The following is a 72,089-nucleotide window of genomic DNA, read 5'->3' on the forward strand; positions in this document are numbered from 1 at the left end:
AATACGCATTACTCTGCTTGATCAGTGCTCCTGCTGAATGAATCAGCTAACACAGGCTGTGTTTTCATGCTGTGTCATGCTAATGCATTAGCTCCTGGTGCTGGCAGGGATACCTTGACCAATGAAACCATCAGGCAACTTATAAAATTTTTACAGTGCAGTTTATCTCCTCACACAAAGTAATGCAGTTTTACTTCTGTGTAGATTCACTTTTGAAACATAAATATTTTCTAGATCTCATGCTTGTTGAGTTGGTGACAAGCTTCCCATTTGTAGCCAAAATGTTCAATCTTCCCTGTGCTTGCAGTAGCTCAGTGCATTCTCTGAGTGTGCTCATCTTGATGCAGGAGAACGAGCAAACTTTGCTTCAGATTTCCTCAGAATCCCAAATGAAACTAAAATTAAAGTGCTAATTAGGTAAGGATTTTGAGGCTTTGGTAAGGAAGCCACGTCTGAAGATGATTCAAGCATCCTTCACTGACCTCAAGTTACAAGAATAGCTAAGTGGTGGCTGGCAGTGCACACCACAATGCCTGGTGCTCCTTGTCTTCTCCTCTAGCTGATTCAAATGGCTCTTCTTTTGGGGACATCAGTTTTCTGGAAGTTCTGAGATGGCTCAGAACCTGTTTATGTTTTCTTGCTTCTTTTGTGAGTTCAGATTAAGCTTGCTATTCTCTTTGGAAAGTCACTTTTGTATACTTTAAAGTGCTCCCTAAAGCCTATTTGTAAAATAAGCCTTTCATAAATCAGAAGAAATTAGTTCTGTTTACATCTCCCTTACACAGAAGTGAAGGGAAAGTCACATGATATCAGTGCTCAGCAATGGCACAAATGGAAGAGTGAGGATTTTCAGTGCCAGAAAGGTACTAAGGTTTCCAGGGCTGCAGCATTATTATAATGAATGTGTTTCAAAGCCCTTTAAAAGAAGCACTTCTGTTCTGACATTCTCCAAAAGCAGGGCATGTCTTGCATAATTCCAAACTTGTTTTTAGAAACTGAAAATTTAATGTGAAAACTGTGTGTTCATCCAGCTTGGAAAAAATACTTGTGGGTGAAATGATCAAAAATAGGGCCTGAAAAATAAGACTGGAAATGAAACAAAGAACACAGAGTGGACACACCTGTAATTCAGCTATTTAAATATTCTCAGATATATGGACAGATCATTGGAAGACAAAGACCAGGGCTTTTTTTAAAAAAAGGGACAGTGATTTGTATCTGAGTATTCACTTTTATTTTGAAAGGAATTTACCTATGGTAATGAAGTTTCTGAACCGTTTTTCTGTAGACATTTAATTGATTGAAGAAGTTCACCTTCCCTAATACATAAGGAAAGCAAATTGGAAACTTGAACATAAAATAATTCTTGCTGGAAGCGCTTACACTCCAATCCATTTTGAAAAAATCTGGCTGAATAATTTTTGCAGAAGCAAATTAATTAGGTTAGATGACGTTAAACTGCTTGTTCACTTCTACTTACAACTTACCTTTGGTAGCATAGCACAAGAAATGATGACAAACACTGAGTGGGAAGTAGGAAAATCAGGAGTTCAGATAAAGATCATGAGACAGAAACTTTTTGCAGCTATCTTGAGGGTTTCTATATTTAGTTCTAGATTGTGTAAGTGTTTTAATACCTAGATTTCCTTCTTCACATTTATGCTTCAACATAATTCCCCTAAGAATTATGGCAGGATAGTATTCAGATTTTCCATTCTGAAAGACTGAAATCAAACTCCCCAAACTTTGCTTGCAGCTATATTTGCTCAAATTTTCTGCACACCTAACCACAGGGTCACACCCTGAGAATTACATGCAGTCAATGATCAATTGCAAAGTAAATAACTTTTAACACAATTTCTTAGTGCTCCCCTGAACTAGAAGACCAAAATAAATTCTTACTCCACCTCCTTATAGCAGCATAGGTTATTTAAACTAATGAATCATGATCCAGTGATTAAGGCTGTAGATAATGCAGATTCAACTCCTTGCACTACTACAGATCTCTTGTGTGAAATTAGACAAATCTCTTCACTTGTCTGCCTCAGGCTTCATTTGCAAAATGAGGATGGTGTGTTCTTGTACACATCACTTGGTTGTTGCATGAGCAAGGATATACATTCCAGCCTCTGCCCCAGCAGGGCAGCAATTCAAACAGTTTATTTGCAGGTCCGGACACCATCATTCAGATTCATAGTTTGCACTAAATTAGATAGACATTCAGTAGAGAAAATGTGGTAAATGTTACAGCTGCCTTATTAAAACTGCACCATGAAACACACATGTGGGGGTGAGAATCAGGTATCACAGATAGCACTAATTCTGCCCTTCCTTGCCTTCAAAAGTTTGTTTTCTTCCTCTAATGAGTTTGAGTGTGTATGGTACATAAGGGTGCTGATTTTTTAGGGGTTTAGGTATTATTCTTTCCACCTCTAGGGGTGTTTGAACCCAAAGATATTTCAAAGGTTCTTGTGAAATATCTACACATAATAAAAAAAAAAAAAAAAAAAACCAACCAAAAAAATCTGTAAACTAGGAGGCCTAAATCCAGCTTTCAGAGTTTCATCCTGGAGTGAGGATCCTCTCCAGTTTGCTGTCTGTAGCTTAGTAGAACATTTAGCAGATCATGGAGCTGTTTTCAGGAAAGGTTTTGCTGCCTTTTCGTCAGCTTTTGCTTTCTGTAGCAGCAGTAAGGCAAAGGAAACAGAAACCATACAAAATAATACATGTGATAGAAGAACAAAGTATCCCATAAATGGGAGGAGATGGTAAAAAAAGGTTCTCTATAAGAGAGGTGTGCAAGGTGTGAGTCAAAAGCTCATACACTGTGGGAAGTGAGAGGGGAAGGAGTTGGATGATAGAATGGAAAAGGGTAAAGATTGGTGGAAGGAATATGGAAGGGGGGTGTTTGTGAAGAGGCAAAGCATTACTCTCTTTCTACAAAGCACAGCTTTAGAGATAGCTTTCCATTTTCATTCCCTTGTCTCCCCAAAGACAAGTTACTGACACATAAGTAATTGCCTTAAACATACTGAGCACTGTGACTGTTCCTTTGAGTGCCTTTAGCCTACAGCCCAAGATAAAGCATGTTATCTAAAACCCTTAATGAAATAAATTTATGTGACTGTGCTTCACTTCATCTCATTGATGGGCTAAGAGCAAGTCCCCACCCTGTTAGTGAGGCTCAGCTGACCTGGGGCAGCTTAGTCAGTTGTGACCATGCAGCCACAGCCTGAAGCATCCCATGAAATCCTGAGTGAGGCAAGAGGAGCACTGGCCATGACCAGCACAGGGTGCAGCAATCACCTTGCCAGTTCTCAGTGCCAAAATCCAGCAGGAAAAGCATCTCCTCTCATTTGTCAGGGGGCTCAGCGTGGCTGTAGCTTACCCACCCTCCCTCACTCCTGCCCTGGAGCAGGCAGCTGAGGGATCCAGGTAACCTCCTACCCCTGCCAGACCAGCACAGAGCATGAGCCAAGCTGCTTTACACTGAGGTTCAGACATGGAAGTAAGAGAAAATCAGCCTCTCAAGCCTCATTCCCAGTGTGTGTGATTTGGTAGGTCTGCTGATGGAGCTATTTGGACCCACTTCCCATCAGATTTTGAAGGTATTGCCATTAATGTTAGCACCTGAATTAAATTTTGCTATGGTAAGCCCACAGCTCTGGTACAGAGTGTGAGGAAGAGAGGAGGGAAGGGATGATGAAGGTTGCAAATGATCAGCTTTTCTCAATGATGAAGACTCTCTGTCTCTGCTGGCTATCAGTCAGGTATCACATCATTTAAATAGGCAGAAATAGATTTTTAAAACCAATTACAAATAAAACTGTCTTGTCCCTCTCTGTCACTTCCAAATTAGGATTTTCACCCACTTTTAAACCATGTTAAACGAGAAAGGGAGAACATAATTTTTCTCTAGAATCAGTATGAAATCCAAGCCTTGTAATGGATGTGCAGTGTGCTGTGTTACTCCTTTTCCTGTTAGCCTTTGCATAGCAGTCCTAACACTGTGATGGCACAGCAATGTGACACTCTGACACCAGTGAAGAAATTCAGCAGGAGATGTTTACTGGGAAAAGATGGTTTCAACTGCAGAGTGTTCTGACAGCAGGCTGGCATTAGAGTTAATCAGAATTTACTTCTGTTGATCTTGATTCTAATCAGAGATAGGCCAGCAGACGTCATGTACATACCTTGAAAAAATCCCCTGCTGCACTGTCAGTGCTCCTGTGTTAAGCTGGTCTTCTAAATACCAAACGAAGCATGTCATGTTTTGTGTATGAGATTAAAACAGAGAGCCTAAATTTATTTTTATATCAGTTCAAAGTTTATATCAGTTTCCTTTATTGAAAATCTCATATCTGAGCTTTTTTAAATAGATCTACAAGGCAACCATCACTATTTATGTGTAAACGCGTTTCTGGGACGCTGAGGTTCAGCTGGATGACTATAAAACAAGTCATCCAAACCCGCAAATTCCATGGGATAAAATGCCCTTGTAGCTGATTAGTAATCACGGCGTTCACCAATGGAATCCACTGAGATGTTCTAGGTATGAACACTGCAGCGTATTTTAACATTGATTTTAACATTCACTCTGAGAAACAGTGTGGCTGCTTCCCTGCACGTCTGAACTCGCAGCAGCAGCATCCTGCCCATTGCTTTCTGCTGTTCATCACAAACTGGAAAGTGCACTCTGCTTGCAGAGTACAGGAATTGCACAGGAAAACCACCAGTGACGCACATTTCTGCAGCAGATTTTACACAGATGCTGGATAAGTCTGTGGCTTCTGCTTTACAAGACATCAACCTTGCTGACTTTGAGTTTTCTCAATAGGAACACCTAGAAGATATAGACACAACTTTGGCTCTTACTCTTCAAGCTAATAAGAAAGGGATTTGTTCAATAGGTGAAAGGCGATCTCCTTGAGAATCCTTATGTCACAGTAGTATAGATTTTTATTAGTGTTAGGGCTAACCTGACATAGTGTAGGTATGACTGATCTGTTCATCTACTGCTAATGCAAGAGAATGTGTTGGGATTAAAGCTTGAGATAAGTTCCTGGTACTTCAATTTCCCTTTAGGCCAGGTGGTGTTGGGAACATGCCAAGGACACAGGGCCTGGCAATGAGACACTTTTTCTTACTCACACAGCATCAACCACTCTTTTGGACCAGACACCTCTTTAAACTCTGGTAGTGGTGTTCTATTGCCTGTCCCTGCCATAATTCTTTATGACTCCATTGACCTTAAAGGCAAAGGGTTAGCATAAAAGAAGGAAGAATCACAGTAACACCTTTTTCAGAAAGAGAAGGAAGCCCAATAGTCTGGGAGGCTGAAATCCCATTTCCTGGGACCTGGCATGATGAGGGTATTCCTGCTGTTCTGCACCCTGGAGGTCGTTCAAACAAGCTTTGACTCCCACTCTTTGTGGTGTCTTATGTCTTTTCATTTTATGTATGTCGTTAAAAATCCACTCAATGTAAATGATTTAACAATAATTTTTTGAAGCAAAAATTAAATTTTTTAATTTAGGTGTTAGTTATTCCCTTGGCTGCATAGCCATGTTTCATAAGTATCATACTTTGTATGGGATAGGAATCTTCTTGATAGGGTCAACACAGCCACAAATCAAAACTGTAAGCTTAAAATATTCTTTAACCATGACCTGTCTCTCTAAGACTCTGAGGTTCTGTTGCTTCTCCATTTTCTATTCCTGATAAGAAAAGCACATGGGAGCCTATGCAATAGGAAATCATGCACCTTGTTGCGTGAAGTCCCTAAATATTTTGGACCAATTTTCAATACTAAGTTCTGGATGAGTTTTCAGAGCATGTGGGAATCTTAAAGATGGGACTTTAAGTATCCAGTTCCATTCCCCAGCAATCCAGTGGAAAATCACAGCCTCAATCTTTGGCATTAAAATTGAAGTGAGTGTGTTGTTTAAAGCGTTACAGCCCAGGCCTCAACCTCTGTCTTCTTTCATGAGTTGCCAGTGGAGAGGGGGCTTGATTTCACTTTTCACACTTTTTCCTTTTAGTTTCTGAGGAGTCTTTGCTGTGGTAGTTTATGGAGAGAGCTCTGCTGAGGATTAGCAGCGACTGTAGTTGTGGATGGCTGAAATCAGACCAGGAGAGGGAAGTATCTAGCTAAATTCTGGCCCATAATTAATACATTTGAGGAAATTGTGTTCTGCTCACGAACATTCCTTGAGGAAATAAAGATTAAATTTGTTGAGTAAATTATTCACTGCAAATTATTCACTCAGCTTCACTTGCTATTCTGAGATTTCTGCAATATCTAAGCAAGCTAGATAGCAGAGGGAGGTGCACGGCCATAAAATCACAGGCTGAAGGCAGGATTCCTTTCTTGTTCAAAGCATATCTTTTAATTAAAATAAACAGACTAAGACACTCTGGGCTTGTTTAGTATTAGGGAAAGCAATGTAGAGCCCCATAGGTATCTTTGAGCCTCCAGTTAAACTTGGACCAGTTTTGTCTGACAGACAATGAAAAACGAGTTGCTAACACAGAGAAAGTCTCATTTCATTTGCATTTTGACAGGTGGCCAGAGTGCTAAACACTTCAACCTACTTCACACCCTACTTTCTGGTTTTATCAGTATAATCAAGTATTGAAAGGATAAGTTTACTCTTGCAGTTTGGTCTGGAAGTGATCTCTCCTGTCAGGGAAGGTAACTGGATGGAGCCCCTGAGGGAATATGATACCATGTGGGAGGGAGGCACATAAAGCACTTGAACATCCAGGATCATTCATCACAGTCCATTCATTAAAAGTGAGTAATGATAATAATAAGCTGTAAGGGATGTTGCCTTTTATAAATATAATGACAGTGAGAATCATTCTCATGGGGTCATCTTAATTATTTTTAAGTGGATAGCCTTTTTGCCTGTAAGACTTTCCAGATAAAAGAGTGACATTGCCTGGTTCAGGATAGAGGAGTCAGTCCAAGCCCCATAAAAATTACCTGAAAAACTTCTATTGATTTCACTGGGATTTGGATCAGATTCAAAGTCCAGCAGTCCTGTCCAACAGAATATTAAGTATAAGAATTTTTCTTTAAATTTTACACAAGTACTCATTCCCCTTTAAAAAATTAGCTTCAAATACAGAGGATATAAGCATTAGGCTTATTATTAATTTTTAATTCAAAAGTGCTCCTTTTGAAACCTAATGGTTAACTAATTTAAATGAACTTAATGTTATATATATTTGATTTTCTTCACTTTGTTACTTTTTAAAACTGGTGGGTCAACCTTCCAAGGGCAAGAACATAATCAGGTCAGCCTTCAAGCTGCTATAATTTTTCTGATATGTGGATGAGGAAAGGAAATAGATATGGGTGGGTACTATATCTCTTGAAATAGCCTCTTTCTTCCTGTTTAACAATAAATATTCTACAGAAAGGAAGCTCATATATTACTCTTCAGCTGAGTTCCCATTTTATTAATCATGAAGATTTTAACAGTGGCCTGAGACAGGAAATCACAGTCTAATGATCAGCAGAGTCTGATTTAATCCTCACATTTGGATCAAATTAAAAAGAAAACCAATATACTGCAATGTAAATCTATGGAGATAATAATCAAGTTTAATTACTATTAAACATACATGCAGCTTTTGTAACAACTTATGGCCCTGCGGAATTACTGAGGCTGATTAAATATCCATGGTAAAACCTCCTTCTGCTTAGAAACTTAAACTGATGTTTCAGGTGGTCTTTTCAAATAAAGGAAAAAAAAATCTCAGAGTTCATAATTATTATAAATTAATTAATAATAATATCAATAATTAGGAACTCTAATGGATATATTATTTTCAATAATAAAACCCTGATATTTAACTTTGGTTTAAATTAGTATTGTTCTGATTAAAATGTGAAGTGAAGCTTTATGGGCTGAGGTTCAAAACTTAGTCCACTGCAGCCCACTAACCAAGAGAGTTTTGGGTCTTTATTTGACAGAATTTTGGTGTCTTAACCCCAGTTCCTCCTCCCCTTCTTACCAACCCAAATTTTAGAAAGCCTGGAAAGGAAAACCTCATAATACTATTAGTGTATAACAATTATTCCTTCATCAGTCAGTCTCAGTCCATCCAGCTGCCTGTCCATTAGAACCCAAAAACCCTCCAAAACTTCTTTTAAACATTTAAAGAGAAGTCCAAATAGCAAGCCAAAATGGGAATTCATCTGATGAGTATGTCTTATCCCTCCTTAGAATATTCATATGGTAGAAGAGAAAGAAGAGTATTTTAAAAAGAGCTTTTATTTATGCCAAAATTATGAGTTAAGGCTTAGAAAATAATAATTTTGAAAAAATAACAAAATTTTGAAAAAAGAAAAAAAAATTGCCAAAAGTTTTTTTTTTTCTTGACAGTTACACCTGAACCCTTTTCTTGCAACTTACTAAGATAATTCTTTTACATATGCAGTAATCTTAAATTAAGATTTAATTGAAGTTCTGTGAGGACCCTGAAAATTTGGGGTTTGAAACTGAGAATTTGCCTCCATTGCTCAGCAAAATGTTGGGAATATTTCACAGTTTCAAGGTTTGTGGCCTATGATTCACAACAAATAAGGATGCTCAAGACTTTTGAGTTTTTCTCTAAGATAAAAAGTTTCAAGAAAAATGAAGCAGGATTTTCAGCTCTTTTAATAGCTTCACTTTCTTTTAGCTTTTGGGGTGCTTTTCAAGAGGTTGTAGAGGACCTCTGCCATTTCCCCCAGCCTCTTTGTTTAAAGTCTTCTGTAAGACTTGCCTTTTCTCCCAGTGACTTTTTCAGCAAATCAAGGAAAATGGAGGACTGAAAAAGGCTGGTTTAGGGAGTCCCAGTTCTGTGATGAATGGCAAAAAAAAAATTATTCCACCATGCAAAAGAAAAAGATGGCTTTACATAATTCCCTTCTCTACCAAACAGCAACCTTCAATCTCATTGCTTTTATTGCACTGCTGGAGAGCCAAGAGAGGAATGGAGGACTTAGGGGCCAATTACACCCACAGTGTAGCTCACATCTGATATCAATAATAGTTCTTGGTCCTCTGAATATCAGCACACCTTCTTCATACACAAGTTCCAGCACTGGTGGAAATAAAGATGCATTTAGTGCCATAAGACTAGGGAGAGAAAAATTGAGAGAGGAAAAGAGAATGATTTTCTTGAGGTTGTCCAAAATCTTACTAAGGGCTGATGGTAACATAGCAGCAGATAAGTTTTAAAGCATTTCTACTTTGACCCCTGCCCTAATTTTCAACTCATCTCCTTGGTGCACCTCTCTCTTTCTTGTCCCTCATCACTTCCTTCCTTCCTTCCTTCTTCACCCCCTCCCCAAAGGAAGAATTCAGTTTGCTCCCCTATGCCACAAAGCAGCCATGTGAAGTCACATCCTGGTAGAAAAAGGAACTGCATAACCAATGCACACGTCCAGAGTGCCTTCCCTTGCACTTAGTTTGGTTACAAATTCATAGCAGTTGCACGTTCAGTGGATTAACTGAGTTAAACATGCTGAAGAGAAAACCATCTAATGCGTCTGATAAGGAGAAAAGCCAAAAGCCAAAGGTAAGAATGTCTCGTTTTTGTTGCCAATTAATAATAATAGCAGGAATTCTTAGCAATTTTTAATATGAGGGTTTCCTCTTAAATCCTAGCTTCAGGATTTTTTAATGTGCTTGGAAGTACTTCGGTTCTATAATCTCAGGAATCTGTTTGCATATACTCACTTTATAATAGTAAAGATCCAGTTCAAGGGATCATCATTGTGAAGCTGGTATAGCTGTGCTAAGAATTCTGGTGCTGGACTTTGTTGTTTTATACTCTGCATCAGTCTTTTAGCAGATGGGCACTTAAAATCCCCTTTCTCTATTTCATCTATGATAAACCAATGATGTCCCAGAAAGGAGTGTGAGAATCAGTGAAAAATTAGAAAAACTATTAAATTTGTTCCTTATTTTAATATATTTGCTTTTGCATCACCAGAATCACAGGAGAAGAGGATACTTTGCAATCAGTGCTTGTCATCTTAATTTCTCCAGGAATCATTAAAATACCAGTCTGAAAGAAATACTCTAAGCAAAATGACTATGTGCTACACTGGACACTTTCCACAATTTGGAATTGTAAGAAAGGAAGTGAGAGTTTTGCAAGATGCATAAGGATATGTCTGATGCTCAAAATTTATTTTCAGTCCCTGCCCTGGATTGAGTGTAAAATGACCTCTGTGCATTGTATTGTACAAGTATTGTAGAATATTGTAAGGCTGCAGTGCAACAGCTACTGCTCAACCTGAGTACTTCAGCCTCCATTTCTGCCTCAGTTTATCAGTGCTGAAAATTTAACAAAGAGATTAGAAAAGCCTTTTATTATTTTTCTGCTCTCAACAACTAGTGTTTCCCAATTTACAGATCCACCTTCTCATTGTTTGGGAATAGATCTCCTTTAGTGACTTCTGTGTCCTAAGAGATTACTGCAGACATTGTTTCAGCAAGAAGGTCTTCTGGTTTCACACAGCATTGGCTTTTGTAGACTGTGCTTGCAATTTTAGACCATGACTCATTAAAAGTTCAAATTAATGGCTTTTTCCATGGATTTGAAGTGATTTTGATACTATTTTCCCCCACATTTTAAATTTTTTTAAGCATTGCACTGGTTGGCTTGGTATGCATTTTTTTTTTTTTTCTGCTCATTCATAAAACTGTGTTTTAATGGCAGGGAAGAATTATAATTAGTACCTAATTATATTACAGATTAAACAAGAAATGACCATGTAAGACTCTGGGAATGGGCTTTATTTCCCTGTCTTTAAAATATTTTCAAAAGCCAGTTTTGGCCGCTCTCATCTTCCAAAATAAGGCATTCTTTAACAATAGTCTGATTTTTATTTTTAAAGGCCCACTTTTGTACAGAACTGTGTAAAATTTCCACAAGGGGAATGCCTTGCTGAATGTGCTGCTCACAATCAGGGCAGAGGAACAGACAGCCCCCACATTGCATAGAACAGGAATCTTGGCTTGTTGTAGCACATTTCAAAACTTGTCCCAGGGAAGCAACGTAAATACTCAAGTTGCTTAATGCTGAGTTGGGTAAGATGGGACACAAGGCCTCACCTCTTGGAGAAGTTACAGGATTTCACAAGTGACCTCTGTAGGTCACGTCCTGGTTGGCCCTGCTCTGTGCCTGCCACATTTGGTATCTCCTCATGCTCGCACGGCATGATACCTTCACCACTGGGCAGGTCTTGGGCTACCTCATTTTGCCTTTAGGCCTCTTAGACATCCCAGTGTCTCCAACACATCCACACAGACCTGTGAGAGAGCCATAAGGCCTGTTTTTAATTTCAAATTAAAATCAAAATCAGTTTTGCAGCCTTAGACCCTCAAAGGGGACACTAGAAAGATCTTTTAGGTAATTGAATCTTAACCATGGTGACTACTTGTCTTTACCACAACAGTATGAATTTCTGTGTGTTAATTAGAGTGTTTAACCAGTATTTTCTTTTTAATCCTTTTGGTTTTATTACTTTCTAATGTGAAGAATACTGGCATGAATTGATGTCTTTTGATAAAGATGAATGAATATTCCAGAAGGCTGGTGTTAAAGCCTTTCTCGAGGCAACTTGCTGTCCCTGTATAAAGCCCCTCATGGATGTGGGTGATTCAATGACCAATGCAAGAGTAATACAAGTTCAGTATCTCACTGTTCACCATGTGCAATGCATTTACCTTATTTATTATTGTGGTGCTTAAGGGACTTCTGCAGATGTGTTAGATGCTGCATAGACAAAAATCTATTTTAACACTCTCAGTGTACACTATGGTAAAGTTAATTTATGCCACAAAATAGTTTTGCAGGGTTTTTTTTTTGTCATTCAGCAAGATTTCAGTGGTGCTGCAGCCATGCTAATAACTTCTTTCAATGTCTGGCAGTTCTTGCGTATTCATGGATATGCATATAACTACTGAATGCATTTATATAAATAAATATTCATTGTTAGGCAAAAAGACATCTAAACCAGGTGTCATTCCAGAGAAAACTGGGAGAGAAATGATACAGAAATGCATTTGAAAGAGATACTGGAAGGATTCTGATCCTTTGCAAATGTTTATCATCGTAGCTGTTCATACTATGGCACATTTACACCTTTTATAACAACTTAGGAAGCTGAATTATAAAGGAAAAGTCTTAAGGGTTAAAAATACCCTGCTTAATGTTGAAGTAATTCAACCAATTGAAGGGTTGAAGCTCTCTATTCCAAGCCTATCTGATTTAACCTATCTGTCTATCCAGGACCTTAAATGACTTTGTACCACAGCAGAACGTGTGCATATCCTGTCCCTCCCTTTAGGGAGTCCTTACCTGCCCTCCTTTCATTTCTGCCAGATGAGACACAGCTTGGTTTACACGGTGCAGCTGCTCAGAGCTGCAGAATTATTTGTGGGCAGGTGAGGTCAGACAAAGTAGGTCTTGCACAAAGCCCTGAGGTCCATGGTCACGCTGATGGCTGGAGTGGCTCACTGCAGGGACAGCACGTGGATCATGGCAGAGTGGGAAAGCAAGTGGGGAAAGGACACATATCCTAGATGTGCTTCAGCTATGGGTCTGTGCAGTCTGTCCCAGCACCCCTCAGGGAGCTGAGGAGGAGGAGAGCAGTGGACATGGAGGATGAAGGAAAGAGTCCTGAAATCACCTGGATTTCAGCCTCTCTGAGCCTCTACGATGTTACAGATGTCAGTGCATCTGGGGAGTGTAATGAAGCAGATTTAGAATGACGGTAAGGAAAAAGCAAACGAATTATACAGGTTCTAGTCTTCTCTTTTGTACACCCTTCAGGCAGCACCATACACATAAAACCCCATTAAAGCACTTCACAGCTATTCTGCATTCCACTTCACACTGTTTTACACATTTATCCAGTTGCAAATAATCTGTAAAGCATCCCTGCATTGTCTTGCCCACTTGCCAGCACATGTAATGTGCTGGGCAGAACCTACTCCTTTCTCTCTCTCTCTCTTCCCTATTCCTCCGGACACAGCAAACTTGAGAACTGCCTGATGATTCTTGGCTTTACTTCAACGTGAAGCAAAGACGACTTTGTGCCATTTTTTCTGGCTTGACTGAAGAAAGTCTTGTGTTATTATTCTACATGACAGTTGATCTGTGTTTATGCTAAAGGTTTGAGACGTTTTTGTCTCCTTATTCTGCTTCTTCCAAATGCACTTGGTGCTTTAAACTCAGCTTACTTCTGGGGTGTAAGACAATTCAGGGTCAGTGCCTCTGCATTTTGTTTAGGCAAAAAGATATCCAAGCCTCTAATTAAATCAATAGTCGCTTACTTAGGTGACTAAACCATTATTTGTTTTCAGGGTTATGAGAAAAGAGTGGCAAATCCAATGGGAGGAAACATTTTAATATGAAAATTTGTTCCCTAGTACAATTTCATACCAGTAATTTTACTTTTTATAAGCTTAAAATGAAACCCTGACATTGCAGAAATCAATGCACATTTTTGCCATAGACTTGAGGCCAGAATTTCACCTTTTTATATTTTCTTCACAAAAGGCCTGATCCTGATTCTGACTTAAATGAATAAATTAGCTGTGATCCCATTGATTTCAGCAGGATTATCTGAGTAAAGTTTATTGCTTGCCTAAGTGTATGGAGCCTCTAATGCAGACAGATGCTATAAGCAAGTTTTTTGGTGCTGCATTTTTCTCGGACCATGGCTTGTGCCTCTCCAGTGGGGAATACTTATTAAAGAAAAGAAAATAGAAAATAGGTACAGCAAACCTAAACACCAAAAATAATTTGAGACATAATTAGAACTTCTGTAGGACAAGATCTGCAGTGAAGAGATTGCTCAGTGTTAATGAATATTAACTAGGATTTATCCTTGAGTGGGGAAAGCTGAAGGTTTTAATTTTATTTCAAAGGTAAAGACTGGTAGAGTTATGAAGTTTTATATTCTTTTCTTTCCCCCTGAAATTTTGAGTGCATAATAAATGAGCCACTGCTAATGTCACAGATGCTAATTTTCACAACCATGACTGAAGTGATGTTCGTTTCCATTTGCATTTCATTCTAACAATGATGAGAGGTGATGAGTTGATGATAAGCTGTTTTCACTGTACTGCCCGCTGTGCAAATTTATGCTTATAGGCAGAGATGACACATAGTTCTGTCATTAAAGGGCTTTACTGCATTGCCTCTTGAGCAAAGACTGTTTGTCAACATCCATTTGAGCTCTGGTAAATAAGCAGGAACAGATGACAACATCTGGGAAGTATTTTCAAGAACCTGGTTTGTGGTGTAAATACCTGTGGGCCTTTAGTGGGGGGTTTCAGAGAAAAATAATGATACTTGTAAAAACCATGTGTGTGTGGATGGGGAAAGGAGGGATTGCAGGTGACACTTCAGAAGGTGTTTTCTGTCTCCCCTAGGCTTCATAAAATAGTGGAACAAGGTTAGAGTGAACCTTGGGTTATTTCCCTTTTGTGAGTGGGTGGTTCTACAACCATATTACTGCTTCTCTTACTTCTGCTATTTTTTCTTTATTTATGTTATCATCATGCTTCTCGGTCATCAGCTAACTATTCTTCATTTTCATGAGCAGCTACAGAAAGTTGTGTCTTAACATATATGTTAACATATCTCTTCTAGAAAGCTATTGAAATTTGAGGAATTTTGTTTGCTCAGCAGGAAGTAAAGGTCCAGAGTGTTTGTGGGGAAAGAACAGCCCCCTGTCGCCTGGCCCTTGGCAGGAGGCTGATTAGGATGACCAGACTCCCCATTTTGATGCTCACATCAAGACATAGTCTCATTAAGGTCTCATCTTGGCTAGCATTTGCTACAAAGGAAAAATTATACCTGTGACCTGTTCCAGTACCGATGTATTTTGTGTTTTCCGTTGATTAAAGCATCTTTTGGCATTTTTGTCAACTTTGCACAATACTCATTTAGTTTCTTGCTTCTTCCCTGTCTTGGTTTCCTTCACTAGCCAGGCTTAAGTCCTTAAGAGCAAAATATTTTAAAACAAGTGAGTGCAACCTTCTGAAGGGAATATTTACACATTAATATTCATTTTGCTTACAGTAACAAATCCAGGGTTTTGTTTGTTTTCTTAAGCAAGTAGGAATATTTCAAAAAGTCTGCCTGAACCACCTTATCCAGGCATTTTTAGAAACCAGACTATCAGCCACAGCATTTATAATTCTGCTCTCTGATACATAACACAGCACAACTACCAAGGTGACATAAATCAGCATTAGCTGACTCCTTATTCTTTAAGAGTGGCTTAAGAGCAGTTGACTTACTTGCTGTGTTTCTACGAAAACCAAAGTACCCCAAAGTAAACATTGGTCAGGATACCTGTCATTGCTGGTAAAAAAGCAGTGACAATATATGGGCAGGACTGGCAGAGGATGTGGCCTACAGTTTCCTGTACTTCCATATTTGTCTAGTAATCTATGTCACAGCGTAAATTCAGGCAAAAGCTGTCATAAAGCCATCACTTGGCAGCTGTAAAGGCATTTTCTGGGTGGCCACAAACACTTCAGCCAGAAGAATCAATCCCTTGCTATGTGGGTAGAACCTGCTGGGAATACCCACTCCTGAGAAGGGGGAAAAAAGTCTTCTGGGTCTCTGTAATCACAATATGCCTTAAGCTTTCTCTTCTGAAAGGCTGCAACAAAGAGAGCAGAGTTACTCCAGTTGCTAGAAACAATTATATTCTGTTCCACAAATTGTCAGTGTCAGTGGTTTTGCTCAACATTTGCTGCTTGGCACCAGGCTACAGATTATATATGTTCTGAATATTTAGCATAACATATATCCTTGAAACCATCCTAATGGAAAACTTTGTTTCATGAATCAGAGGTGTGTTGTATCCGTATTGTTATTCCACAGGAAGATGAATGACCACTTATCTTTTTTTTTTTTGTAAGTGAAATCTCTTCTGTAGTATGCTTAGTCTAACCCCTGTAGCTTTTTTAAAATTTTATTCCAGTTACAGTGCACCCAAGAGCATGTTCTTACTATTTTTCTTCTTCTTAAACCTGAGAGTGAAATTCCAGCCTGTGGAAAAGTTTGGAGACTTCTTCAGGGAAGCTGCTTCTTTGACTATGCACAATATAAACCTTTCTGCCACTTTTCCTCTCCATACTTTCTTTAGTTTATTTCATGGATATACAGAAATTTGGATAAAGACTTCACCTGTACAGAGTCTTCAGGCTGCTTAATTGCCAGTCATAACATGCTCTGGAAAGCTGAAATTCAAGAGCAAAAGGTCTTCTATCTCATCACCCAGCACTGCAGCTGGCAAGTGTTCTCTGGTAAGAAGCTCTAGTGACCTGATGGTTTGCACCATTATGTTTTCTGGGAGGAGTTTTAGTCCTTTTCCTACCCTTCTTTGTTTTAATCTCTTTTATCATCTTCACAAGAACAGCCATGTAACCTAACACTGCTGAACTTGATTTCCTTGAGGTGCTGAATGGTCACTTCCTTGAGAACTCTAATAAGTGAGAGTTCCTTTACTTGTCCATGCTGGCCTCATCAGAAGTTGTGGTAGGTTTGCTGTTCTTCCAGGTATGTTGAAGGACAAGTGGGACATGAGTCTCTGAATAATTGCGTACTTGACTTTAGTTTTTTCTGCAGTGTTCCTCCTGTATTCTTCAGGGAGAGGATAAACACCAGAGGAGTTCTGCTCAACCAGAAAACACGCTGCAGTTTCATGTCTTCCCTCTACCATTATGTTTGAGACAGAGATGGAGATGTGTCACTGACAGGCTGCAGCCATGAAACAAAGAAATCAGCTTCATTTAGCAACAAAGCAGATGTGTGAGGAGGGGACAACAGTGGCCGAGCCAGCTGAGGGAGCTCATGTGGCTTTCTCTGCTGCCTGCACCTGTGCAAAGGGGATGCTGGGCTACTGCTCCTGAAGGGTTTCACTAGCCACAGCTGTGCTGTTTTGCTCTTACACTTCTGTCTCTCTGCCTCCTTCTTTAAGATCAGATGTAATGTTCAAAAACCACTTCAAAAAGCTGGAAAGGGGACGTGGTTCACTGTTGGTTAAGCAGCTCAGAACCTGTGGAGAGGTTGCATGAAATGACTGATGGTGGTAGAGCAGGCATTCAGCTCTAGCACAAGCATGTGGCAGAGCTCTTCTGATGTTGATTACTGGCATGTTTACATTATTTTCTTCTTGCTTCTGTAATGGAATTTGCATTTGCTTGACTAATATATCTTGCTAATTGTGGTAAAATGTTTGAAAATGTCTTTGTGTTTGCAATTTTAGCCAGTATCTGAAGGAACGGGAAGAGGCAACATCTTCCTACCCCTTGAAGACAGCTTAAAATAATGTAGTTGGTAGAGTTCCCTTTGCAGTGATAGGGCTGATTTCAGTAGGATTTGGAGTCTGTCCTTAAATCTGGAGTTCAAAGAATAGCGCAAAGCCCTCACTGGTGTCACTGCCTCAGGAGCAGCACCTCACTGGTGAGCATCTCTCCACCACGTGTTGTTCTTGTGGAGGCTGCTGGAGCAGGGGAGGGGGAAAATGTTCAGTCTCATTCTTCTCATGTGTCAGAATGAAAACACACTTCAGGCACCTGGTACACTTGTTTTTCATGAAATGAAGTTGTAGTTTTCCACCGAGCTGTGATCACAACAACTCATGCCACAGAGATAATCAAATGGAGAGAGGGGAATTGATGTGCCCTTACTGGTACCCTGGTTAGCTGTTGATTGTATTAATTCCTTTTCTGGAGTGACCTGAACAGGATCAGAATGATATCTTCAGATTCCTAGATTTTTTTTTTCCTAGGATTGCAATTACAGAGATTGCACTACAAAGCAAACATGGAATTTAATACATTATAACTTGTGCACTAAGAAGGATTCTTACAGACTCCCAAATCATATGGAAACCCTGAGCTGGCAACCTTCTTTCAGCTTCTATACAAAACCAAAAATTTGCTGAACTTATGAGTTCAAAATTCCCAGGAGCATATTTAGGATTCCCAATTGTGTGAGTGTGTCCAGTTTTTGAAGCCTGAGAAGCTGCAATTAAGTGCCACGTGTGCTTTCTTCAACTGGACAATAAGGACAACTTTGGCCTGTGGATGACAACAAGCCAACATTGGAACATAGCCATTTGACAAGGGAGGACACATGAAAGAGCAAAAATGGTGACCCTCATCTACATTTCACAGGAGTCAAAAGTTAACCCACTCTAATGAACCTAGTATTTTATTTCTTTGTTGGTTTTTTTGCTTTGTTTTCCAATATAAAAATTATTTAAATAAATGGACAGATAGATCTGATGAAGCACTCAAATTCACAGTGACTGATGATAGATACTGCACTGAATTTTGCTTCTCTACTGTAGTGCATCTCCATTAAGGCAATTTCAGCTAATCTCACTATGGATTCATTAATCAAGTGTAGTCAGGATGTCTGAAGGGAGATAATGAGGGGGGAAAATGGCCTATTGTTTGGATCTTATTCTTCAGCTAGTTATTTTGTTTATCATGTTCCATAATATTTGTACCCCGATAAATAAGTTCGAGTTGCAATTAGTTATCACAGCAGATGACTAGGACATCTTACAAATTCAAAATCACTCCATAATAGATCAATTAAATTTGGACTCTCTTTACATCACATGCCTATACAGTATCAGTTAGCAGTGACATGGAAACAAGGTGGACTGATGCATTTTAAAATTTCCTCCCTTTATCCAAAGATGCAAGCATCCACAGAGATAAAGTCCCTAATCCCACATCTTTTTCTCTAAGCACTAACATTCTGCAGTATCAGCAGTCCTTAGTGTCTTCCAAAATTTCTCCTCTAAAATGCCCAAGAAAAGATTTGTTCATTTTTTACTTACTTTTTACTCATTTAGGATTACATACTGTATATCTGCCCTGCATAAAGCTGTCACTATGTTACTTAAAAAAAAAAAAAAAAAAAAAAAAAAAAAAAAAGTGAGGTTCTAAGAGCCCGGTGGGTTTGGAGACTGCTGAAGATGGGAATGTTTATAAGCTCTGTGATATTAACTGCAGCACTCAACCTCAGGTGACATAAAGCATGCAAAAAAGAACTTTCTGTCAGTTTTATTATTTCTAAAAAGGTTCCCCTTGAAAGAGAAGAGTGACCTTGCTCTGCTGAGCTGACATATGCCACTGAATTAATGGCTGGGCTTTGCTGTAGGGAAGCTTGCAGAAACATTACCACTCCAATGGCTGAGTTTGCTGCGAACATTAATCAGAGGAACCAAGATGATGTATCAAACACTCATTTAAAAGTAATAAAAACTAACTCTCTTTCTGGCCCCCTCCCCCAAGTTTCTTAGAATTAGCTTATTGTTGGTCATTACCTGTTGTCAAGAGTAAGATTGCAGTAGGGCAGTGAGACTCGTGTAAGGGCTTTCTGAAGTTTGCTTACTCTTCAGAAAAAGAACAAATGAGCTTTTGGGACGGTCAGGCTTGACCATGGCTTAAAGGTTATTTTTTAATCTTGTTTTCATCTGGAAGGTCATTTGAAGGAACGCCTTCCACTAAACAGCCACATTCCCACCTCCTCTGCCAGCGCATGCTGGTTGCCCCACTTGTGGGAATGCTGGCCAGTCCTGAGGGTCCCTGTAAAACTGAATTTTTGGGGCTGAATTCTTCTCAGTTCCTCTTCAGGCATATGTATTTTTGTCTTCACTTGAGGCAAACATGCTTGTGAGTAATTTCTCTCACACAGGAAATCCAGCAAAACCCTGCAAGGTCAGGACCTAGAGAACACACAGCATTATTAAAATCATGCTGTTTAAGTAAGCAGGGAAAGGACTTTAATTGAAGCTGCTAGGTGATTTGGTTTTAAAATGTGAGAATTCATCTGTGAATTCTGCGGGTTTGAAGAGGAGGAAGTTTCAGGAGAGGAAAGATGTTGGTATTTAAGGGATTAAAGATCAAAGCCTGCAATGCTTATGTGGTGTTTTACCAGCCTTTACTCAGACAGCACTCCCCTCTACTGCAGTGATGGTTTTGTGGAGGGTGGATTTCAAGGCTCATCCCTCGGTGTTTCTGCCCATGTGTAAATGAAGGGTAGAAAAAGGATAGCAGGGAGGTGGAAGTGCACATCATGCCAAATCCTTAACTGTCATTTTCATAGCTCCTCTGAGTTTGTCACACATCCTTAACCTTCTTTTAAAGTAATTTTCTTTTCATGGTTTTGTGTGCCACTGAAAGTCACTTTTAATTAAATGTCATATAAATAATAAAGTCTTAATTACATAATTATTGCAAATACCTGTGTGCGCACTCCCAGAATTGGACAGACTGCAGAAGAGCACTTGGAGTGACTTTTCTCACTGGGAACTGAGAGTGCTCTGCAGAAACTGGGCAGGAATGATGCTGCTCAAAACTCAGGGTCAATGTGCATTTAAAGAAAGTGGAGTCAGGTCCCTTCCCCCCCTTGCACATTTTGCAATACTCCCTTGCACAAAACTTTCTGAGTGTTAAGACTGGCATTTCCTAAATTGCTTCCTTATTTAGTCCCTCACAAAGTTGTTTAATCAACACAGCACATTTTTTTTTGCCAGACCAGACTGCCTCTTTGCTCAGATGTCCTACATGGCTGCCCCTTCCAGAAGAAGACTTACAGACCTTGCAAAAAAGCCCCGCCCTCGTTTAACTTCAGGAACAGCAGCTCTGCCCTTCTCTCAGCCGCCCTAGTGCCTGCCCAGGGCAAGGTGCCCCTGGAAAGCACTGGAGACTGGGTATCTAGTGCTGACCCTAAGTGGGTTATTGGGAACTACGTGCCCCGTGTCAGCAGGGATTTAGGGCTGAGACACCGAGGCTGGTACCACTTAGAGGCACTGATAAAACAGCTGCTCAGTGTTTACTTTGGAGAGTGCAGTTTGTTCACCTGGCGGAGTGTTAGTTATGATTAACTCATTTTTTAAATTCAGCTTTGCTTTTCCAGTCCTTTTCCACTGTTAAAATTAGGGTGTTTGACCTGAGGCTTCGTGGTGGCAATTCTGTTCGAAGTCCACTTTGCTCCCCTCTTCCCCCACCTCCATGCAGCTACTGAACACCAGGCCATGATAACAACCAGTCTTTTACAGAGTCATTTTTAAGCCAGTTAAAAATGCCATTTCAGTAGATTGCTCTATTTGAGTTAGCAGGAACAAGCTGTATCTTTTTTATTGCTTTTGACTGGTGAAGTGCAAGGTTTAGGCTGCGTTTGATGTGGGCTATAAAGTTATATTAATGTGTCGGTTAGTGGTCAGAAGTTCTGTATGTGTAACTAATGTGTAAATAGGAAAAATTCCCTGTGGTACAGAGGTCATGATGTTTTCTCTTTTGTTGCTTCCCTTACCCTTTGGAGAGTTGCTTAATCTTTTATGCAAATTCTCATTCTTTATGCAGAAGTGAGGATTTTTTTTGGTGGTGTTTGGTTTGTGGGTTTTTTTTCCACAGAACATCCAAAAAAGCTATAAATTGCTATCTTGCCATCTGGGAAAGTAGGAGACAATTCTTTTGATTATCTATGCAAGAAGATAAGCTAGCAGAGTGGAAATATTCTTCCCTACTTGGTAACTCTTTCATTCTCAGAGTGGTCTCCTCCTTCTGAAGGGACTAGAACCATCAGGGAATGAAATGAATGAATCAAATCCTGATCTCCACTTATCTCCATCAATCAGAGCAGCAAGAACAGGCTGTTCTCTTGAGGGCTGCTGTGTCTGCACTCAAAAAAGAGGGAAGAAGACAAGTGTCTGTGGCAGGCAAGGAAATTGAGCAACATGCTGAGCTCCCTTTTTATTACTTCCAGTGTCCACATTTGCCCCTATACAGCTTACATGGTTTGGGTAGTCTAAGGTTGAATGGAAGCTAAAAATTAAAATGCATGGAGGAAATTGAAGAGATTTACTTGTGTGAGAGGGTCAGTAGAAAGCCTTTGACACAGGATTTAAAAGATATTTTGAATAGGACTTGAAGCAAAATATAATGGGCCAGAATTTATGACAGCAGGCAACCACATTGCTGAGCAGTGTGAATTGTCTAAAGAAAAATATAGGATGGATATCTCCCATATTGATTATTTATTGGGATAACTGCAGTCAGTTTTGGCTCAAAGGTTGTTTTTAGACTCAGGGAAGCTCTGACTAGTTTGTCACAGACAAGAACTTACTTATCCTATGATATGTCCTACAAGGGAAGGATGTTTCATAACAGAAAGACATGGATTGCAGAACCTGTTGTTGTCCTACTATTTGCATACCATACCATATTATTTTCTAGAGAAAATGATAGGCTATTTACAGTCAAACCAGACAATCAACTGCAGACTGTCCATATTAAAATAAACAACAATTGCATAGCACTTATCCCTTTAAAGGGATTATTTAAAATTCCTGGATTTCAGGGAATAAATGATATAGGAGAAGGAAGAAGGTTTTCAAATACTAAAAAATATCTTTAATATTTTCTATTATGCTAGTTTGGAATACTGAATGGGAAGAGATGAAAGTTAATGCGTTGATTTATAGAAATTATTTGATCAGTCCTTGTGCGGGAAAACACAGTTGTTTCTCCCTTTGCCCATGCCTCCATTAGATTTTACTGAGCAAATTTGTATTTGCTTAACATATCCCTTGGTAGCTCTTGCATAAATTGAGCCAGAAAAACCACTTAACTTTATAGGATGCTGAATCCTGGTATCAAAAGTCAATAGCATATTTTCTCTTAGTAGCTTTGCATTTACTTTAAAAGCTTCCCTTCACCTGGAAATAAGGCCTGTCCATATCTTCACAAAGTAGGTGTTCCCTGACACTAATGCAGTGACTGACACTACTGAAAGTAATAGTCCCATTCCCTTTGCAGCCAGGAGCTCCTAAATCTGCTTTTCGTTATCAGTATAATGGGGTTGGATACGTTTTTAAAAGGTGGTGCCTATTGATTACTTAATGGAAAAAGTTAGTATAGAGAACTGCTGAAGCAGCCCTATTCAGTGCTCTCCAGTGCAGCAACACCATTATCTAGAACAGTGGAAATCATCCTGTAACCCTTATTAATATTTAATAAGGATGAAGCAGCATTGAAGCATACTACCAAATAGCCCCAGGGTCCTGCACGTGTAGGATATAAGGTTGTTTCCAGGGTCAAAAAAGAATAACTGTGCCCAAGCTGTTTATAGGTAAGACCAACACTAAACAATGTTTTCCCTCTTGTTCCTTTTAAACTATTTCCAGCACATCTGCACTTTAATATACACTTATTCCTACTAGACATATTGAAGTGTTGGAATGCAACAGAAAGGTCAGTGTATGTTTAGAGATTGCTGAGACAATTTTATACTTTCCCTTCCCAGTATTGCTGTGAATCCCAGGCTCCCTTCTCCCTCCTGCTCTGTGCTGCAGGGCACATTTGGCTGGACTGACAAGCTAGTCAAAGGTGTTAATCCTGTCTAATAGGACCATAATCCTCAGGGCTGTGTTTTTATATCATACTGTTGAGCTAACCCCTTGTCGCAGGATGTTCTTCATCTACTTAATAGCAGAGCTCTTTATGGGAATTTTAGATAAAATTAAATGTACAATTCAAATTGTAATTTTCATTTCCACAATGTAAAAACAAACAAATAAACCACAGTGTTTAGACAACAGAGATTCTACAATCAATTAAGAGGAGAGCTGTGTGATTTTTGTATTTTTTTTTTCCCTCAGTGAATAGTAAATGTCATTATATCTGTCCAAAAATATTCACAGATCTGGGTCAGTTTCTTCAAATAACCTTTGCCTGGAAATATTTTTCAGGTTAGATGTGTCCAGAAATAGAGGGCTGGGGGGAAAGAGGATGTTATTATTCTTTTAACCTGCACTGCTTAGAATATGGAGCTAAATTATGAGTAGACTTTTCCATCTGACTCTGCTCAGGCTCCCACTGCTATGTCTACATTCATTTTTTTTGGGGGTAGGTGGCAGAACTGGTTAATAAATAAGTTTGGGAAAATGGAGAAACACATCCAGGAGGGATTCCTCCTTAACTTCTCTGGAAGCAGCTCCATGCCAGCACTAAGCATGCCTGCAGTGTGAAGGCAGGCAAAGGCACTGGCTCCCAAACCAGTCCTTTGTTCCTCCTCTCCTGTTGGCCAAAGGATGTTCTACCTCTGCTGCCTCTGAGGCTGCCTCATGACAATTCTTGCCTGATGGAGAAGATTGGAACTCTGTAACAGGAAAGCTGGGAGCTCACAAGTCTTTTGTGAAGCTCCTGGATTGACAGCAAAAGGAGGGAGCTGGAGATGCCAGGTGAAGAGTGCACAGTGGGTGCTTTAGAAATCTGGGGGAGATTCAAATATGACTCTTGTGGCTGGGGGTGGGGGAAGAAAGCAATGGAACAAGGAACTAGTTTGGCTGAAATCACATGGGCAAGGCAAAAGGATGAATAAGTACAGGAAAAGCTGTAGCCCAGATACTCTGAAATCACTTATTAAATCAGACAGAATGTATTTACTTTGTGGTTTACTATTTTGTTCAGTGTTTTTTTCCTCCAGTATTCAAAATCCAGAGGGGATTTTGAATACTCTAAAATAGACTGAGTTTATATTGCCTCATGTATAATAGTGAACCCTGCTCAAGAGCTCTCATACTGCATTAAAGATTTTCATTTAGTATGGAAGAGGGAAGTACTTAAAAAACCCCAAGCCATTCTAGATGTAGCTGTGAGTATTGGTGAAGACATAAAACAAGCTCTTAAAGACACTGTAGAGTGGATAGATGTCCAAATTCTGCTGTTTCTAGGGCCACACTTAAAGGGACAACCAGCTTGGCATCAATGCTGATTTTATGCATCTTGCCCCCATAGGCAGTGCAGTGTGAGGCAGCTCTGCCTGAGCATGTCTGATAGGTATTTCTGTATGACCCCACTCCTCAAAATCTGTTGTGCCACCTCCCTCCTTTCCATGCCACTTATCCACATGCAGAAAGAGTGAAAACTAGGAGAAGTCAGAGCAATCCATTCACTGTCTCGTAATGCACAGCTCAGGTGATGCAGCTTTGTTAAGCCAAGTAAAGCTGTGGCCTGGCAGAAAATTGTACCCACCTATGTTTAAAAATCAGAACTTCTCATTGGAAAATTGGGAAGAAAAGTACAAGGCCTGTCTGAATATTGTGTTACATACTCCCTTTGCAATATGTGCATTTTGGACAAGATGTATTCATAATCCTCAACAGTCCTTGCTCATTCCTGATGGTAAAGAACCATAAATTTTCTTCTCAGCCACAAAAATACATTGTATAAATTGCCACAATTTACACCACCACAACCAAGTCTATTGCTTGTATCATATTTATGATGACACCTTTTTTTTTAAACTCATAAACAAGTCTTTCTTACCTGCAAATAATGCATGGTTATTTACATATATGAGTAATGTGAAACAGATGTAGAAGAACTCATAATCATATCCATTACCTAATTAGTATTTGAAGCAGTATTGTTTCTCTTACTTATTTTTCTACTTCTGCCTGTACAGTCATAATTTTTTTTCCCCGACAGTCACCTCATATTTTGTTTCTAGCTGGATGCAGCAGTTCATGGTCCACTGATATGGGAGGGATTTTCAACACCAACAGGTGGCTTGACAGTTTTATTTAAATCTTAATAAGAGAACAAAGCAAAACAGCACCAGTGAGTCAAGGTTTGTCTTCTTTTGCAGCGCACGAGCAGCTTTGGGAGCTTTGACCGTTTCAGGCATCACTCGATATCAAAGGCAGATGATTCAGCTGAGGTCTGTACAACACAAAGTTTAAATTTCTGCAGTTCACTTTCCTGTGACAGTTATGCAAAAACATTGGGAAGCAGTTGTGTAAATATTGCAGTGCTGAGAACTTTACTTGTATACCTGTGTCTGTTCAGTGATTGAGGCCTTGACAAAAAAACCAAGAGAATCCCAGCTAAACTTTGGCACTTTGATGTAAAAATAGAAACAATTAAAAAAAAAAGTGCACTTCACATTGATGCATACCCAAAGTAACCAGCACTTTACAAGTAACCCACAGATGTCTCACTTTTGTTTTCAAGACCTCTGCAAAAATTCCCTCAATTCTTATTGATATTAGGGACAATAAATAATGGGAAACAACATTACCTACCATAAAATATATTTTCTTTCTGTCATTTATACATATTGTGCTGAAAAGATGTTTAGGTACACAGCTTCCAAGGAAAATGGCCATGGCTGAATATTGTCATGCTAACTGTGTTAGTGTCCTTAATATTTCCCCGTAATTTTTGCTTCAGCTTGCTGCATTTTATTTTCATGGTGAGTTATTGCTTACTTTCTGATTTCAAAACAGATATCTGAGCTGGAGACTATAAGTGACATTGGGGAAGCAGTACAAATCAGAGCAGCAAACAATGGAGGAAGTCTGAGTAAGAAGATGAGAGCCATTTCACTTACCATGAAGAAAAAGATGGGTAAAAAATACATCAAGGCACTCTCTGAAGAGATGGTAAATACAGCCCAAGAGCCTTGGGTTTGTTGGAAATACATGTGAAGTAGTAAAAATATTATGTGCACTTTTTCTGTTCATGCTTCAACTCTCCTCAGTTGTGACAAACCATAAAACCAGGGTAACAGCACATACTGAATTAAGACAGCTTTTGGTATGTACCTGCTCTTTCATGTGCATTTTAGTGTACACACAAATCACACAGTAAGGCCCAAGAGAGTCATAAGAATTTTACTTCATTTAATTTTGCTTTTACATCAAGGAGCACTTGTATGAGCATGTGTGTATGAGCACAAAAAAACCCTCATCATGTGGACACAAGGGAGTTTTGGTTGAACCCCATCATCAGTCTGATGCTCAGTGTGTACAAAAAGCTTAATTAGAAGAATTTATCTTCTGATACAAGAATTATTTCTGAAGTCCACTGTGTAAAGGTCAGCCAGCATCCTAGAGAATTCCAACTCATATGCCTTATCTCCTTTTACCTTATCTAATCTTAGTGAAACTATCTTTATTAAACATAAAAAATAATGTTTCAATCGTGCACATATTGAAAACCCTGTTTTCTCAGTACTTTGTATCAGCAAGTTCCAAAATTTAAAACCATAAGAAAAAAACTTGTCACGCTTAACAGTCCTAAAAAAATCTAGCTAGTCTGCATCCTATCTCACGTGTCAATATCAGGTAAGTAAGGAAAATCAATGAGGAAGGTCACAAGTAGAAAATAATTTTTCAGAGGATACCTTTAAATACCTTTTGGTTTTTAAAGACCAAGGAGGACCAAGACAAGGATCTGTATATAATTAGTTTGGTTTTCTTTTATTTTTTTTTTCTAAAGTGCAATCAATGATCTTTATATTATATTTTTGTGTTTCCTTTCTGCACATTTTAAACAACAATTCTCATGACAGAAATTCAATGGATTATCTGGTTGGACACACATGTAGCATGATCTTTGTTCCTGCAGGAGATGATGACAATCAATACCAGCCTCCTGATTAATCTGTTGTGCTGCTGGCTGCTGTAACAAGCACAGTTCTTGTTAAAAACCAGTATAGTTCTTCATTTCAGTGCTCTGCCTGATATATACCTGTATGGGTCTCTAATTCATACATGCACTGCCAACTTTGCTTCATCATCTAGCTGGTGAATAACTAATTTTTACCCAAATATCGTGTGCTGAAGGCAGTTTCGGTTGCATCAGGATATCACATGCACTGGCAACATGATGAATACTACTGAAAAATCCCTCCCTTTGAAAGATAATTTCTGTTTCATTTACCTGTTACATCATCTCTAACTTAACTGTGACTGAAATATGGATCTTATTGTTTTGAACAGGCTGTGATTCCTGAGGTGTGATTTATTGGGATAAACTCAAGGGGCCAATTTCATAGACCATTAGACTTTGTGAGAGAAACAGGTACCTGTTAATTCTGAAATGAGGACAGGGTGAATGCTGGGCAGTGTGGTGAGCACGGTGCTAGAACACACCAGTGCCCAGCTGTCCCCAGCCTGCCACCAAGCAACCACCATCTTCAGTGCAAAACACAGCTGTGGCAGCCAGCTCTTCACCACCTGCTTTCAGAACTGAGCTTTATATTTCCTTCTCTGAGACAAGCAGACAAAATCTTATCAGGCTGCCCACAAATTTCCCTTTACAAGTTTTCAGCTCTGACGTGGTGTGTTGCAGTCTTCCTAGCTTAGCTGTTTGAGCAGGGAGGGGATGAAATGAGTGGGACAAAAACAGGAGGGCATTTCTCCAGGATCATAAAATACTAGGGGTGATTGTTGGGCATGGTTAGTATCAGGCATCCACTTCTAAAATGCTTTCTTTCACAAAAGAGTTATTAATAAAGTGCAATGATGAACTGATCTCCAATGATGCTTTAAAACAAACAAAAAATTCTCTAAAACCTATTTCTTGGGGGTTCACATTTGATTTTCTGTGTTAAAGAATGAAGAGGGAAAAGAAGACAGTGATCCTGGTGGTGGAACACACACTGAGAAGGTCTCCCTAAAAACCAGCGATTCTCTGGAAAGTCTCTATAGTCTGAACAGTGGCCAGAGCTCATCTAGTAAGTACAAGACACCTATACTTCTTATTCAGTCACTGGATCAATATAGTTATTGCTTATGTCTGGGGAATCAGAGCTGGTGATCAAAAATGTGATGGTAGAGAGCTCTTCATTCTGGCAGACAAGTGTAATTTGGTTAAATGGGTAGAACCTAGGGTAGATATACATCTATCCAGAAATAGGTTGAGTGTTTTTAATAGTGGAAATACTAACTGAAGAAAAAAAATGACAGGAATTGTAGGGCATAGTGCTGGTACACATACACCATACATTTTTGTGGGGTTATCACTGCCTTAGTGCTGGGTTTGCAATCACTGGGTGCTGCCACACAAGTGTCCTCTCCTGGCTGGCTGTGAGTTCATCCTTTGCCCTGGAGATGTGAGGCTGACAAAGTTTCCCTGAGATGGTGGAAGATGTGGGTCTCACCTGACAGCTCTGGGACATGATGCAGAGAGACACAGCCCACCTGAAACCCAGTGAAAACCCTCCCCAGCAGAGTAGCCTTGGTCAGAGGAGTCTGATCAGAAATGTGCCTCCACCTCACTCTGTGTTGCCCTGCTGTGGATATCTGCTGGGTGGCAGGCCACAGCTATCCCTGCTGTGCCACTCTGCAGGCACTGCCTGAGCCCTAAGTGCAGACTGCAGCTGCAGTCCAGACCATTTGCACTTAGAGTTAATCTGGCCCTGAGATGGAGCTGTGCACTTAAGCAATCACCTCAAACAAAACCATTTTTATGATCATTTTCTGTGACGTGATTTGTGAAAATCGTATATGGGAGTTTACTTCCAATACACTGCTGCTCTTATCTAAAAACATATTTGGATGGGATATTGCAGAGCTTGCTCAAATTTGCTTGAATTACTCTGCTGATATTTTATTGCTCAACTTGGATAAAATGACAGGCAGAAATGTTGATAAGATTAAAATTTCCCTCTGCAATGCAGGTTCCTTTGATGTTTCAGCTAGCTCTGGAATGAAATAAAATAACTTCTACAGTACTTGTTTTCATTTCTCTGAATAAACAGGAGAAGTTCAGCAGAATTAATTCCTTAAATTGCACTTTTAGGGTACATTTTATTAATCTGCAGAGGTAATATTTCAGAAAGTCTGTAAATAAAATGTGTAGTCTATTAGTATCATCACCAGAAAAAGATTACTTTAGGGAAGATATTAATGAAATATCTCCTACCCATTTTGTTCTGTCTCTTGTAGCATGATTTTTATTGAATGTAGTTATCCTGGAACGTGTCAAACCCACAGAGAATACGCTCTGTCTCTGATTCTGTGGTTTTGACCCCCCTCCTTTGGGCTGCTGTGCAGGGTTGCATGCCTGGGTGTTTGGTGCAGGGGTCTCTCAAGCTGCCTCTCTCCCAGGTGGGGTGACCAGCTGCTCCGATGGCACGAGCAACAGGGACAGCCTCCGCTTTGACGACGAGGTCCCCTACAACGGCCCCTTCTGCGGCCGAGCCAAAGTCCACACCGACTTCACACCCAGTCCTTATGACACTGACTCGCTGAAAATCAAGGTAAGACAACCACCAGGACTCCTTCTCTCCCACTAGCAATGCCAGGAGGACCATTTTTTATGTGTAAATAATGCATTTAATAATGAATTTTTAACTGCTTAAGCTCGTGGAACACTCTAAAAGCAAGGCTGATCTGGTTTCCAGTGCTTCTATAAGGACTTAGTTCAGACAAGGCTGCAAAGCCAAGTGCTGTTGAAAGCTTTTTAAGGCACAGATTCCAAGTAGAAACCTCTTCATGATATCTCCCTACCTACCCCAGCCTTCCTCAGAGTAAAATACGTGTTGCTTCCCACATACATGGTCTGGAGTAAGAAAGAGTAAAGTCTCATGGGATGTGAAGTTGTCTCCCCAAGCTTTCCCAGTCACAACTAGGATATTTCCAAAGCTCAGTGGCACCCATTGCCTTTAATAAAAACAGTTTGCCTTTCCATTAAACTTTTCTCTAAGCCTATGTTTGAGCTGTGAACATTCCTCAGCTCAGACATGGCAAGGGGTGTCTGGGCTGTGTGAGTGAGGAACATAACTTAAAACCAGCTGAACATTACTTAAAAACCCAGCCCTTCAGACTCTTTTCTTCTTCACAGCTTCTTTATTTTGCCAAATCCTGTATCTCACACAGACTCCCTCTCCTCCTCTCCAGCCTACATGAGAGCTGTTGCTCTGCTGGTACTTGCAGACTTCAGCACTTGCCCTTCATTTCCACCCACATCTAGGGCATTTCTTTTAGTACAGTTTAACAGTTTTAACTATTTAACTGGTCATGAAATAGCAAATATCTGGTGGTTCATATAGGTTTCTTTTTTAGTAATTAGGGTGGTGTATTTTGGAATTATAAGCTAATACTTAGGGTTGAAATCCCCTGTATTTATCACACAAAATTTCAGTACCCTGAATCTGAATTCAAAGTGTATCTGCAGCTTGGCTTGGAGACACTGCCTAATCCTGACCTGCATCCACATCTGAAGCTCCTGAGCCTGCGCGAGTTTGTAGAATAACATGTGCTTATAGAGCTTTAAGTAAATGTTTGTTTAGTTTCCATTTCAAATGTGCTTACAGCTCTGAGCCCCACGTTCTAACTAAACCAGGTCACCAGCTCACAGTCAATTCTGTACTTGGGTTTGTACCAAAACTATGGTGACCACTTGACCTGCTGTTCCTTAACCAGACCAGAAAAGATGTACATCATGGAGCTGTGGACACATCTTAACCAACTGAGTTTGATTTCTAACTTTGTAACAGAATCCCAAATGAAGCAGGTATTTGTTGGATAACTCTTCAAAGGCTTTCAACATTTTTCTGTGATACATGCCAAGAAGAGAGGGCTCATTTTTGAGGTCCTTGGGGGCAAGTTGTGTAGGGTGCATGACTTTGTGAGAGCCTTTTTACTACGAGAATTACTCAGAGTGAGTGTTTTCCTGACCTGAGACCTTGGTTCCCACAGTGTGTCTGTGAACACCTTCACCAAAAAACCCTCTTGAAATAGCTGCGTTGTCATCCTTTTAAGCACTCATATTTGTTAAGGGATTTAAATGTTCTTTATTATCTTTGAGAAATGCAGACAGTGATTTTTCCTGTAAAATGGGTAGGAGTCCACCTTTCACATAGATCAGCTATCTGTTTTTGAAGACCCTTGAGAGGGTAGATAATAAGATTATTCTGTAAATGCTATGGCATATATTTTGAAAATAACCTTACAGTAATCCCTTGCTTTTGCCCAAACTATGCCCACTGCCCATGACAAAAGTTAATTGCTGATGCAACCCTATCCCTTTTCAGGGACCAAGTGGAGCACAAAAATAGTGAGAGGGCTGCTTATGCTCACCTCTCCCTCACAAAGGTTTGGAGATAAGGACTAGCTCCACTGTCTGTAATTCTTTCCCTGGGATTTTATAAAAGCAAAGGCACTAAATCTAGGTAATTAAAAAAAGTTACTTCACACTGACTAGTGCTGGTTTTAGTCCATAGAGGAAAAACTGCAAATAACAGACCAGAGGTGTAAGCAGTGGTGTGCTTTTTTTACTGTTCTAGAAAGGAGACATCATAGATATCATCTGCAAAACTCCCATGGGTATATGGACAGGCATGCTGAACAACAAAGTAGGAAATTTCAAGTTCATTTATGTGGATATTATCTTGGAAGAAGAAGCTGCACCCAGAAAGATCAACCCACACAGAGGAAGCAAAAGGACCAAGCCTAAAACATTGCAAGAGCTCCTGGAATGTGTCCACCTGCAGGTCAGCCAAGGCATTTCCCAGCTCTATTTGAAACGTTCCCTTTCTTGCACTCGGGTTTGAATGTCATTTACAGGCAGGAGGAGAAAGGCAGGTTTCAGCAGTTTTGATGTCAGCAAAGCAAAGCAAAGCAACCTCGTGTCTGTCTTTTATCTGATGTGAGTGATGCCAAGATGGTTTTTTGCCTTTTCTTTTAGATACCTTTTATATAACTTCTATGTAACCTCAGTATTCTTAGCATGCATTAAGTCTGATAACAGCATAGTCCTAGTATTTTGTTAGGCCAGGAGACCAAACATCCTAAAGACCTTGTAGTAGGAGGCCAGAAAACCCTACACTATCTTGGGAAACCAAGGTCCTCTCTAGAAAATATCCTGTAAACTGGAGATTTGGCCCATCTATGGGGGAATCCCATGGATGGGGGAATATCACACCATTCATCCAGGCCTCCCATTGGGACATCCTTGTTAGATATGCTAATTTGTAAGGTCTATAAATTGTATACACAATCAATGGTGTCTGTGCATTGCGGCACATTCCACCCTGGTGAAGCAGTGCACCAATAAGGATCCTTATTAAATACTGAGATAAAACCCCCTTTATCCCTTAACTTTGTCTGGTTCTCAGTTTTTAAGACCAGGAGAGGCAGCATGAGAGGCTTATAGAACTGCATTTTACCTCATCATGTGTCTGGACTAGGAGGGAAGACTTCTAGCCCTGTCCCACTTAGAGAGGGACACTGGTGACTTGTCAGATCAGCCTGACTGCAGTTGTGTGCCTAAGTACAGATGTGTGGCTGTGGATGTTTCAGGGGCAGGGCTGCAGTTTGACTCCAGTGCCAAAACTGAGAATTTGTGGTTTTAATTTCTTATGATCTTTAGGGAGCAATAGTATTTTTGCACCATGCTCATGTTGTGCCTCTCTCCCTCTCTGCAACCCTAGATCTTGACTGAGTGTCAAAGTGTAATGAGGTCATGATTTACAAGTAACATTTTTAATAAGGGTAATTGCTTTGCTGCTGATGCAAACACTCCTTTCCCTGGAGCATGCACAGAGTTTTCTACTGAGTCGACACACAGCTCAAGGGGGACCTTGTGTGACACAGCAGGGCCAAGGGCTCCCTCTGCTTCTCCCCTTGCTTGTATCGAGGGGTTCCTCCTGTGAAAAGGCAGAGCACTCCTTGCCTCAGAGGCCCTCCTGGGCTCAGCGTGGGAGACATTCATGGAATGACCCACAAAAGTCCAGACACTGAGCAAATTAAATCATTTCTGACAGAGCTCTGCCCTGGTCCTGTTTGCTGCTGGGCTGTGCTAGGGAGCTCAGATGCTGGCATAACCAGGAGGACTCCCAGGCATCTCTGCCTCTGTTCCCTCTTGCTCTCCACCCCTGCCAAAGGTAAGTCAATTGGACTGGAGAGCGGAGCCCCTTTCAACCTGGCCAAAAAGAAAAAGTGAAATTGTGCCTATTTCTCTACTAAACATAGTGCTTGTTTCCATGAGAGGATTTGCTTGTTTCCTTTTGTAGGAATATGCCTCAACCCTCCTGCTGAATGGCTATGAAACTCTAGAGGACTTAAAGGATCTACATGAAAGCCACCTCATTGAATTAAATATTTCTAACCCAGAAGATAGGGCAAAATTGTTATCAGCAATTGAAAATCTCCAGGACTGTGACAGTAAGTGTTTAAGATTTGTCAAGAGTATATGCACTATTATCTTAAGCAAAAGAGAGCTCAGGTCAAACAGCTCCAATAAAAAAAATTTCTTTAATTTTTCAACAACATTCTGCAGATAATTACAATTTTTTTTCTTCTCTCGCTTCATCCCACACTTAAATCCTTATCCAAATTAGCTTTTCTTGTAAGAAAGTATTGTAAAAAATATATATATAATATGTATAAAATATATATTTTATATATATATATATATAAAATATGATAGCTGATTTGCATTCTTCTCTCAAAATTAACCTAACTTCTGTTTCCGATGAGCTTCCAAGAGTTGAACATATGGGGTGTGTATTTGCACATGTATTGGTCACCATTTTGTGTATTGATCACCAAAATGGTGTGTTGATCGCCGTTTTGTTTTCTTCACTTGTTCCTTTTGTGGGGAGTGGAAAAGCTAGGATACGGAACAGGAAAAACTTTTCTTATGATATCTTAATGATATTTCCAGTCTGACTTTGAATTGTAAATAATTTATGTCAATTTTGTAGGAACTACAGCTAACCACCTACTTAATTAGACACAGCCAAAACAGGAGGGGTTTTCATCTTCATTAATATTTGTGCATACTCCCCCTATGCTGAGCAGTCATGTCATCAAATGTGCACTTCCAATTGAGAAGCGTAGAAAAAAGAGAAAGAGGGATAAACAGTGTCTTCCTGGGATAGTTTAATAGCAATTTTTCAGGCATCCACTTATTATCTCCTCAGTATGTAGACAGCTTTCCATTTTTTTCAGAATGTTTGGGCTTTTTTTGCAACCCCATTTGTACATTAAGTTGTTCCTGTTCTTATTCAGCTTCCAGTGAAAGGCTCTTGCAAATATGCTGGAGTGCCATTAGAAAGGTTTTCTTTGCCCTCCAGGTTCAGAAGTTCTTTCTGGTCTGTAGCTTTGTGAGATGACAGGTTTGAAAAGAACTCTTGAAGGGCTGTCTATGTAGAAGCAACGATTGAAGGAGTGAATCCAGAAAAAGAAAAGGGTTACATTTTGCACAAGTTTTATTGCAAGGATCTGCCAGTAAATCACTTGAAAATGTATATACTGAGCACAGTGTGTTTGTTGTGGGAACCAGCCTCGCTGTGCTTTCTGCATGTATTACTGCAAATGTTTTTCCACATTTAACACCAGAAAAATAGTAAAGAAAAATGCTAGATTGTAATTTTGCAGTTTTGCATCAGTGTGAAAGCCAAACTGAAACATAATGGTTTCTAGCAGACCACACAAGTGCTGAACTGTTCTGTAGTGGTGAGAATATGGTTTGCTATTTGTATTTGCTGGGTAACAAAAAGCAGAGCAAGCAGTTTTCGATACTGAATGTGTCTTAACACCTAATGTTCTACATGCACCTGTGCAAGAACCAAACCTAACAAGGACCTTATATGTCCCATATTCTCAAAATTAATATATTCGCACTTATTATCCAAATTGGGTTCTTCCTACATTAGCAGCATAGGATTTAGTCACTTCTCCAGGCAAAACAGTGTCCCTGATGTCATCTGCATGGTTTAATAGTTCAAATTCTTGTAACAGCTCTGGGAATAATAACATTAAATCTTATAAAGGGGTCCATGCTTCAGAATCAGTGACAACACTGTAGTCTTATTTCAAGAGATGAAATGAATATTTGTTTCACATGCACTTTAGATAGTATAGCAGATCTTTCCAGTATTCAAATTCAATCAAATAATTTTCCCATAATTTATGAATGCTCGCAGGGACCAGAACAACAACATCTTTTGTGTCATACCAGCTATAAGTATTCATTTAAGTCTAGTTAAATTTGGTAAGATTTGTGTATATTTTAAGGTAAGCTATGAGTAAATACTGTCCTAGTTTGATTCTTGAATCCTTGCCGTGTCTGGTTGCAAAGGGTCAGAGCATTTGTCACATGACTGGTGGGGACAGAACTGAACAACCTGTTCCAGAAAGGATGATACTAAAGACCAAAATGGATAGTAGCTATCTGTTAAGTTGTTATAACAAAAGACAGGGCGTCAAGATGATCTTGGGGATAAGCTCCGCATGAGTCTGACGTTGTACGAATCATTTGACCTCTTTGTCCTTCTGTCAATCAGATTGGAAAATTGGGTTGAAAGAGCTGGGTGCTACTGTGAAAGTGAATTCTGCATCTGGACTGAACTTTCCTGGGTCAATATTTTTTTTTTCCTAAATGGGCATGGTTCAGTTCAGCATAAATGATTTTTTAATTAAAATTGATTTTGTGCATTGCTTAGAAGCGAGCTGCATAATTACCCACAGCTACAACGTAATCTGTTTACTGGCCAAGAGAATTCTAGATAGAATTTCAGCACTTTCCAGGTAAAAAGCTCACTTTTTAAAAATAAGCTTTATGAAAAAGTAAGCTAAGGCCATAGACAGTTACTGTCCTAGGCCCATCTTTCTCACAGAGCTTGGAAGACTTCCATGTCTCTGCATTCCATTCATGCTTCCATGAAGCACGTGTTTGATTAATGGATGGAGAGGCAGGTATGGCCCAGAGTTGAAATACAAGGGTTTCTGAGTTTTTGTGACACTGCCATTACTCAGAACAACCAAGTGTGCTGGAACATAGCTTCATTTTACTAGACCCTCCTATAAATGCAGTAAAACAAGATTTCATATTTCTTTAATGTGAAATCTGATCTTGTGAGATGTCCAGAGGTTTTTACAAGGCTTTTAATTTCTTTCTCATTCCTTGGCTTTTTCTTGACATTTATTGTATGTTATACTAAGTAATTTCTTCATGACACGTACTCGTGGTGTATAATTCATCTTGCAGAATAAACATTTATTGAGTTTTCTAACCAAAAGACCTGCAGCAGTAGTTTCCACATTATATGCTACTTAAAGCCATGCAAAATATAGGATTTTTGACAGTGACATTTTTTTAAACTTACATTTGATTTAGACTTGAGTGAATTTGAAGGAATAAATTTTACCCATCTTATACCATTAATTTTAAAAAGTAAGTTTTATTTAGCAATTGCTACTACACAGTGTTTTTAAAGCAGTTTTTTTCTTTCTATTACTGCACTATCTTCTTTCTTCCTTTCCTGAGAGTCCAGGCCCAAATTCATCATCTTCAAGTACTTCATGCAGCAAGGCTATCCTAGAACAGCAAGTGTTTGTAAGCTCCTCATGACCTTCCCCCCTTGTCAGACACTTTTTTAGATTTTCTATAAGTTGGTCAGGCCTATATATTTGGGACAAAAATCTTGGTTTCCATGAATTCATGGCTGTGAGGAAAAAAAAAAAGGCTTTTTCATAAAGTATTTCTTAATAACTTTCCATTCTTCTCCCAGATGGCTTCTAGACAGGAGATGGATGTCTGTGCTTTTGTAGGATGCTATTTTTAAAGCGAAGCAGTTGCTGGATGGTTAATGAATAAAGTAATAAAAGAAGTTAGGAACTTCTTTTCTTGACCGCTTCCCAGGACACACGTTTCTGTGTGTGCAAAATAGGCTTGATTCTCTTCTCACATAGATGATTTAAATCAAGAGGTTCATCCCTGAAATCCACTGGGTTACACTAGTCCAAAGCTATTCTGAGCTAAATAAAAATTAGACTCCATTGGATATGTGCATGCAGGTAATTTTATGGAAAAAACCCCAAAAGGTGAATATGTGCAATTTGGGGGATAATATTTTACACTTATCTCCCCAAATCCATTCCTTAGCTTACTTTTCATATTTAAGTACAGATCATTCTTTAAATTCCACTACTAATACCATAAGTATATAAGTAAATAAGGTTTACTCTTTATTTATTGTTCTTGGACAGCAAGATAGGAGATAAATAAGAACAGTTACTTTCTGAGACTTTCAGTTCTCAGTCGCATCCCTTATGTGAGAATCAGGGACCAAGAGTTCCATTTTACACTGGGCAGTGCCTTTCAATACATGGGATCATATAGCATCTTGTCAAGGTGAAATGGTGCTCAAAGACAATCTCCCCTTCTGTACTGTGGTAGAACACATTGGCCTGAACATAATATTTCCAGATTTTCCAAGGAAGCTCATACTTGCATGAGTATTAGTATTTTTCACCTTTTTTTTTTTTTCAGATCTGTTTGCTTCCACATTTTAGATAAAAAAAAGAAGCTTCTCATTTCGGTTTTCACCACAAGTTCTTACATCAGTTCAATAACTTTTTCCTCCCACAAAAGCTGTGCCACTGATTTTAGTGGATGCAATACTTTAAGTTGCGTATCTGTACATATCCACAAAATATTTAGTCTTTTGAATGCCCAAAGTACTGCACAAACCACTTCAGGTTTCTCTGCATCTTTTCCAAGAATTACTGCCCCAAAATGATCTTTCTGAGTCTGATGCATTGTGAGATCTCATTTCATTTTCACACTTAGATGGTCTGACTGGTACAGGTGATACATGGCCTGCATACATACATAGCAGGTCTGCCTTCATCCTCCAAAACTGACTTTGTTCAGTGGGGGGCAAGGAGCAATGGCCATAAATTAAAACACAAGAAGTTTAATCTCAACATGAAGAACTTTACACTGAGGGAGGCAGAGCACTGGAGCAGCTGCCCAGAGAGGGCACAGAGTCTCCCTCTCTGGAGACATTCCAAACCCACCTGGACACATTCCTGTCACCCGCTCTGGGTGACCCTGCCCTGGCAGGGGGGTTGGACCAGATATCTCCAGAGGTCTGTTCCAAGTATCCTGTGATTCTGTGATTTTGAGCCTTTAGTTATTGAAAGGTGCTGCTCAGTACGGCACCACTGCACCTCCCAGGAGGGCAGGTGAGTGACTCAGCCTAAAGCACAGTACTCCTAGCCCAGCTGACAAAACCCACAAAGACAAACTCTCAGAGAGCACACTCATGAAGTTCGGTTTGCTCTTGGGGGACCTTCTTTTTGTCCAAGACAAAATCCAAGCCTCCTGCCACTCGTCTGGTTTAAACTGACATAACTGCACAGGAGTCAGAGTGACCTCTGTGCATTCTTGAGTTGAATTCCCTTAAACCCATGCTTAAAGTGCTTCCCTAATCAGGATTTTAACCTCATTAGAAAGGGGAAAAGAGCTGGTGAAGGAAAAAAGAAATCTATCCTTGCACGTGTCATGCACATCCAAGTCATTGAATAACAAAAACTCATTTTAAAGGTCTAAGTAGTGAGGAAGATAAGGGATGCTTCACACATCTCTTACCAAGGCTAAAGGCCTCACATTTTTTTCAGAAGTGTGAATATAATCCTACTGTCTAAAAGAGTACTGGAATATATGTGTCAAAATGATGCATATCTTAGGCTCTTCTGGCCATATCATAGACAACAGTGACTGAGAGCCATTTATCTTATGTGAAACTGCTTTACTGTAGAAAAATGATAGGACTTCCATTTGTTGATAAGATAGTTATTTCTGATGATTCCGCAACATCTAACGGCAGTTTAATTTTATCAATTCCTGTTTTCTGTGCAGCGTGGCTTTCTTCTCATGTCCAAAAGATTAAGGCAGCAAACCTACCTTTCCTAATGTAGAACTTGAGTGTGTACATGTTAGAGACAGGACTTAAGTAGAATGGAATAGAAGAGCCAAAATCTTAAAAAAAAAAAAAAAAAAGAGTAAAAGTTCCTTTGCTCTTCTCAAAAAGCAACTTCTAAAATTGCATGATATGTATTTTTTATAATACTCAGGATCCTGTTCAAATGGTTTAGTAGTTACTGCATAATATTTAAGACTGCTTTAAAGAGAAAAAGGCACCAAAGTTTGCTTACGAAAGTAAAGATCAAAGTCTTTTCTTCATAAAAATGGAGAGGGAGGGGTGTTCTTCCAACTTTTTCTGCTTAGCATGAAAAGTAGAAAATATAACACTTTTACTGTCTCAAACACCTGAATATTTTTGGTTTTCAGTCTTTCATTTAAGAAAATTCAACTATTTTTACAGGAAGTTTTACATATATGTATGTCTTCTAAATAGAAATTTCTCATTTTCCTAATTGACCTAATTTCAAAATAAAAAAAAAAAAAAGAAATCTCGGTTCTAGGCTTGTCTGTGCATTTTTCCCTGAAACACACTAGGGAGACATGGATAAAAAAAATTAGGAATGGTTGTTCACATAGGGACTGCTCAGATTATGCAGACAAGCAGTTACAAGGCACTAATACAGTGGCTGATACGGCATTTTCCTTTTAATCCACTGGTTACTTGGTCTTCTTTCCATTGAAAAACAAACAAAGTGGATGGAGGCTTCTCTCTGACCTTGAAAATGTAAACAGGATTAACACTTTTTAGGTCAGCGCTTGCCAGGGCAGCAGACGATCTGGAGCAGCGGATGGAAGGGCAGCGAGCAGCGTTGGGCGGCCGAGCGGATTAGGGGGAGGCAGCAGGGCAGGAGGGCTCCCGGGGCTGCACAAGCCTTGGATCCCTTTGCCCTGCTGGGATGGGGCTGAGGACACTCAGGACAAGGCTTTGCTGGGGCATCGTTGCTTTTTGTGCTGAGCTGCTCCTGTCGCTGCCAGCAGCGAGGGAATACCTTCAGCACTGCGATGCCTTTGTAATTCCTCCCTGACTTCCATCAGAAATCAATTGGACCCTACATCATCAAATATTTTCCCTGCAAAGAGAGAGATAACATTTGACATGACAAACTGTGTTCTGTAAAGTGAGAAGGAGATCAAACAGTTACAGATATCAATTAAATCTGCTGCAACGTGTGCTCTTTCACGCAAGTGCAATTAACAATTAATTTATTAAAGAACAAGGTGGAACTTTTATTCCTTGGAAAATATTTAAAGTAATTTTTTTTAATTATTCTTCAAAATACATCTGGTTCTATCTATACCCTCAGACTTTATTTAAAAAATAACTAAGTTGAGACTTTGGATTCTTTAAAAAATCACCTAAGTTTTTCAATTTATAAGGCAATTGGAAGTTAGAAGATACTAAGCTGATTTAATCAGGCCAAACAAATCTACAAGACTTCCATCAAGACCTCAAAATGCTTCTCAGTAAATCAAAATGCTTTGTGAAATAAGCTTGTTGAAATCTCACACAATGAAAGAGGTCTCCAAAGAAACTCTTCCGCTGTTCCATTTCACTGTAAAGGAGTGAAAAATTCCAGTGTTTCATTTCTAATTTATTCTGTGTTATTCAATACAAGATAGAAAAAAAACAAAACAAATTTAAAATCTTTCCCATTTTATCAAATCTTATAATTTCCAACAATTGAAATAAAAGTCAGTATGAATGTTCTTTGTGGAAATTTTAAAACTCTAGGAACTAAAAGAGATTTAGATTTTGACACAGCATTAAATCCTTCATATCTTTGGACTTCCATTCTGCCTGAACTTGAATTGAGACAGTTTAAATATGACTAAAGATCCAGAACTGGCTGTTTAACCAAAGAGTAACAAAACAAGTGGAAGAAGGGAACTTTGCAAAAGCAAAAAGGTACCATTTTTCTGAAGGGCTAAAAATCTGGAGTGAAACCATCTGTTGCCTCTGAGATGTGTTCCCTATACTTTGTTCAGAAAGCCAAATACAGTTTGAAGTAAAACTAAAGCTACAGGTGGTTGGTAACAGCACAAGAAAAAAAGTAGGAAATGGAAAGATTTGTATTTTATATCTTATTTTCTTAAGAAATTTACTGTGAGTAAACATGTACTTCACAGCTAGAGAACAGGAAGAGGAAATTTAAAACCAGTACATATAAGAGTCCTTATATACTTGTATGTCCTCTCTTGTTGAACTTTTCTTGAGAGGTCTGTTGATACTGCCACTGAGTTCCAGATTTTTGAATTTGAACAGATTAGTCATACAGCAGCTAAACAAGGGCAAATTTTTTGCAAGATAATTTGCTTCTACTTAGTTTTGGAACAGTGTTCAAAAACCATACAGCAGAAATTAGGCATCTTAGCTTCCTCTGAGGTTTCTGTTTTGGAAAGCTCGGTGGAAGTTTCCATCAGCCACCCACTCCTGCTGAAAAGCTCGGTGCTTTAGAAAAGCTGGTTACCATGTCCTTGTGCCGAGCACTTCTGAAGAGCAGCACATTCTCTCTCCTGCAGAGAGCACATCAGGTGGTGGGGGCTGCACTCTAAAAACAGATCTATAGAGAAGTATGTTTTAAACAAGGCTCAGTGGGCCCCGTGGTTCATTCAGTATCTCACTCTGCAGTACACGAGCTCGGGAGGGGGAACATCTCTGCAGTGGGCACAGTGACCACGCACGGTGACTGCTGCACTCTGCACAGCCTGAAGGACCCCAGCATAAAGGATCAGGCCAAAGCCCCCAGCATTCATCTCTGAGAAACATCCAGAAGGAAAAAGACCAACCTCATTTTCAACTCAGATATTGTTACACTCATGTAATCGTACTTTTAATTCTCTGATGCTGAGGTTTCTGTTTCTGATGGACAAAATAGATTGATGTAGTCATGTGTAGATTACCAGCTCTGCTTCCAAAGTTGTTCAAGATCAGTCATGCTGCTATCTCAGCTCTTTCCCAAGGCACTTGTATTGACAATTTTTTCTTTCCTTTTCTGTTCTTTCTAGTTGAAGAACAGCAGAAAAGCGAGGATGGTCAGGAGACGCAGAATTTAAGCCCTCACCAGAGTTTTGACAAATCACAGTTAAATGACTGTCCAAGAGATTCTGGCTGTTACATCTCATCAGAGAATTCAGATAATGGTAAAGAAGAAGCAGACCCAGAAGCCCTGTCTGACATGGTGCAGTCAATAACAATCAGTGAGTCAAACTGATTCGGTACTGCTGCTTTTCTGCAGATTTTCAGAAAAGACAATCACATTTGTCAGTATGGTGGCACAGAAGCAGAATACAAAATATTCTCAACACTGAAAATCTACCTTTTTCTGAATCATGATGCTGTAAACTGTTTCATATGTGGACACTTGATAACTAAATGTTAGTTGACTATAAGAATTTCTCATCTTTTTCTTTTCAATGAATCCACAGGTATTTCCCTGAAAAAGCTTTTACAAAAGTATTTATAAATATTTGTACAGCAAATGCATTTTCTATAATAGTAGAGATTTTTTCTAGGTAGTGGTTCATAATCTGGAACTGTCCAAAATGTAAATATTGTACATATTTATTTTAAAAATGTATGGATTAATCACACTGTCTCTATTTTCAGCTGTGTTTTGCTGAAATGTGTACAGAATGTCTTTTCACTGAAATGTAATCATAATAAAAAGGTGGATACAGTCAAGCCCTACTTTGAAAAGTACCGATTCTCACTAATATTAAAGCTGTTTCACGCAGCTCACTTTTCTCCAGAATGAGCTCTAAAGTAGACTGTCATTTCCTCTACTTTTTCCTGGAGGCATGAGAGAACTGTAGGGTGAATCTGAATCCAGTTCTCTGTGGTCCTTGTGTTGTGGAAGAACAGAGCCATCCAAATAGCAGTGGCAATTTTTTTATGGCTCTTTTCAAACCTGTTCTCATTTGTCCCAAGCATTATACAGAGAATTCAAACTCAGAGAAAAAAAGCCATCAGGATGAGTGCTATGCTTTTATGATAATGTTTTGTGAAGGTGTTGACTTTTGTGTGTGGTGTGAAGTTTGTTAATAGAGTATGTGTTTGTATACAGAACTTGGAACCTAACATGGTTATTGTACCTGACTCTCTTTCATATGAGATTTTATTGTCTTTTCCCAGTATATTTCACACTGGAAAACACATTTTAACTGCCTGTCTTCTTTTAGAGTACTTCCTTCAATAATAAACAGAATCATGTGTTTAAGCTCTTTAAAAATACTTGATTTTTAATGTGGTCATTACATTTCAAAGACTGCTTTCTTCTAAGGCTAACACAGTCAATAGTAATTCCACTGATTATTTTTAGTGTGCATAAGAATCTGTGTATCAAGTCAAGAGGGAGACTTTTTGCTCGGTCATTAGTCACAAAATTTTCATAATTTAAGGAATTTTGCATTTATGCTAAAGAGTTTCCACATATTGTTGACAGCTTGAAAGAAAATCACCTTCAGAAGAGAGGAAACACAAAAAGTTCCACCCCTAAAAGAGTATTTCTGAAGAACCTATAAACAAATGGAAAGCTTTTTCTCCCTTTCTTTTTCTTTTCCCCAATGCAAGTGTTTTCTGTATTTTCCTGACTTGTCAAAAAACTACTGCTGTCAGACTCCTAACACACAAGTCTGCTTTGAAGGCTGTAGTATAAAATTGCAATTCTAGAAAATTGCATTAATAAGATTTCAAAGGTTTGGAGTAAATAAACTCTGTTTAGGAAAAAAAAACCCAAAAACCAAAAACAAACCATAACACGAAAACCTCCACCAAATATGAGAAAGGGAGCTACTATGATTTGTTTCTGGTTTTAACTTACTTTTCATACCAGCAACCAATGTCATCATTTAGCAGCAATGACCCCATACTGCCAGGTGTGGTGGGGATGGAGAACCCTTGGTGGGATGAAGAATGTGAGAGCTTGTATCAAGCAGCTATATTTGTTTCTTAAAGCTTTTCCAGCCAGTAGTGCATCAGGACATGCAGTACTGACATTACTTAATATGACTTAACTTCTGAAATAATGGGTTTCAATTGGCTTCTATCATCTCCTCATTCTAGAGAAGGACTAAATTCAGCTTGAACTCCTCTCAGAGGGAGGTTATCTTTTGGCTTTTGTGGCAGATGGACTTAGTCTTCAGGTTCTGAAGACATCTGCAAAATTGCTGGACCTATAAAAGTATGTTGAGGTGAGCTTAAATATGATTGTGACTGTCAAGAAGCAGTTAAGTTAGCTGGGTCAAGGACTAACAGCCACAGAGACCAGAGCTGTGCCCTGATATAAATACTCTGAGAAATGTTAATTTGCACAGGCTTGCAAATGAAAATAGGCCTCCCTAACCAGTTGCAGTGAGACAGGCAAAGATTTCAACAGAGCAAAATACCCAACAGCTGCTATATTTTACAGGAATTAAACTCTGCCTGTTGGGCTGATGACAAGGGGATACAGGTGTAAGGTTAAGTAGCTGGGAACGAAGGGCATGAGTTGTAACTGCTCTGATCTCTAATCAGTAAGGCTTTGTCCAAAGGGCTTCTTATTTAGAAAAATATATCAACTGAAAGCTTGTTTGAGACTTTTGTAGCTTCCTGCGAAGGCAGAGCAGATTAGATCTCAAACTGAGACACTTCCGCTCTCTCACACTGTTCTGAGAAAAAGAATGAGGAAATTTTGAACCACAAAGAAAAAATTGTGTTTCCTACAAGCAGCAGACCCAACTTGCTTGCCTCTCTCAGTGGTCTCGTTAATCACACTGATCATGGATTAAACGGTTTGGAACAGCAGAAGCATTTCTCCAACTGGTTTAAGTGCTGGGTAATCTGAATAAAAAGTTATTCTAGGAGTTCTTGGAAAAAGTCTGGTGGAGATCTGAGTGACTTTCAAGTTATCCTTAAAATGTACCTGAGATAGGGAAGAGAAGAAAGCAGTAGAGGTTTTGTTCCTGTCACTTGCTCAAGAGTGTCATGTCATTTTTATGTAATTTTCATTTTTATTAACCTTCATCTACATTTAAGGAGGACTAAGACATTTGCAATTCTCTTATTTGGAGCCTGTTCCCTGCAGTTACAAAGAGATGCAAAGCCAGTCAGTAACATCAGAGGCAAAGCTGAGGAGGGCAGCCCTTGTAGCCTTTAGGCAGTGGGGATTTCCTGGCTGCACAGGGCTGTGCTGCAGACTCCCCCAGAGCTGGCTACTGACACACGTGCTGCTGCTGCCCACAGCAGAAAGCCACAACTCAGAAAGACTTGGGTGACCCCCACAAGAATTCAGGTGGTGGCAGGCCTCCTCCTTCCCAAAGCAAAACCCTCTCTGGTCAAGGTTAGCAGTGTTTACCAGCGCTGCCCCATGCTCAGCCCCATGTGCCTGCCATCCACAGCTGGCCCCACATGAACGGAGGGTTGCTCTACTATCAAAAAGAGGAGCTGAGTGCCAGACCATGCATGATCCATGTGAACTAGCCTGCAGGTCCCGGGAGGCAGCATCCTGCTTTCCAGAATTTGTAACAGCACCTCTGAAAGTCAGAGTGCATGAATGCAGCAGCGTAGGGACTACCAGCAAGGAAGGGCTTGCTTTCATTTTGCTGAGGTGCCCATCAGCACAGGAAGCACAATGAAGAATTTGGGCAGCTCTGTGGAAATTCTGGAGAAGATTCATCTCTGAGGAACTAAACTAACTAGAGGCTGCCAGCTGGACTCCACAGCACTCACACAACCCAATTGGCCCAGCCAATTTTCCACCCACCTTACCACTCAGTTTTCCATCCCGTAGTTCCCCAGTTCTACCCCTGAGTGTCTGGTTTGTGATGTGCAGGAGCCCACAGCTCATCAGCTGTGATATAAAGGGTGCCTTTGTACCACAGCACTTTCTCCCACATAGTGGCAATTGAAATAATTTCTGACATTGCCATGGAGCTGCATCACACTGGTAGACCCATTTGTAAAGAAGGCTGGTGCACAGATAACAAGGCAATATTGAAAGAATAAATGGGTGCTATGAAACAGACAGGCCAGTTTGTAGATGTCACAGTGTTCACAGGATGAGTACAACCTGGTACAACCTGCCCCTTGCCTGGAAATCAGCTTTTCCATCAAGTCAAGGCCAGTACAGTTCTTTCTGCCCACACAAACACGCACAGATCTGTGGACAACATGAAAGGGAAGATGTGCCACAGGCTGCCCCAGTGCCTTGGGTCACGGTGGCAGCTTGTACATGTCCTAAGACAGCTGTGACGGCAGTCGTGCAACTGAGTCACAGTGGCACAGATGCCTGAGCCTTTTGTCAGTCAGAGAGAAGCAGTCTCAACATGTCTAGTAACAGCATGGCAAACACTCTGCCTTTTTCACAGCTCAAAGATGAGGTTTTGGCTATGTCAGCTTTTGAATAGATTATTTGCATCATGCTCTGTCTGCTGGCTGTGTATGTTGTGATACTGCTTTGTGCAATGACACTCCTTTTGCTGGTCCAGGAACAGGTGACGTAGGAGGGCACAGTATATCCCTTTGGTTTAAGAGTTCCTGCATGAGATGTTCATTTGTGTCCCTGATTCTCAGTTCCTGGGAGGCAATGAGCAGATGTTTGCCTACAACTGAGGAGCATGTGGAACAGGCTATAATATGGCTGTATGGAGCATTCAGTTTGTATGTATTACTCAGTATCACCTGGTGAACCCACCAGCCTGCAGCTCCTCATCGGCCTGTGGTTTCCTGAGGACTGGCCAGAGGACCGACACAGGCAGGAATCTTTGCTACAGTCACAGGCTGGAATCCTTGCTGCAGGTTGCCAACTCTTAAACTGAACCCAGTTTTGGGATTCCCAGCACAGGAAGGACCTGTTGGAGCCAGGCCAGAGGAGGCACCAAGGTGATCAGAGGGATGGAGCAGCTCTGCTGTGAGGAAAGGCTGAGAGAACTGGGATTGTTCATCCTGGAAAAGAAAAGGCTTTGGGGTGATGTAATTGTGGCCTTTCAGTACCTGAAGGGAGCCCAGAGGAAAGATGAAGAGAGACTATTTACAAGGGCTTGGTGTGACAGGTCAAGGGTGAATGGCTTCAAACTGACAGAAAGCAGGTCTGGGTAAGAGATTAGGAAAAATATTATTTGTGGTGAGGGTGGCAAGGCACTGGCATGGTCGCTCAGAGGAGTTGGGGATGCCTCATCCCTGGAAGTGTTTAAAGCCAGGTTGGATGGAGCTCTGAGCAACTTGGTCCTCTGAAAAGTGTCCCTGCCCATGGTAGGGGATTGGAATAGATGATCTGTAAGGTTACTTGCAAAGCATTCTTTGGCTCTATAATTCTGTGATTTTATGATTAACTGATTCTAGAGGAAGGGCTGGTCTGTTCACTGCAAAACCAATAGTGGTTACAAACCTATTTTCTCCTGGCTAGGAAAGGCCAACAAATGCCACTACAGACACATAGGCAAAGGGGGCTGGAGAACAGTAACAAATTCAGGGAAACACAGGTGTTGAATCTACAGAGTTGCATCATGTATAAACAGCAGTCATTGAACTAGGCATTCAGGGAAATACATATTCTCTAGAAGGAGGACATGGTGGGAGGGCATCCATGATAGGCTTGGAGGATCTGAGAGGGTAATTTTATTTTTTATGGCTAGGCAGAATTAGGTCTGACATGCTCAGAAATCTCTGCTAGGCATGAGAACTGTCTGCTGACAGCAAGAGCACAGAAAATCTGCCTGTGCCAAGAAGTCATACACCAATGAGGGACAAGAGGGCTGGAGGGCAGGTGGTGTTCCTTAACAGTTCACATACCTTGGCTGCTTAATTTAAGCCTGGCCAGTGTCCCACAAAGTGCATGTCTCCTGGGCAAAGCACACATGTCCTCCCTCCTAGGGCCCTTTCCTCATGCCAATCCAGAATATTTCTCTGGAGGACCTCTCGTGCTGCGTGCCACACACAGGTTTCTAAGTTGGAACATCAACGGTGTAGCCATGTTGTGCAACTCAGCATTAGGACATGGAGACAGGTCAGGACTGCGCAGGGCCATCAGGTAATTTTGGCAGACTGTGGCCAAGCTGGTGACACCTTTTGGCTACCAGTTATGTCCATATGGCTGAGGGAGGGAGGGCATGGGAGGGCTTCAACCTGAATCGTTCCCAAGCCTCAGCTTTCCTACAGATGGAACCAAACTGTGTGAATTGTAGATACCCTGAATGCAAACACAAAAGTGTTGAGGGTTCCTCAGTGACTTGGATGCAGTGTACACTCTGCCACCAGGACAGACAGCCTGTGCTGCCTCTATTCCCTCCTCCTGAAGCACTCATCCAGACACTACTGACCTGCTTTGCTCTATGCCCAGCACCCAGTGCAGGTCTCAGCGACTGCTCCTGCAGCTGGCTAGCTCAGCCAGAGCTGAAAATCAGGCCCCAGCCTTTTGCCACTTCTCTTTGAAAAGAAACAAGGTCTTTATGCCTGTGATACCCATTATATCACAAATCTCTCTAAAATGTTCACCATCATATTTGAGAGCAGTCCCTTGCTGCCTATCAAAAAAGAATCCTCCAGGGAAGGCACTTCTCAAAATACTGTTGGCAATAACCTTAGACTTTAGAGAGTGCAAATGTAAAAGAAGTGGAAATAGAAAGCCACTCATGTGGGGAAAAAACACTTTAGAGAAAAATGAATACAGCAAACCTGAGGAACTTGATTCTTTTAAAGAAATCTCTCTGTACATTATTACCTAACTACTTTGCCTCCTAAGTTTGCTCTCATCTCCAACATAGGAGGTGAATGACTATCATTATTTACCCCAGCATATTAAAATAAAATGTAACTTACTCAAGAACAGTTATTTCTCTTTAAATGTCTCTTTGGTAAAAATATACAGCAAATACTTCCTTATTGATGTTTTGAGCTACAAGGATATTTAAAGAGAGTGCTGAAGTATCAGAAGGAGCTAAAAGATCATAACAGCTAACTAATAGCTGTGCACCACTCCATTGTATGTACATGCCCACAGGACATCTACCTGTCTTAGTTCTGCTTTACTTTTCAGCCAAAATGTAATATCAGTCTTTTCTTATTTTAACTTGGTTAAGAAAAAGCATGCTTTGTGACCTAGAAAAGACTTTGGAGGGGCTGCTTTTTCATTTTGCTGGCAGTGTGGAGGCAAAGCCATCATCAGTGGAAGGGGCTGTGTGACCAATGACTTTGCCAGCTACACTTTCATTTTGTTAGAGAAAAAAAATGGGAAAATTGACTGGTTTGGACTGAATTTGTAGATTTATTTAACACATAGCTAAGGTATGAGAAACTTTGTGTGTTGCGAAAAGCATGAAGTCTGTAGATAAATGGGTCAGCCCTACAGCTGTTTAGTGAGGTCTGTGAACAGAAAACAATGGCTGAGTGTCCAGTAAAATAGGAGCTGTGCATCAGCGTATGCAGACCAGTCACCTCTAATTCTTGCATAAATTCAGTCTCTCCAACACTGTAGTTTTGTTGTTTCCTCTGGCAAAAGACCTAAATCTTGCCCAACTGGCAGAAAAATTAGGCATTATTTGACAAAAAGTAAACAAATTTGTGCGAGACATGATTCAACAATATAAGACCCTAGATAAGAGGTTTAGGTACATACTGTACAGTACTTCATAGTTTCAAAATTGAATACAGGGGATCATTTAATTAAAACCTATTCAACTGAAAATCCTATTTATCTGAAACAAATGTTTGCCCTATCTATAATATCAACAAACTATTCACATGAGCAACTAGCAATAAACAACAGAAAGATGCACAATGAATGTCAATTAACACAATTTGCTATCAAATAAACTTGCAGTTTATGTGTACAGCTTTAGCACTGTCCTGTGTATCCATTATAAAGGTCAATTAACCTCAATTGCAGCTAGTCAGCTTGTTCTAAAACAAAATCAACAAAAGATACCTTTCATTTTTTTTTAAATTAGCATCTCAGCAATTCGGTTGCCTGGCACTAAAGAACTTCTAAATTGCTAAAAGTCTTTGTAAAAAAGTTTTATGTTAGCAAATGTTAAAAAAAAAAAAAGTGAGATTGGCTGAAATTGTCAAGGTATCACAGTGTGGCTGCATAAGGCTTTTAAAAATATTCATTATTCAGCACATAATCATGGACTCAAAACAACAAAGAGCTTTGCTATGTGTGTGCCTCAAAGGATGCAAATCTTCCTAAGTAAAGCTTTCGATGCATACACTAATCCAAGACTACACTAACAAATCTCTTGAAATGGAAATCCTTTCTGAAAATGGCCTGTGTGCTTTAAACACTATCAAAAGGCTTTTTCCCCCCTCCTCTCCCCTTTGGCTGCAGAATGTCAGCATTTATGGCAAAAGTCAATCAGGTGCTCACTTGTTCTGCTTAATCAGGAAGAAGTGGCACCACGTGAGCACTGGGAGCTGTCATCTGGAATTGCACAAGCATCACTAGCTCAAAGGGCCATCAATGTTGTAGAAAGCAAAGGCAAGTGGTTAGAAGACTGACATATTGGTCTGTAAAAGAGGCATTAAATATTTGAAATCACACTTGAAAATACAGGTGAATCCCTGGACTTAGAGAAATGCTGGTTTTCTCAAAGTAAATAATTACACTGTTAATCAAAAAAAAAAAAAAAAAAAAAAAAAAAAAAAAACCAAAAAAAAAAAAAAACAACCAAACAAACAAAAAAAAAAAAAAACCAAAACCCAAATGAAACAAAGCAAACAAACCTGAAAATCAACACACACAAAAATAAACCCCAAAGCAAACCCCAAAAAACTGCTATGGATTATTGATGACTTTGCAGGACATTCTCCAGTGGCTGTTCCAGCCACCAGCCATTGAGTTAGGCTTCTATCCAACCTGTCAGTGTTTGAGAGGCTGCTTAAGTCAATTCTTAAAAAATAATGGGCAAGGTGGTGGCTGACATGATGAATCACAATTCTGGCCCTGCCAGATGCTTCTACAGTCTTTTTAAAGCTGATGATAGTTACAAAATGACTACAGTGGTGTCTTCTCTCTTTAGAAGGAAATCATAGGAGACTGTACAAAGACCTAAGGCAAAAAAAGATTGCTTTCTTTGCAATACAAACACACCTTCCTTCTCAGAAGGTTAACAGGGGCTCTGTGCTTTCTGTGTCCTTTATGAACTTTGCCTTTCCTGTAGGCAGACTGTGTTCAGCCCTACAGAGCAATTTTTCCAGTGCTACTGCTACTGAGGCTCACAGAATATTAATAAAAAATAAATAAAAAGCCAGAACTTTAGAACATAATTATACCAGACATAAACCTGTGGGAAAAGGCTTTGTTTTCTGGGTAAAATTCACCTGTGTCCCTAAGGTCTATGCAATACTTGCCTAAAATTGTAGTCTAAAAACTACAGTCTCTTAACTACTTTAGTGTATCCTGACTCACTTCTTCATTCTACTTCAGTGCTTAATTCTTCCTATAGGTGATTTTTAGTTACCCCTTCATTGCTACAGCAAACATCAAACTGCATTACACTGGCCAACTCATCAGGATTACAGCAGTAAAAAGAACAACTAGCATTCATAAAAAAAGTAAGAGTCACTTCCCTGGCCGATGGGTGCACGCTTTCAAAGCTCAGCTACAAACATGAACACAGCTCATGACTGCAGAAGCAGCAAGAAGTTTTCTTTGCATTTTTTCACACTGCTAAAAGATAGGCCTCCTGAAAACAAGTCAGTTTCTGAATCTTAGCATTATGGTTTCAGCGTAAGATAGAGTGAAAACAGATGCTTGGCTTGTCTAGCTAAAGATGAATGGGTGATCTCTACAGACCTGGCAGAAATCTTCAGATAATCCTTAAATTTCATGTAAAAATAGAAAATGTTCAGTTATTGATCCAGGATATGTGGGGATGTTGCAGTTCCTTCAACTCAAAAAAAAAAAAATCATATTTACTATGATTTCTCTCTAGCTGATAAACTTTTAAATCAAAGTGTTCTGCACCCTCGTAGGAACTTGCTAGAGGAAAGCATGCCTTATAAATCACGGGGCTTGGTCCAGTAACATTATAAGAAAAAGACCATCTGAGTCAGCCAGCCTGGTGTAAGGTAATACCTCCTAAAAGGCATCCTAAACATCATCAGGGTCTTGTGAAACAACATTTTGATTAGCTAAGTGAAAATGAATCACAAGTGTTGGCATACAGCTATGCTATCATTTTATTCAAAGAATGATCAATCGGTGGCAGAGTGATGAAACATTAAACAGAGAGATCAATTCAAGACATTATATTCTTACAAGTCTCCTAGATCCTCTACTCAAGATCTGATAGTTTCCACAAGACTTATCAGACAGGGATGATAATTACAAAGATATGGTAATTGAGGGCATTATATCAAGCGTATGAGCTGGATCTGCTGTCACAGCAAGAACTTCTCCACCGAGAACTGGCAGGGAAGGATTTTCTTCCCCTGTGATGGCACAGCGGGATCCTCATCCAGCCACTGGCACAGTAACAGGTTCCACTTTAAATCTATCCTATCTACACCCTGTTGAAGTAATTCAGTTAATTGTGTGCATCAGTCTGGGGAGAAATCTTTCATACTGCTAGTTATGTCCTTGGATGAGTAGGGGAGCAATCAAACACTGAGGGGGCACTGCTGCCTGCTAGACCTGGAGCTGCTGCCTCAGAGCCAAGAGTCCACTTAAGCACCAAGGAACCGAGCAGCCCACAAGATCAACTAAGCTTTTAAATGCTATAAATTACTCAAGAAGGGACGTGGTGTAAGCATAAATGTTCACTGTGGTGCACAGCATGGGGGAAAAGCTAGCCAGAGTATGACTTGGCAATTTAGAGAATTTGATGCTAATGTTAGTTTATTAAATTTCTTTTTTTAGCATTAGGAGAAAAAAAAAAGTAAAAGGAAAGAAAGACTGAGTAAAACTAAAAGAATTGCAATGAAGGCCAGACAAAACATTGAACCTGACAGCTGAGACAGAGTTCTTCTCCAGACTGTGCCAATATTGACTTCCACATAAAGTCCTATTTTTTTATAGAAGAGGTTAACCTTTCACAATTTACTTACTCATGAAATATAAGGTGAACAGAGACACTAATGCAAATGATCCAGTATATTAAAAAATGCATTGAGCCAGGAAACATTCAAAGTTCTGTTATAAATTATCTTTTAAGGTCTGGAATAGTAGACATAGTGGCTGTGCCAAGCCCTATTAACTGGAATAGATGGATTTAGAAGGAATCTTCTTTTAGGGCTGGTCTCTAAAAGATATGGGGGCTTTCTGTCCCACTCATCCTTCAAAGATTATTTTTTAAAAGGGGTTATAGATAGCCCATCATGTTGTTAGGACCTGAGTAGCAAAGTATATATGGGCAACTAGAAGTATATATTTCAAAGGAGTAAGGTATAATAACAACAGTTTGATCCCTTCCTGTCCTATCCCATAAAAGTTATCGCTACCATTTATAAGAGTGGGGGAGAAAGAGGCTTCTTTGGCTTGGTCAGCTTTTGATACGAGCTGCAAATGATAGGTTGTGCTGTTCTCCTTCCCCTACTGCCCTCAGACTGCAGTCAGAGCAGAAACCAAAGACAAGCAGCTGATCTGAATAACAAAGTTTTTCTGCTTCTCTCTCCAGCCTGGGACACCAGAGAGATAAGCTCACACACCACTACTTTACTTTCACTACAATTCCATGGACACAGAGAGTTTTTTGGTAATGCTGGGAGTTTGAAAGAGCAGGAGACTATGAGGCAGTTCCTCTAATTTTCCTGCTGCTTGAGGAGCTGAAAGGCCTGTAGGTGTTACCTAAATCTTGATTGCATGAAATGGCAAATGTGGGGTAGCAATACTGTGCCAGGTCTCAGTGCAGACAATTTTATTTGGCTGTAGTAGTTCTTTCCTCTTTATGAAGAAACTGGGGTCTTAGGGGAAGTTTTTGTACAGATCAGTTCCAATTAAACACCAGCTACAAACCCCTTAGACATATTTCTTGGTGGAGGCAAATCTTTACCAAGAGAAAATTGCTAAATCCCAGAATCAGAGAGCTTGGAGATGGGATGAATCCTTTTCCCTATGGGTCTGTCCTTTAGCAGTCAGGTTTACAACTTGCCAGCATCTGCTGAGATGAATGGAAAGGTCTTCATACAGACTGGGACAGGACAGTCTTTAAAATGAATTATACTTTTCCTTTAAGTATGACTAACACGCTAGGTGGTGAGAAGTAAAAGGGAACAAAAATAGAAAGATGAAAAAAAAACCCTTTCCTTGGGTGCAAGATTTGATACAGAGATTTTTGCTACGTAGTCTGTGCTGAAAACCCTCTAACACTTTGGGGGGACCATTCTGGTTTAGTTTACCTGCTGGGAATGAGACAGAACAGGGTTAGTGTTGAGACAGCAAGAGAAAAGGATTTCCTCTGGCAGGTGTATTGACCTAGCTAACAAGAAATGCCAAAGAGATGCTGGATGTGATAAGAGATTCCAGGATACCTTGCTCCTGTGTCCCCAGCGTCAGTCAGTTTATGTGAATCCAGTGTTGCATACCTTAGCAAAGCCAAAAGAGACAGCAGACTGTGCATTCAGCTGGGGCTGGGTTTCACAGTTCTTTGCTCAATATGTGATGCTTTTGTGAGGGCCATTCAAGTTCAGCAGTCAAGCATGGAGCAACCCAGACACCATGTCCTCACATGTTCAGGTACTCTTAACAAGCTGCAGTGTTGTAGTACTGCATGAAGTGCTATTCGGAGCCAAAACTGGTTCCTACCCCTGCCAGAAGGTAAATTAGAAATAGTGATTTTTTACAAGTACAGTTTCTCAGTTTTTCTAAAGTCAGTCAGTAACTTACGTGGTTACTTTCTTAGCAAGAAAAGTGCTTGTGCAGTATTTGCCCAAGGTGCTTGAACTATCTGTCATTTAATCATTCTTTTTAATTTAACAGAGAAAGATAACTCCTCTTGTGTCTAGTCTCTTCAGGTGACTTACTTCCTGTGTAATTTCCCTTTGTGCAGCATGAAAAACAGCTATGCTGTTCATCTCTTCCTGTCTCCTCATTTTTAGCTCTAAGGTACAGAGCTGGGTACTGTTGCACATTATGCCAGAGGTCTATTAAGCAGCATACTGGTGCACCAAGGTGGAAAAATGTAGCACGCAGTGATGCTGACTGCATTCAGCATGAGCCTCGTAAATCCCGGGCACATTCTCTGCCTTGCCTAAGAGGTGCTGAGGTAAAAGAGAAAAGCTGTGCTACTACCTGCATGCATGATTGATTGCCAGCACTGAAATGTTCCCTTACACTGTATTGCTGCTCCTTTGCCACGTTCTCTCCAAGGCCCACATCAGCAGGGGAGGCAGAGACAAGAAAGGGAAGGAAGGGCCCAGGTTATACCATCCGTATGCATCGGGACTAAGACCTTGGATGTGCTGCTAAATGCTACACAGGAACAACTCCACAGCTTCCCCAGCCTGGTGTGGGCTGGCAGCCAGACGCGGAGTTAGGAAGTCATAAGCAGTTCCTCACTCTGCTTCAACAAACGAGGACTCAGCAAAGCCGAAGCTCTGGCCCAGCGCCTTTGCTGAACACGGAGCCTGAGATGTGGGTGGATTTTTACCACTCACATTCTCTCTTGAAGTCTGACTGGGACATTTATGCAGAATTCATTCACTGGGTTTTTAATTCTTTGCAGGCAAAACAATGTGTCAGCAGGTGTTGTCTTGCTCTCTGAAAGAAGTAATCATCTTCAGCAGCACCTCCAGTCAGAGGGTCTCCCCGGTCGACTCCAAGCTCTGCAAAGTCAAGGGGGATGTTTGAAAGAGAGGGCTCTGGATTTAGCTCCAAAGCCTGTCAAACAGTTTAAGTGTCACTCGGCACTCCTTGGAAGTATCGCTGTCCCTATGTTTTGGGTGTAAATTGCAACATAAAGTGACACAAGTTTTGCTACAGGCTCCTACAAAGTGGTGCTGGCCTATATTAAGAGTGATATCCCATGTTTGTCCATGCTCTCCTTGGACAATGCGTCTCTGAAAGTACCAGCACCTCAGCCCTCACAGGTGTGAGCGAGCACAGAATTGGAAATAACCTCTTAGCTTTTGTCTGCAAGGGAGCTTTGAGTCAGTGCCCGCCTGTCACCAGCACTGAGCCACCCCTGTGAGGCCTTGCTGCCCCTGCAGCTCCCATGCTGCTGGACAGCCTCACCCCTCCAGCCTTAAACACCAAGTGCCCAAACAAATATCAGAAATGATGCTCCAGAAAATTGTTTCTGCTATGGGCATGAAAACAAAATAAAACCCCTTGCTTTGATAACCCGTTTTGAAGTTATCCTCCACTCACTGAATGGGACTGAATAAATTAAGGTGCTCTTCCTGCTCTGACCCTGCTGTTTCTGGTGGCAGCCACCCCCCATCCCCCAGACCTGTCCTTCCCACCTACACAAGGCTCCTGTGCAGGCCTCCAGAGCTAGAGTGGACTGGGAAAATGCAATGGATGAGTCACAAGGCTTGGCCAAGAGGTTAACAATGCACCCACACTAAAACTGCTGGAGTGCATCTCAGCCAAAGGTGAGCCCTGGGTCAGCACTGCTCACACACAGCTCTGTGCCTGCAGCTGCCACCCTTCGGTGCTTGGGTTTATCCAAGAGCCAGCATGGAACTGAGGGGAGACAGCAGAGACACTGCCAGCCCCTCCATGCTGCGAGCAGATGAAGAGGGGAGCACCTCCCCTTTGGAACAGGGAATAATTAAGACATCAGGATTTCATTTATTTATTTTTGTCCTAAAAAACGTTGCTTTAGAAAGCTCCTGTTTTCTGCAGGGTTGCAGAGGATAACAAATGGGTGGGGAGGCCAGGGGACAGAGCCCTGGCAGCTGAGGCAAGAACCATGCTGAGGAATACCTCATGTTAAACAAGCAGGATAATTATTCTGCTCTACTTAGCACCAGCTAGGCCTCATTCGGAGAACAACGCTCATTTTGGGGCACTGCATTTTAAAACAGACAGAGACACTGGAGAGAGTTCAGATGAGAGCAACAAAAATGATTTAAGAGTTAGTAAATAAGACCTCTGAGAAAAGGTTATGAGAGCAGGGGCTGCTCAGTCTGGAGGAAAGAGGACTGAGGGGAAGCATTACTGTCTACAGATATGCAAAGGGCTGTTACAGAGACGACATAGACCAATTATTCTCATTAGAGAACAAGAACAGAACAGGAAGCAATGGATTTAAGATGCAGCAAGGGGGACTTTAGATTAAATAATAGGTAAATGTTATAACTGTTGGAAAAGTTAGGTTACAGAACAAGTTTACAGTAATGTTTGCAGAATTACCTTTACTGGAGAAATATGTGGCTGAGATGAGAGACCTGTCTGTCAGGGCTAGGCTAAGACTAAGGACATACAGAGCTCTCCTCCACTGCACAGAGGTGATCCTGAGCCCGTCACAGGCAGACAAGGATGGCTCTTAATAAACAGAAAGGAAAATGAGGGGTTTGTGTACATGCACATGAATGCACATGTTTATGAATACTGCTGCAATTAACATTATACAACAAAATAAATGCTATCAGTAGTCACAGTCTTTATTGTTGTTCCACGTTTTGCCCCAAAACACCCTCTCTCCTCATCAGTCTTTCTCCAGCACTAGGGAAGTCACTGATGACTGGGACATCAGTAAAACCCTACATACATACTTGGGTTCCAGTTCTACATGATTTGTCCCACAGGATGGTGAGCTTGGCAGGAAGCTCACAGAGCTTGATTTACAACCAAAATAACACACGATGTGCAAGTGCCATGGATGGTCAACCATGCTAGTGCCACGGAGGCTTACAGTGACAGCTCCATCATTTCACCTCTGTGCTAGTTCAGATACAACTGCACAACTTCAGGCCCTTTGTACTCAATGGTTACCTTAACTACAAGCCAGAAATCAACAAAGGCACAGGTGGGAATCACAGATGGAAATGGAAGCACTGAGTCACTCCCACTGCTACCTGCAGTTTTAGAACAGTGCAATGTCTGAGAAATGCCACTATGAATATAGAGTGCAAACAGAGAAATAGCTGTACCTGAAACTCAAATATTGCCTTGAATTCATATTACCCCTACCACTTCTGAAAAGTCCTAAATGCTTTGAAAATTACACTTGCAAGTAAGCACTGGGCTATCAATACATTTGGTTGTTTTGTTTTTTTTTTTTTCCTAAAACATTAACTTCACCTTTTGCAATTAAAAGAATGTCCAGCCCAAACTAAAAAGGTTCCCACACTAGGTCCATTCTGAGTCTTCAAAAGCTAATCTGAGAATTTTGAAAATTTTGGACTAAATAATATGATTAATGTTGATGTACCATTTAACCTGGAGTGAGGCTTTATGCTGAAGTTTTATAAATATATTTGAAACAGAAAAAAAAAAAAAAAAAGTGGGCACAGGTACAGTGTTAGTCCAAATGTGAACATTGAACAGAGAAGAGTGACAGTGTAGTCAAGTACAAACCACTTATTTGCTACTATACTATGGCTGCTGAGAAACACTCCTCTCCTTACTGTAGGTCACTGCTTTGGAGAGGTTATCACCACTGACCAGGCTCTTTGCAACATTTTTTTGAGGCTATCGTAAAGGCAAGCAAGAAGCATGTGCTGATAAAGAACTGATTTGAAATGTCAGCCTTATGGGAGGAGGTGCCACTACAGCTGGCTGGCTTTTTTTTTTCTCAAGTACAAGAGGATTAAAACCTTCCTGGTCAGGAAGAAAACCCAGAGGAAAGGAAGCCAAAAGTCTAACAGGGCTATGAACCTCATAGCTATAGCAATAATTTTGCAAATGACTAATAATAAGGAGTCGATAATCCAAAGGATGATCTCTGAAGTGAAGAGCACCAAATTACTTTGGGGAGAAAATCAATTATCTCCTTTTGCGGCTGCACAGCCTACAATATGCAAATGCACAGAAGTTACCATAGTCACAGAAACCTGAATATCAACTTAGAAGTGAAAAAAAAAACCAAGGAATTTTACAAGAATTGCTCAAAAATATCCTCTTCATGAATGGATGCGTATCTGCTTTATTGACACAGCTGCAATGCTATTCTGATATTCTCCATCATAAAGGCTGACAGCCGTCTAGAGATGTCAGCATCTACGAAAGAGATGCTGCACTATGGTGAAAGCAGAATGGGGCAACTAGGTCTGGAAGGCAGTAGAGAAATCAAATTATCATCAAATATTGTGGACAGATTTTTAACATCTCTTCTCTTGCTGAGTGGTGTCTTAATCCATAACTGGGTCACTGAAATTAATGGAACTACTTGCAAGTAAAACAGTACTCAATGTGCCTTAGAGCATCAGAGTCTGACCCACAGCACATATTCAAATGTCACCTTGTATTTTAATGTATCTCAGACTTGAGAGGGTTTAAAAATATTATTAATTTAAACTAGACTCCTTATTTGGATCAGTTTTTGGTTGTTTTTTTTTTTTCACTAGAAGCACAAATGTCTTTAGAGGAGATGCTTGAACATTTGGCCACTTGTTACTAAAAATCCCATTTCCATGCCTGTGTAATCCACATTCCCTGAAGGTTTTGAGACCAAGGAGCTTATTGTTGATGAAAAGGGAGAAGTGCAGCCTAAGGGCTGCTTGGGAACTCCAGATGGATGGAGGTCTCCAAGGGGAGGGGTGCATTCCTCGAGCATCTGCTGGTGAGCCAGGAAGACTGCATGGGACAGACTTCATACACGTTGCAGTTAAGCATCGGGTTTAGGGACTCTGGTTAAAACGCATTTAACCTCTGGATTTAAGGATAAAATACTATTATCCCTATTGGGGGATAACTGACAAAAGCACTGCATCAATTGTGCTTGGAATGATGAGTTTCCCTAATTACAAGCACCGCCTTTACGACCACACGAGGGAAGCCTCTGAAAAGACTCAGAAATGAGACAAGGAAAGTTTTATCCGGAACAGCTTATTTAGGAGCAAGGATTTTTCTCAGCCTCAGCGTATCCCTGGTATTTTCTAAAAATGGGAACAGAACGGTGTCACTTCTGAGATGCTGAAAAGAGCTGAAAGTACTTGGACTCAAGCCACAGAGAGAGAGCAACCCAGCTGAGGGACATGGATAAGGACCTCCTAGCCTTATTACATGATTTGAGAGAAGGCACAGACACTTCACTCAGTGTTGAAAAAGGAAAGCAAAGCAGTGAGAGATCTTTGTGCCCCACAGGTGAATTTCCCCTGTTCTGAACAAAAAATTCTTAGACTTAACACAGAATATGGAAAATGTGTTTGTGAATTGCCTCACTACCTATGTCTCTGAGAGACAGACTGGGGTTAAAACTTCACTAGGAGGGGAAAGTCTCACCTAATACCATTTCACTGTTCCTCAAGCTTATTCTGTGACCCTTTTATATCTGCTTGAATATCTGCTCTTCAGAGACACATGGAGTGATTAACACCATCATAGACAACTTCATTTAGTATCCCAAGCTACTGGGATAAGGCACTAAGCTGGAGCTTTTTTTTTTTTTTTTTTTTTTTTTTTTTTTTTTTTTTTTTTTTTTTTAATTATTATTAAGGTAACTGCTAAAGCCTGAATACAGAACTTATTAATACCTGTAGTGTTTCACTGAAAACATGATGAGGTCAAGAAGCTGCAAACTTGTCCAGTCCAAGGTCCACTGAAATATTTGTACTCCACAGGCCACCTGCCGTGAAACCAAAGGTTGCCTCCAAGGATGGTTTAGGTCAGGCCATGAAGCTCTGGGCTTTCAACCTCCCTCTCTGCTGGGGTGATGCTGCTGAGTTGATTTTCAGTCCTGAAGTAAACTGACACTGCACCTGTATAAGAACTAAACCTTCAGTGAGGGAACCCTTCTTTTTACATTGGGTGAAAACTACAGTTTTTGAGTGGCCCACAAAATCAACCTTTATGGCAAAAAACAAAAAGTCAGTCATAGCTGAGAAAGCTGGGAAAGATCTACTGTGCATGTGGTGCCTCAACTATACTCTTCACTCTTTTGGAGCAGCACTGAATTATGACCTCTTGCCAGCTGTAGGACATGATGTACTCTAATATCAAAAATATGTATTTGGAAATAAATAGTAACAGCAAAATGTACAGGCTGCACACCACCTTCATGCCAATGGGCATTGCTTTGCTTAGGCTCATTCCTTACAGGAATTACCATAGAAATAAATTGGTTGTCTAACACAGCAAGTAACAACAGCTGTCTCAGAAGAAAGTGCTATGAAATATTTACACACATTAATTCTCTGGAGTCACTTATGGTATGCATAGGTCTAGTTTTGTCCTACCACCATTTTGTACAAGTTGCTCATAACTCTGCAACTTGAAAATCATTACCCTCTCCATCAGCTTCTGTTCTTGTTCTTATTGTCAACCTGAAAGTCCAGTCTGAGGCACCCACAACATTTAGCCTTTTATAAGACAAACCTCATCAAGAATTCAGTTCAGCAAATCTTGACAAGAATTTTTTCTTTGCAAGTAGCAGACAGACTATGTACATATATTTAAGGATAACATGGGGGTTGGTTGCCTTAGTAACAGGATCTTTCAGCCATTGCATTTAGTATTTACTCAGCACTGGAAATGTACACTGTATTGAGAAAAAATACAGTATTTTTATTAGTCTGCCCCTGTGTATATGCCCATCAGCAGCAAATACACACTGTGTAGTTTGACTTTCCATTTCTGAGTTATGTGAAACCTCTGAGAAGGGAGCATGCAGAAATGAAACCAGGGCACCTGGTGCAATGTATTTTTGTTACAAGTGTTTTGAGAGAGAAAAAACCCCAAAAACTGTTGTGAGAGTTTAAAGCTCAGCACTAAAGATATTCCTTGTTTCTCAATAATACATCCAGAAGCAGAAAACTATAAAAGCATTTCTATCCCACAGTTTCATACTCTGATGAAAACAAATATACAGAAAATAGTTATGAAAGAGGATATTTGTAAAGTGGCAGTTTCCACAACTGCATTAATGTGCAGTACCAGTTAACAAGGTGTGTTAAAAGGCTGTTTTACTTGGCATTTGGGGGTATGGAGGGGAGTGTACATAAATTTAAAGTGCTGTTTCAAATCCTGCTTCACTCTGGGTGAAACAAGGCACCAGTTATAGCTGTATCAATTAAAATGCAGGAGAAATTAAACAGAATTGAGCCATTGAATTTTGGGACCAGCCAGGATGCCAAAAAGTTTATATCTTTTCCTATGCAAACATGGCATGGGATTTTTCATCCTCCCAGCAAGACAAAGTTGCCTTTAGGTACTAAGCACAAACCCACCACCTCCAGCTGCCCAGTGCCTCCTGTGAGGGCACAGGCCTGCCTGGGAACAGAGTGGACATACCATGGCACAGAGTCCCCCCTCCTCTGGGAAGTGCAGAGCCAGGAATTGCTTTGCTCCAAACCAACAGGCAAAGACCCACTGGGTTTTCACAGGTTTTATTTCAACACCCAAGAACAGAACGAGGCTCTTCTGCTTGGAAGTATGAGAGCAGGTCACCCAGGACCTTATGGTTCCAAATATTCAGGGCTCAGGCTGGAGAAGGTTTAAGCACGTGAGCCAACCTGGCAGACTGCTTCTTCTAATAGTCTGTGCATTACCTCTTGCTCTTATGGTAACCCAGCTCTTGCACTGATAAGAAATCCACTCCTGCGCTGCTCTTTCTCATTATAATTTAAGAAAGTGTAAAACACTTCTGTATTATAGCAATTTAATATCTGATATGGCCTCTGTCACAGTGTTATATCACACCCTTACGGTATGATGGACTCCAGTCTAATATGGCTTTTCCTTCTCTAACTACTGCAATCTTATATCCATTTTGCAATGCAGATGGAACAGACCCTGCTCAGACAGGAAAGCAGAATGTTATAATCTCATAGAATAACTTAAATGTAATTACAGACAAAACATTTATTCTATATTAAAAAAATAAGAGCTGGAAAATAGATGTGGAAAAGGCCTAATAGTGGAGAGAGCAGGCTGAACCAGATAGTTCTGCTGGTTTAAAGCACTGCCCAACAAATGCAGACTTCTTCTTCTATCATGAACAGTTTTCTCCCCAGTCCTGATTTTCTCAGGTTTTTTTTTTTTAGCACAAAATATTGTTGCATAGATAGGTTTGCAATGGACTTTTGGGTTAACTGCAGAAAAGGAGACCTGAAGACTCTGCTAGCAGACAGCATTACTGGGCTTTGCACTCCCCCCAGAGGGGCAGGAGTGTGCGTCACTGTGTTCACTTGTAGGGCTCTGCTGATGCTCCACCAGCTGGAAAAGCCAGTGGTGCCACACAATGTCAGTGTAAGGGAGGCTGCAAAGCACCCAGCTCGATGGGGATCAGCAGCAGGAGGAGCAGAGAGGTGGATCCATGACCCAAGAGAAATCACGTCCCCCAGGTCGCTTAAAATGTTTGTGTTTAAAAAGAAAAGTGCTTTTTTGTTCCATTTCTGTTGCCATCCTTCAGTGTACTATAGAGAAAGCTTAGTATTTCTTTAAAAAGTGGAGGGGGAAAAAGTAGATTATACACATTGTTTAAAAATGGCATAGAGATGGCAAGGTGCTTTTCCTGACAGGCCCTCCATGAGTTACCTCATTATCACAGGCTGCAAACTAAGCTGCATTTTCTCAGGACTGTCGTTTACAGGAAGAGCTCTGCTGCTGTTTATCACACACTTGAACTAAAATCTATCAATTTGCATTAAAAAAAAAGGAGTTCTGAGAATTGGGAAAAGGTTTCAGCTAGTTTCAGGTTTTTCAGGTTATTCAGCAGGTTTCAGCTTTTTGTCTAATTAAAAAAAAAAAAAATTTTTTTGCTTGTCCTGCTCAGGTTTTAGGGCCATGGAATTTGAAACAAAAGTACGTAAAAGTCACACAGAAAGAGACTCACCTGCAGAATTCTTACCCACACAATAACCAAAAAGGAGAAACAAAATGGCAGTGAATTACTAACCCTCAGTGACTGCAGATAACAGACAACTCAATATTATTTTACAGGAGATCCCATGTACAAAATCAAATTACCAAAGAGTTTTAAATATTTAGCTCCCAATCCCATACACTTTGGAACTATCCAGACATGCCATATTTTCCATATATTTACCAGAATGTGCAATCCAACTTCAAAAAGCTGTGCATTAGTAGCTGTGACCATACAGAGCATGATATGCAACTATGGTTTTGCTTTCAATTAATGTAGTAGCAACAAGGATGCAGACACATCTTGCAATTTGGGTTATTCTACTACTGAAATTGCAACACCTTTTGTTTCCATTTGTTTGATTTTTCTGATAAGCATATTTCAGGGTTTTTAACTGTTTTTTTTTTGGTTTTTTTTTTTTTTTTTTTTTTTTTTTTTTTGTGGGGTTTTTTATTGGTTTTTTTTTTTTTTTTTTTTTTTTTTTTTTTTGACTGGCACAGCACTGTATATCTGTGTCTATCCTAAAGAGCTTCTGTCATACCTAACTGCTTCTGAAATGAAAGCACAGATGATGGTGACTGCAATAAGCAGCAGACAGAAAAGGACAGGTAGTTTGTTGCATTGTTCCTTGGATCCTTTTCAGCAAAGTGAGTGCAAAGTATTGATGCTGCATGATGTGAACTGAATCTACATCTCCTCAAGAGAGAGAGGACAGCTACAGTGGGAGTAAACAGGTAAGGAGAAAAAAAAGGGTAAGTTTTTTGTTCAGCAGCTGAAGCTGTCAAGGTCCTTAGGAAAGGGAAAATCTGAGAGAATTGACATCTGTCAGCTCTGCTCACTTTGGGACTGACTGACAGCAAGAGAAGAGCATTATACTGAGATGGAAAACATTTGGGACTGCTGCAGACCATAAGAAGAGATGCATTCTCTGTCCCAACAATTCAACAGAAATTGATATACTTCTGCTACCTCTTCCTGAGCTTGTAAAATCCCTCCCTCACACTGTTTAATTGCAGCTGTGGGTGCTGTGGGAGCACCTTAGTGTGATCACAGCCACAACCCTCTGTGCTATGTACTGCAAACAGAAAAAAAAAAAAAAGGCAGGCAGTCCAGCCCAATGAGGCTGTTTGCACACAGTCAGAAATTTTTCTTAGTACCATGACATAAACATACTGTTGCATTTTTATCAGTATTTTGTACTTGGTAAAAATATTCTGAAGCTTAAGGGCTCAGCGCCCACAAATATGCTGGCGCACAGATTTTGCATATCTTGTAAAGTCTCTGTCTGTGCTTGGGTGTGCATAAGCAGTGGCTGATTTTTCAAACTTCATATCTGAGCTGCAGGACCGAGCCAAAAGCAGGGCAATGAATTACGGGCTGCACGAAGGTGTTGGTGCAGTCCAGCAGACCTACACACAGTGCAATCATTCAAGAAAGAGAGGGAAACTGGCATGGGACTTTTATTTTACTCTGATTGCACAGAAAGGCTAATCTCTGCTTCTGTGGATGGATCGTTTTCCCCAGCTGCACAGACTTCTTCTGGAATGGCTCTAACTTTACAGTATCTGCTTCCAACAAACTTCTCTCCAGGCTAAACAGACACTTGCTACTCACACGACAGTGCAGGGGGAGTGATGCTGAAAAAAGAAGACATGGTGTGGCTGACATCTTTGCTTGTCTTGTAAGAGTAATCTGAGTAACGTCGGAACGATTCCATCAATACTGTCACAAACAGGTTTAAGAGCCCTCCAGGTAGGTTGCAAGCCTTGGCACAGGGAACAACTAATGCAAAGTGGTTGCCAATTGACCAGAGGTTCTGGGAAGGTACAAAGCAGCACTAAGGACCTTGACTTAGGCTGATGACACAGTTTTCTTCCTCTGTGTTCTCAACATTTCAACCCTTATTTCAGAGGGTATGAAAGAAGCATGGTGGGCTATGCTGTCAAGTGCTATTGGTTTTACATATGGCACCCAGGAATGAGTGACACCAAAACTGAGTTTGTATAATGCTGGATAAGCTTGCTCACATCTCAGTTGTATCTGCACCATGTATCTACTAAATTGAAGTAAGCTGGTCATTTACACAATAATGGCAACTCTGGTTCCTGCAGGACAGATGTGTACTATAAAGATCATTAGGAAATGACACTACCACCTTGCCCAATGAGCAGCCAAGGAGAGGACACTTCTCTCCCATCAAATCTTGGATGATACTGCTTAATAGAGATTCCTAAAATTAATGGAAGAAGGTTGATGCTGTTATGAGATCTCTGGAATGGTGTTTGAGACATCTTTTCTCAAACTGTATTGGCCCTCCAGGCTTGTTATTTATTCTTGAGTCACTGACCTTCAGTGTTCCTTTGCTCCACACAGTGTAAAGAGGAATACATGCTCTTACCTATTATTTCTTCCTGGATTCAAAACAATATGGGCCAGGGAGCTAGGTCTTCTAGGAAAACAGGCAGAGCATAGTTCCTCCTGGAGTACCATAACGCTACTTCTAAGTGATGACTGAAATAGATCTTCTGTGCCAGTCAAAAGATTCACAGTAAAGACCCAGAAGTTCTTATCCAGTGTACAAACCCACTGAGGTACTGTAGGTGATGCCTCCAGGAAAAGAACAAATGTAAAACAGATACCCTGATATTTCTGTCTCTGTACTCCACAAAAAAACCAAAAAACCAAACCAAACCAAACCAAACAAAACAACAAAACAAACAACAAAACAGAACAGAACTTTTCTCTATCCACACATACTGCAAAACTTCTCCTCTGCCTGGGGAGTTCACTGTTCAGGCAGCTATATTTGAGTGTGTTCTTGTGTTTATCCTTTTGTTGTCATTTACAATAGACCAAATTGACAAGCCTGACTGACATCTGTATGGATTTCATATACACAGCAACAACATGAATGAGGTAAAGTGGCCTCTTGGGAGACTGCTGGAACTCTTATTCATTATCATTATCACATGATGATTGGTGCAGAGGATGAGGCTCCCAGCCATCCCATCCTTGAGCTCTGCAGCCCTTCACACAGTGAGGTGCTGCAAACATGCTACGAGTGATCTCTTTTCCTGTCACCCCCTGCAGCCCCACTCTCCCTGCTCCCACACAGGACACCCAAGCTGAGCACAAGGTGGATGATGTGTTCCAGGCTCCAGCATGAGTCCAAGCCAAGCTACAATTCAGGCCCACTACCCCGGGCTGCTGTGGCTGGGGAGAATTCAAGGCCTTGCAACACTGGCCTTGCAACACTGGCCCACTTCATCACGGTTAAGCAGAAGAGAAACTCTCAGTTACCAGACCAGTAAGTGCCAAAATGCCTTCTCTCTTCAATAAAATGTCTCTGGTTTTTATTTTTCACACCACAGAAAGCTGCATCGGCATTCAGACCAAATGAAATTCAAGAAGAAAAGTGGGACAGATAAAAAATCTGTGAAAATCTCTTTTCTCTTCCAAATTGTTTTTCCTAGACACCTACTGGGTTACATTATATTGGTATCACTGCAACTGTATTCATGAAAGGGGAAACAGTAGTTTCATTGTTAACCTCAAAATTATATCATGAGGGTTTGGTGAAATGGGTATGTTAAAGCAATTAAAGAAACTGCAATGAAAATGTGGCACCGTTTTCATGACTTATGCCTTTACAAGACTTTGGATAACTACTGCTAAAGGTTAATATGCTTTATATGAATCTGCAGGTATCTGTGAGACACCAAAAGCAATCTGGGGAAGGAATGCTGCATGGCAGAGACATCTGCTGGGTGCTTCTTGCACTCCTCCCACGCCTCGTGGTTCAGCTTTCCGGGGTTGTGGATCCTGGGAGAAGCCCCGAGCCGCTCCTGCTGCCTCCAGCTGGGGAGTGAGTTTGTGACTAATGGAGAATGCAGCACACCCCTGCCCAGCCAGTCAGCCACTCAACAGGAGCAAAAAGTCTTCAGACTGTGTGCAGGAATTTTAATAGAAACTTCTGCATCTAAATTGAAGGCTCTGCTCCTCTATCCAGCTGCCTGACAGTGAACTGTCAGAGGAAGGCTGGTGAAATTCATCCCTTTCCCAAGCATATACAGCAGGAGAAGATCAGTGTTTTAATTAGGGAAAGGAGCTATCAGGGACCTCTGCAATTTTGACAATGTGCTTGCACTAAGGCACTGTTATCTAAGTTAAAAACTGAAAATGAGGTTTCAGATTCTAGCATCTCTTAAATACCTTGCATCAACCACCTCCCCTCTCAGAGAGACAGTGATGCTACTCTCCACCTAAAAAGTGATCTCAACCCTTCTCCCCCTTCCTCCTTCATAGTGGGAAAACACAGACTGATCATCCTGGGTTGATGGGATCACACTGTGCTTTGCCCATATCCCAGCATTGTGTGTTTCAGTTTTAGACACTGGCTGACACAATGCAGAAAGCACTCACCGAGTACACTCTAGAAAGATGAAATCCTGTTTTACACAACAGCAGAAAAGAGGATGCTTTGCAAACTCAATTCCCTTTTCTCCAAATGCAAGGATACAGCTGATGCAAAGCATCCTGCAAATGAAAACAAGCAGTATTTGATTCCACAAGCACCGAATGCCTGAACTGTGTTTAGCACATCACAGGTGTAGGGTTTGAGTGATAATCCCCAGTGCAGCAGGATTTTTCCTGCAGACACCAGTTCACATCTGATGGGAGACTGTTTTAAAACCAGCCTCTGCTCTTATATTGTAAGAACTCTCTCCCTCAAGCTACTTGCAGACAAAAACATGTTTACCTCCACCTATCAAAGCACCAGGGGAAAAGAACAGCCCCTTGAAGGAAATTAATCCCCGAAAAGCGTTTGAAATGTCATAAACAGCTTACTACCAGAGTGAACAGATGCACTAAGAAGGATAAACAAGCATTTGCCCAGCCCCTCAGAGGGAGTTGGCTGCACACTCCCTTTATAGGCAGAGGCAGGTGCTGGGGTCCCAGCGTGTGGTGGCCAAAGGCCACTTGGTGTGGCCCAGCCCAGGTGTCCAAGGCAAGCAGCTCAGGACTAGCAGCCCCTGGCACTGCAGCACCTCACTCAGGGGCACCCTGAGAAGCTTTATCACAGCTTTTGCAAAGCAGCTGTGCGGGACTGAACTTGCACTGCCCACCCTCAGGTGAGGGTGCTCACCACGGAGTATGTGCCCTGCCTGCTGCTGCAGGGCAGTGGCAAAAGCACAGCATTCCAGGAAAATAAAGACCAGCCTTCCACTGTCTGCCCCAAACACATTTATGCTTTCCCCATGAGGCAGTCTGTGGGGCAGAGGCATCATAGCCTTCTCTCCCAGTCAAATAAGCCTCTCCCTCTATTGCCCAATGAATATTGAATTATTCTGTGCAAAATTAAGCCATTTTCTCATTCAGAAACACTGAATGTTCCCTTGTGTTCCTGAACAATCCATTCCTGAGTGTAGCACTCCCTCAGATAATGGAGGAAAATCAAGACAGGCCTCCCTCTCACAAACAAGAGTAGGTTAAAAAAGGTGATACAGAAGACACAGTGGTAATGCCCAAAACCACAAGGGCAAGGTCACTAGGATTAATTTTGCCTATTTTGGAGATGCAAGACAAGTCTGGCATTACTGTGCACAGTCCAGGAGTCTCCATGAGCAGGTCCTAATTAGGTCATGGAGAAGATGTGGAGGGAAATAATTAGGCACTTGTGGACTTTTAAGCACATCTGCTGAAGAGCATGTGCTCAATGAACTACAGAATACTTGTGGTGGACCGAGCCCTCAAACTCTGCAGCAGCCCAAAGCAGCTACAGGGGAGTCAGTGGCTTCTGCAGAAGCTTCTGGCACGGCAGAGCTCTGCTGCAGGGCAGAAAGCCTGCTGAGATGCTCCCCTTGACTTGACTCCCAGGCAGGTGGCCTGTGCTGTGTAATCCTGCAGGAACAGCCAGGCCTCCAGGGAGCCAGTCAGCTGGGGAGGCCTTGACTGACACACTGAATTCATTAAGCTGCTTTGCTAAAGAGAAATAGAACAGAAATTACACAGAAAAAAAAAAAAAAAAAAAAAAAAAAAAAAGGGCATTTGAGTTCTGTCCTTGGTCAGGTGTGGTAACAAGTGATCCCAAAGTCTTTTAGAGGACAAAAACCAAAGCCCAGCCTCTGCTCTAGAAAAGGAAATAATCTCTGAAATGAGGGGCTTGTATTTTTTTAAAACACATCCTTACATATCTGCACTCTGCAGCGTCATATTTCAGATGGTCCCTATGTATTAAAAAAAAGCTGCTATTAAATATAAAAATCTTGAGCGGTTTGATGGTTTTTGATTAGCCCTGTTTGTGCTAAACCTTTTTTTCTGCTCCACTGACAGTGGCACAAAACACAAAGTGCCCGCTTATGAGTTACATGGATGAAGAAATACTGTAAACAACTATTATGAGTTTTCCCCCACTTAAGAATGAGCACAATTACAATGATCCCACTTCAAGAAAAATTATGAAAGTATGCAAAAGAAATTAAGAAAATAAATTAAATTACCTAAGTAATTAGGAAACAGGCAGATCACGAGTCATTAAAGAGGCTGAATGGTTTAACCTTTCCTTCCCTTTCCATAGAGTTTCCACTTTCTCATGCTGAGAATGAAGCACATCGCTATATGTTAACCATAAGTGCAGGATGAATGCATTTTTTACTATTTAGTTAAAGCAGTGCCACTTTCTTTGCACATAGAAGATGCTTTTAAGAAGTGAGCTCCTGGGAATTACTTTTGGATTATGTGTCTTTCCATCACTTAGGAGAAACAGAGATGCTGGAGACGGTAACTGCAATAAGACTTAGTCTAACCTTTCTTCCACTATGCTTTTTGCTACCAGCTACTAATTTCTGAATATTTTTCAATTTAAAAAGCTTCTAACTTAAACTTCTGCCTAAAACAGAAACCTGCTCTACAAGACCCTGAATCCATTACTCCTTGAGAGTGGAGCAGAGAGGGGAGGGACAAGGGATGAGAAGCAAACCCAGAGTAGTTCAGACTGCGTTCCTGGCGGCGGCTGCCAATCCCGCCCCTCCGGGCGGCATTCGAGGGGCAGGTTTCACCTGCACTCTCCTTGCTTCTCTGGATGCCAGGAGGGCAAGAAGGAAGTCTCCCCTCACCATTAACAAGAGAACTAGGTAACTTGTAGCCAGCGAACTGTGATTTGTTTGCTGAACTGCATATATTTATTGTAAAGTTTTGACAATCGGTGTGCTTGATTTGTGGAAAGCTTCTACCTTGCACCCCGTGCAGAATAAACAAGGTCTCCTTTCCGAACCTGGCTCTTGGCCGTGTGAAAGACACCACGGCCAGGCTCTGTCGAAACCCGTGCCGAGGGAGTTTCGGTACTTTCTAGTTGAAAACCGAGGGGGATAAAGGAAGATGTCCTGCTCCAGCTCCGCCACAGCCGCGGTCTCTAACGCCTCACGCTGGCGGGAGGCCGCAGAGCACGATGGCGCCGGGGCCCGGGACTACCGCTCCCAGCAGCCACCGCAACTCCGCCCAGGCCTGCGCATGCGCCTCTGAGAGGGCACGCACCGCCTCCCCTGCTCACCGGTAACGCGCCTCCCCGCCCATTGGCTGGTACCCGCCGGAACCGGCTGCGCCGCGATGCGGATTGGGACTTGTGGTTTTTGCGCC

The 72,089-nt window shown here is 40.7% G+C and overlaps 1 protein-coding gene across 1 annotated transcript; it reads left to right on the forward strand.

The window, feature by feature from the left end:
• Nucleotides 1-9,402: 9,402 nt before the first annotated feature.
• SAMSN1 (SAM domain, SH3 domain and nuclear localization signals 1) lies at nucleotides 9,403-43,789 on the forward strand. Its single transcript, XM_041480238.1, has 8 exons — nucleotides 9,403-9,576; nucleotides 25,711-25,782; nucleotides 26,351-26,506; nucleotides 28,464-28,584; nucleotides 29,960-30,111; nucleotides 32,140-32,346; nucleotides 33,868-34,018; nucleotides 42,579-43,789. The coding sequence occupies exons 1-8, from the start codon at nucleotides 9,520-9,522 to the stop codon at nucleotides 42,782-42,784; spliced, it is 1,122 nt and encodes a 373-aa protein (XP_041336172.1). The 5' UTR covers nucleotides 9,403-9,519; the 3' UTR covers nucleotides 42,785-43,789.
• The last annotated feature ends 28,300 nt before the right edge of the window (nucleotides 43,790-72,089 follow it).

This window comes from Pyrgilauda ruficollis, unplaced genomic scaffold, assembly GCF_017590135.1.
Source record: "Pyrgilauda ruficollis isolate IOZ18807 unplaced genomic scaffold, ASM1759013v1 scaffold50, whole genome shotgun sequence".
Classification (NCBI taxonomy): Eukaryota; Metazoa; Chordata; class Aves; order Passeriformes; family Passeridae; genus Pyrgilauda; species Pyrgilauda ruficollis.

Excerpts from the sequence above, each read along its gene's own strand:
- SAMSN1 (XM_041480238.1), top strand. The coding sequence starts at position 9,520 with ATGCTGAAGAGAAAACCATCTAATGCGTCTGATAAGGAGAAAAGCCAA. Across the intron at positions 25,783-26,350 it reads AGGCAGATGATTCAGCTGAG|ATATCTGAGCTGGAGACTAT; the intron begins GTCTGTACAACA and ends ATTTCAAAACAG. Across the intron at positions 32,347-33,867 it reads TGGAATGTGTCCACCTGCAG|GAATATGCCTCAACCCTCCT; the intron begins GTCAGCCAAGGC and ends TTCCTTTTGTAG.